Source organism: Sapajus apella, unplaced genomic scaffold (genome assembly GCF_009761245.1).
Source record: "Sapajus apella isolate SASKATOON/1434 unplaced genomic scaffold, GSC_monkey_1.0 scaffold5, whole genome shotgun sequence".
NCBI lineage: Eukaryota > Metazoa > Chordata > Mammalia > Primates > Cebidae > Sapajus > Sapajus apella.
In genome coordinates, this window is record NW_022436945.1 from 25,363,954 (window position 1) to 25,436,042 (window position 72,089).

Genomic DNA, 72,089 nt, shown 5'->3' on the forward strand with positions numbered 1-72,089 from the left:
ACTGAGGAAATAAAGGCAAAGGATGAATGAAACAGGGAAAAGTCTGTGTGGTCTTTGAAATACAGGGAAAATAGATGAAATGGGAAGAAAGCTATGTTTCAATCGTATTAATTATTTCACTTCAATTTCACAGTCATGCAAGTGCACTAGTGACTGGGAATTGATAATAACAGCAAAAGAGGCAGAATAGGAAAACTTGAATAGCAAAGGTCAGCAATGTGAAGTGTGACTTCATCTTAGAGAAGAGTCACAGCAAAGCAGGTGACCAAATTTGTGATCATTTTCTATTATATAAGAGTTATGAGTTGAATTATATCTCCCCTAAAATTTATATATTGAAGTCCTAAACCCCAATAACTCAACATGTTAGCTTATTAGGACAAAGGGTTGTTGTAAATATAATTCACTAAATGAGGATGAGGTCATACTGTTGTAAGATGGGCTCCTAATCCAGTATGATTGGTGTCCTTAGAAGAAGACAAGCACACTAGGAAAAGTCCATGTGAAGATGAAGGCAGAGATCAGGGTGGTCGAGAGAAAAAAGGGAATGCCAAAGATTGCCCACAAACCACCAAAAGCTAGAACAGAGGCCCAGGACCGATCTTTCCCTAGCCCCATCAGAGGGAGCAAGGCCCTGCTAACACCTTAATCTTGGGCTTCTAGCCTCCAAAATTTTGGGAAAATATAAATTTCTGACGTTTAATTCTGTGTGTTGCACTGATACAGCCACCCTGGGAAACTGATACAATAATCATGACATAGTGATTTTCTAAAGTATTATATTTACTTTTCTACCATCTACATGCCAAGTGGCCTGTGGGAAAGCAAGCAAAAGAACGGCAGAGAAGCTGTGGTGCAAGTGGGAAGCAATCCTAAGAAACAGTAAATAAGAGTACAATTCTAATGTCAATGGTTCTCATTCAAAGTCACCCAGGCTCATTTCTTAATCACTTATCTATTTTTAATTTCTAAATGTGGGTTCCCTTGCCCTCTCCTGCAGGGCCACATTTCTTACCTCAGTAGCACTTGAGGTTTCCCTTATAAATCCAACCTGCAGAAGACAAAGGGAGTACACAGTATGTATAACTATTTTTTCCCTGATAGAATGTTGCAATATGAAAAATACAGCTTCATAAGGAACCAGAAGGAGCTTTTGATGCAACAATTTGAAATGGGCCTAAGTCTTGCCACTATTACTATTTACTTGATGTGCATAATTACCTTTCTCAAACAAGAGAAAAGAACTCAGAGCTAATATTAATATCACAACATTCTAAGGCAGTTAACCTTTTTAAATATGTTAGACTTACAGAATATAATAGATGGAAAGAAGAAAATTGACTCAGATTTGTAGGATTACATAGAAAGTGTCTTTTAGGAGCAATTGTTCCATTTTTCAGGTTTTAGTTTGCAAGATTTGCAATTTTTTCCTCTAGGGGATGTACATGGTGAAATTTCTGATGAAATGGCAGACTTAAAAGAAATCAAGTGACCCAGATAATGATCCTGCATTAGGAAAATTCCTCGTACACTTTCACTCCATAATGACCAGTTTCTCAACAGGAAAAGCTGAGGCAGAGGATAAGTGCCACTGCTTTTGCAAAGTGTTTCCCTGAATTGTATTATTTCAGAGATTGTGCTTCTAGTTCAACTTCCTTATGTAACAGATGAGGAAACTCTAAGACAGATTTCTGATGTGTTTATATGCCTTAATCAAGGCCACTCAGGGAGTAACCAACAAAGTGAAAACACCAGTTTCTTATACCCTTAACACGTGATCACCAGAGCAAAATATGTCACCAGTATGGTGTTGCCACCCTCTTATTCTTTTCCCTCTAAAGTCATTGACATGACAATGCTGAAGACATTAAAAGCAAAAGTAACTTTTTCTCCATCTTAAAGGGATGTTCACTACTTCCCAAGTTCTAACATTATGCAGCAGATCATCATGTTGGCTACAGTCACCTGAGCTGTTGTCCAAGTCACCTGAGCCTTTATATATTGCCTGTGCCCTACATTCTATATTGCAACACTTAGCTCAATCATAAATAACTGTAATAAATGTTGTCAACTTACTTCTGAAGTAGGTTTCAAGTTATAATTTTATATATATATATATATATATTTTTGACACGGAGTCTCACTCTGTCACCCAGGCTAGAGTGCAGTGGTACAATCTTGGCTCACTGCAACCTCCACCTCCTGGATTCAAGTGATTCTCCTGCCTCACCCTCTCCAGTAGCTGGGATTACAGGCACATGCCACCACGCAAGGCTAATATTTTTGTATTTTTTTAGTAGAGATGAGGTTTCATCATGTTAGCCAGGATGGTCTCGATCTCCTAACATCACAAACCACCCTAAGTCATTTACATTTTTATTATTCTGTTTCTGTGTCTTATTCTAAAGCATATTTTAATAGTATGATATTGAGGAGGATAAATACTAATAGCAATAGTAAAGTGTGATATCTCAACCCAGTAAGGCTTGATAAACTTAAGGTATAGAAACATAATGCTGCTTATTTTGGTCTTACACATGTGTTTAGTAATTTTTATTTCTGTCCAGTTGTTTAAACACTTGAATCACAGAAATGGGTTGTCTTAGTATTACCTGTAATTAGTTGTAACATGTGTTACAACTCAACAGAAATTAAGAAATTATCCAAAGGGGTCAATTCACTTTATTGCACATATTATAAGCACTAGAGCAACAATAGTATTCTAGTATTTGTTTAATTTCATTACATCTTTTATCTAGAGACTTTGTGAAGATAAAATAAAGGATTACCGTTCTATAAACCTGTTTACTACAAACTATAGATGATGATCTATATGTTTTCTGATAATGTATTTTTAATTATCATCTCATTAAGGAATTGGCAAATTCAAATTTCCATGCATAACAGAAAGACTAGTCCACAGAGTGTCATTTGGAAGTAGTGAAGTGGCAAAATCTAGCAAAAGAGACCAAGAGGCATGAAGGAGTTAAGTTGATAAAATTTAGGGAAAAAATCTTACAGATCAGCTAGAACTTGTGGAGAAAGATAAATCGAGAACTATGGATTGACTTGCAATCTTTTAAACACAAGAGTAAAAAGAGCTCAAATTAAGAGGAAATTAGAGTTAGAGTGAATTAGTGTTAGAGTTTGAGCCAGATCTAAAGTTAGATGTGGTGTTAGAGCTGGAGTTAGTGTGGAGTTAGAATAAGAGTTCTAGGTCAAATCTACCCTGCTTCTGTTCGCTTTCAAAATTACAAGTTAGCAACAATCAGTCTTTAGACAAGACACGATAGGTAATACATAAAACCTAAATCCAGATCTCACTCTTCAGCAGCTTGCTGTTTACCATGAGGATTTTAAACATCAGTGTATTTATGTCTAATACCATTTCTTGCCCCTTTAGAAATGGTGCTGCTTCCTGACCACCTCACCCTGGACACTGCACAGGTCTGTCCTCTGGTCTCTTTTCCCTTTTGCTCTGAGTGCACGAGGTAGCTCTCTCAGTGTCGGAGATTTTTGCATCATTTCATCAAAGTTGTACCTACACTATAATTTAAAAAAGGCATATAATTGGGTTGGCGGACGGGCTTTGGATGTGCTCTGTAGAAAAATGATTCCCTCATCAGGATCTAAGTGGAAAATACCTTTTCCAGTGAGAATCCTTTCTACAATGCACCACTAAAAATCCAACCCCAGCTGCTTCACCTCTTGTTTGCCTCTAAAATTCCACTGGGTTTTGAAAGGAAAAAAATATGTGAACTAAAATGGAGAACAACAAAAATAAAACCTAGTATTAGATGGTGTTCCCACCAGACCTGATATCCTAAGAAGGACTCATCACTTTTGTTATTTTTTAGCCAGGAATGCATAACCTGAATCAAATCATGAGGACATATCAGACAAACCCAAATTGAGAAACATTCTATAAGATAATGGCATGGATTCTTCAAAAATGTCAATGCCATGAAAGGCAAAGAAAAACTAAGGAGGTTTTCCAGATTGAAGGAGACTAAACAGACATGATAACTAAATTTGATATGTTATTGTTGACCTTATTCTTGAGGATACAAAGGTATTGAAGGTATTACTGGGACAAAATCAGAATATGACTCATAGAATTCAATACCAGTGTTAATTTTTATACTAGATTACTGTACAGTCCTTTTGTAAGAGACTATCCAGGTTCCTAGGAAATATAAACCGAAAGGTTAAGGGACAAAAGACAATGATGCACAAAAATTATTACCAAATATGTTCTCTTTGAAGAGTTAAATTGTTTTTGAAATTCTTGAATGTAAGAGGATTTAATAGACATTATGAGATTTTGTGCTTATTTTTGGTACTCATCTGAATATATTGTTTATTTTAAATTTTACGTTAATCAGTTTTGAACTTTCAGAAAATTACAAGAATAATACAGACATCTTACACACACACTTACACACATACACAAGGAGGAAAAATCAAGTTCAAAGAAGATACTTCATCTTTGGGGCTCTTAAACAGCATTTAACGAAAACATAAAGTAAACCCATATAGTTATTTGGCCACTGAGAGAATGAAAGAGACATGATCCCTACGAATATCTATCTGTTTCCCATATCATCTGCATCCACATTAACATTAGAGTGGAAAGTTGAGTGTATTAATAACTATGCTTGCATGGTAAGTTATTCTTGCTGCACTAAAGTGAGTATCACTGAACTCGTTAAGTGAAAACAAACAAGACCAGAGCTATAATGACAAAGCTGTGTATAACTCCTTCTGGATAGGTAAAATACTCAATGTTGAACGGGTGTCCCAGGAGTCATTTCTTTGGAGAAATAAAGAATAAAACAGAAAAAAGCATCGTCCATACTCAGCAGTACCTAAATGTTCACGATCATGCCATTTCTAAGAAAATCTTGATTTCGTTTTGTTTTGTTTTTTATATCCCACTTTGAATTCTGCTGCTGGAACCCAGCTGAGCTCAGCCAGGCCTGCAAGGTTGAATGTGCCTGCCAGACAGGTTGAACTATTTCCTATATATCTTAGTAGATACTTTAAAACTCACTATGTTAAAATTGTTGATGTATAAGAATTAAAAGCATCCTTCCTTAGGTGTAAGTCAACATGTGATATTTCTGAAGATAAGACAATCTGGCAATAATCATAAATACTGACGCTAATGATCATATAAGTTAGTATACATTTTCAGAATGAATTAATTAATTTTACTGATGAATATCTTAAATAGCCTTCTGCTTAGACAGTGATGTGTTTTCTAATAAGGAAAACATCTAAAACACAAACATACTCATGTTTTAAATACTAAAATCCAACCTATTACTATGCATTAACAACATATCTCAACCATAAGATTTATCTTCTCTGATTTCTTGTTAAAATCTAATCCTGTACTACTTTTCTCATGCCTGTTTCTAAGAGGCCATGATTGTGTTTATAAAATAGTGGTAACCTTACTCCCAAGAATAACAGTGCTGTGCTGTGTCAAGAAACTGTCGAAACATTTGGAGAAATACATTATTTCTCTGGATTTACAATGGAAAAACAAAACAAAGCAAAATTTTAAAAAGTAAAGTGAATACACTAAATAGTTGAATGCAAAACATCTATAATGTTTTACCCATCTATGATGATGTAATTATGATGATGATAAATTTCCTGCTATGAAGTTCATTGATCCCAAACAATGAAATTCAATTCCATCTAATTTCAAGACAAAAAGAACCTACTGAATCCGACATAGTAACTAACATTATTGCAGAGAAGAGGAAATGAGGAAGAGAAGAGGCTTAAGAAGCAGTAAAGTTAGAGAACCAGGCCTCCAAAGAGTAGTGACTAAAAGTCTCTTCAGTATTCTTTCATCTGAATGACTAAGCTTAGAGAAGAAAAGAAAAGATAATTTCAACAGTTTAGCTATCCTCAAATAAGGGACATTAGATCAATGAGGAATGAGACTAATTCAGAGTTATATTCAGAAGGAAGAATAGAACTCAGCAGGGAAATTTTTGTCTAATGACATTACTGAGAGCCAACTTTCAACTCAGTAACAATTAGAACCACTCTTAAAAGAGCTCGAGGCCCGGCGCTCATGCCTGTAATCCCAGCACTGTGGGAGGCCTAGACTGGTGGATCACTTGAGGTCAGGAGATCAAGACCAGCCTGGTAACATGGTGAAATCCTGTCTCTACTAAAAATACAAAAATTAGCCAAGTGTGGTGGCATGTTTCCAACTACTCAGGAGGCTGAGGCAGAGAATTCCTTGAACTGGGAGGCAGAAGTTACAGTGAGTGGAGGTTGCACCACTGCACTCCAGCCTGTGTGACAGAGGCTCCATGTAAAAAAAAAAAAAAAGAAGTTAAAACACTCTTCATAGCTGTGTCCAAAAGAGCAACTAGGTGACCACCGTGTAACCCATCAGGCATAGAACAAAGCTAATGTCTATATTGGCTGTCAGTTGACCAGGTGACTTCCCAAACCCTTTTCAACTTAAGAGTCTATGATTTCTCCTTGAGGACGAAATAATTTTCTATCTCAAAAAGTAATTTGTCTAGGAAATATTTCCAAAGCCCAAATGTGATGCTTAAGGAAGGGCTATAAATGGTTATTTCTTTTATTTCAAAAGATATTATGCTAGAATTTAAAAAATACTATTTATTAACTTACAAAATTCAAATTAGTCTAGAACTTCTCCCATTAAAACCCAAAGCTGGGCACATCTTATTGTGTACATTTTCATTTAATTGCTCTGCTTATTAGTTTTAATCTTCAACTGCAAAACATCTCTGTACAGGAGACTGCAACTGGATTTGCAGTATGTTAAAACTATGTGTTAGTCATAAATGATACTAATTAATTTCTAAAAATGTGGATATTTTTAGTTAAATTATTTTTAAACATAACCAAATAGATTCTCTGGTACAGTCTCTATCCTCTTTCTGAAAAAGCTTTTATAATCCCACCTTTAGAGAGTCTTCTTCAATATAAATTGTGCAAAAGATTAACAAAGATTACATATTTATGAAATTCTTTGCAATTATTTTGATATGTACTTCCAGTGAGAAAATACACATTTATCAAAAAAATCTTGTCGGTGGCAAAATAAATGTAAACATTTATTTGTAGCTCAATGGCTTATATTATTTACAAACAGAAAAGCACAACTGTTTCTGTCTCACACAGATACACACATGCATGCATGCACACAACACACACACACACACACACAAGTAATATGCTGGGTGACTAAATATAAAAATTCCACTAAATATCAAATAAAAGTCAAGAAATTAATCAAAGCATACAGTTAATGAGCATTGGCTCTAAGAACTAAGAGTTTCTGGAGAACTGGTAGAAAGAACGTACACAATTTAGTTGTAAAAATAAAAGGCAATGTTGACCTTAATATTCTTATTTTAAAATAAAATTGTGACCAGATTGGTAGAAATAATAAAAGGAGGAAAGGGTGTAAAATTCATTAGAAATTTTTTCAAAGGAGGTGGCAAGATTTCTTTGAAAATTCAAACTCCTAACAGAGTATAGGAGATTTTCTTTATTTTTAGTTCAAAATCTGTTATGAAGGAAGAGTTCCAGGGAAGAGAAGTATAAATGGCAGCACCAGACCTCCAAAACACTGCAGACTTCTAACACCTCCAGGAATTGCAGTTGTCTCCTCCGCCTACAGATTTCAATCATGCCTGCAGCCTCAGTCTTCAACCATCTGAGGACAACCCATCAATATAACTGATAACAAACCCAATCTGTGTTCTGGAAGGGAAAGTTAATAGTGAACATATTCAGAATGCCATTTATCCCAGAAGACACGTTGACATTCCAGAGTTAAGAAATATGGTTTCTTCTCACATTACTTTCATTACGAAAAATTGTTGACTATTTGGGAGTTTAGCTTTTTGAATGCAATTTGAATGATGAATTAACAGAAACTACTGGAAGGCATCTAGAGGTTGTGTAGGTGAATGAAGCACTGATAATGTGTTACTCAAATCAATCCATTGTGTTATAAAGTAAACCTTTTAATCCCTGTATGTTCTATCTCAAGAGATAAGAATAATACATATTTATGGCTTATTATAACAATCTACTTTATATAGCATATAATAATATAAGATTAATTGATAAAACTAATATTGGTATTATATTAATACCTTATTTTGATGTGTTTTTTATAGCTGTAATAAACTGAAAATGAAATATACAAATTTTTTGTAAAGTAGACAAAACAATCCTCTGTTATTCTACCCTAAAATCACTGCTTCACAAAGAAAAACTTTGATGGATTAGAAGCAAATAATATATGATATTTATATTGTGCTCTTGCTCACACAAACATTAATACAATAATATAATGAGCCCAGAATGATGAACCAAATGGATCAGTTAAGAACGTAAACTTTTGCAGCCAGAATTACTGGACTTAAATCCTGTATTTAATTAAAGTTGAATTGTTTATTGCAATTTAGGCTTGGGAAAGTCTCTTATTTCATCTATCCAATATGTAAATATTGAATGATAATAGTAGTGATATTATTAGGGTTGTAAAAAATACAATGAGTAAAATATATGCTATGCACTAGAAAATACTTCAAGCATGTTATCATGGACAAAAAAATATTTGCTATTAAATTGTGTGTTTGTACATACAGACATAAATGTGTTATTTTCCAACCTTACACTACACATATATTAACTGAAATTGCCATGGGAGTTATTTGTAAACAGAGATCTGTTGTGAAAACAGAATTGCTTATGGAAACAGAGGGCTGGAGTTCAGTTCCCAGCATCAGCACTTTGTTCCCATTGTGCTGTAATTTATGGGATATTTTTAACACTCCCCTCAGATAATTTATCTATATTCCATAAATACAGTATTTACAGACTTCATAAATTACAAATAAATCTCTTTGTTTACCCTGGATTTTGTACTCTACTCTTGGGTATACATTTTGTAATGTCTATGGTTATTTTCAATACTTGAGCAGTAAGACAAAAATTTAAATATTTATTTATTATTTAAATAATTGTAGAGGTTTAACTTTAGGGTTTCTTGTGGGAAATAATGAGGGGAGAACACTGAAATTTAGACATTGTAATCTTTACATCATGTTTAATTAGACTTTGAATCCCACAATATATCAGGGTTTGTAGTCATTAGAAGTCTAAGAGTGCTGAAATACAAGAGTAAAGAATGCTCTGTAGATTTCCCTTTTTTTAAATCTAGGTTAAAAATGTTACTGTAATGGAAAAAACAAACAGACAAACAAAAAGCATTGACTACTGTTAAATGTACACACTTCCCAATATTATTCCCATGTTTTTGCTTCTCCTCCTATACATATGTATTTTCAAGTGTGTGTTCACACACAGATACACAAATCTAGTGGACCTGTGGTGCCTATCACACTGAGAAAATATCAAATCTGTTGAACTTAAAGATATAATCCAGGGGAAAGTCAGGTTTTCTTTATAACTTCTCTTTGTCACTTTCATTTTCTTAACATGTAATATATTGAATAGATACTAAAACATTTAATATATTGAAACTATAAAGAAGAGTGTTTGCTATTAGAAAAGAGAGAGGATAGACAAAAGAGGAGAATGGCTAGAATAAGCAGCAGGACTGAGATGCCCAGAGATGAGAGAGAGATGGAGGTTACATATTCTGTGATCAATAATTATCTGTGTCCTAGACCTTATTTGCTATAATCCCACAAAGTCTACATCAAATAGTGTATTACTCCATACTCACACTACTATGAAGAAATATCAGAGTCTAGGTAATTAATGAAGGAATGAGGTTTAATTTGCTCACAGTTCCACATTGCTGGGGAAGCCTCAGGAAACTTACAATCACATTAGAAGGCAAAGGAGAAGCTGGCACCTTCTTCACAGGGTAGCAGGATGGAGTGAGTGCGAGCAAGGGAAATCCTAGACTCTTTTATAACCATCATATCTCATGAAATCTCACTCACTATCATGAGAGTGGCATGAAGAAAACTGCCTCATTATCTGATTACTCCACCTGGTCCCACCCTTGACTCATGGGCATTATGGTGATTACAATTTGAGGTGAAATTTAAGTGGTGACACAGAGCCAAACCCTATCAGTCTGCCCTCACCCCCACCTAAATCTCATGTCTTTTCACATTTCAAAATGAATCATGCCTTCCCAATAGTCCCCCAAAATCTTAACTTATTTCAGCATTAACTCAAAAGTTCACAGTCCAATGTCTCATCTGAGACAAGGCAAGTCCCTTTCACTTATGAACCTGTAAAATCAAAAGCAAGTTAGTTACTTTTTAGATGCAATGAGGGTAAAGGTATTGGATAAATGCTCCCATTCCAAGGGGGAGAAACTAGCCCAAACAAAAGGGCTACAGGGCCCACGTAAGTCCAAAATCCAATAGGGAAGTCATTAAACCTTAAGTTCCAAAATGATCTCCTCTTTTGACTCCATGTCTCGCATACAGGTCATGCTGAAGCAAGAAGTGGGCTCCCATGGCCTTGGGAAGCTCCATTCCTTTGGCTTTGCAGGGTACAGCATCCTTTCAATCTGCTTTCATAGGCTGACATTGAGTATCTGCAGCTTTTCCAGGCACAAAGTGCAAGCTGCTGGTATATCTACAATTCTGGGGTTTAAAGAACAGGGGTCCTCTTCTCATGGTTATGCTAGGCAGTGCACCAGTGGGGACTCTGTCTGGGGGCTCCAACCCCACATTTCCTTTTTGCACTACCCTAGAAGAGGTTCTTCAAGAGGGCTCCACTGCTGCCTCAAAATTCTGCCTGGATATCCAGGCATTTTCATACATCCTCTGAAATCTAGGTAAAGATTCCCAAACCTTAATTCTCAACTTTTGTACATCCACAGGCTCAACATCACATGGAAGCCACCAAGACTTCCGGTTTTCACCCCTTGACACAATGGCCTGAGCTGTACCATGGCTCATTTTAACCATGGCTAGAACTGAAGCAGCTGGGATGCAGAGAACCATGCCCTGAGGCTGCACAGAGCAGGAGTGCCCTGAGCCTGTTTCACAAAACCATTTCTCCCTCCTAGGACTCCAGGCCTGCAATGGGATGCACTACTGTGAAGGTGTCTGTCATGCCCTGGAGATATTTTCCCCACTGTCTTCCTGATTAGCATTTGGCTCCTGGTTACTTATGCAAATTTCTGCAGCCAGTTTGAATTTCTCCCCCAGAAAATAGGCTTTTCTTTTATATTAATCATCAGGCTGCAAATTTTTCAAACTTTTATGCTCTGTCACGTCTTGAATGCTTCGCTGCTTAGAAATTTCTTCCTCCAGATATGCTAAATCATCTCTCTCATGTACAAAGTTCTACGGATATCCAGGGCAGGGGCAAAAAGCCACCAGTATCTTAGCTAAAGCATAGCAAGGGTGAACTTTACTCTATGTCCCAACAAGTTCTTCATTTCCACTTCAGCTTGGACTTCATTGTCTGTATCACTATCAGCATTTTGGTCAAAGCCACTCAGCAAGCCTCTAGAAAGTTCCAAACCTTCCCACATCTTCTTGTCTTCTTCTGAGTTCTCTAACTGTTTCAACCTCTTCCCATTACCCAATTCCATAGTTGCTTCTACATTCTCAGGTATCTTATAGAAATACCCTACTCCTGGTACCAATTTACTGTATCAGTGTGTTTTTACACTGCTCTGAAGAAATATCCAAGACTGGGTAATTTATAAAACAAAGACATTTAACTGATTCACAGTCCCACATTTCTGGGAAGTCTTCAGGAATCGTGGAATCACGTTGGAAGGCAAAGGAGAAGTAGGCACCTTCTTCACAGGGGAGAAGGACAGAGTGAGTGCAAGCAGGGGAAATGCCAGATCTTTATATAACCATAAAATATCATAAGAACTCACTTAATATCATGAGAACAGTATGGAAGAAACCTCCCCCATGATCCAATTACCTTCACCTGGTCCCATCCTTGACATGTGGAGATTAGGGGATTACAATTTGAGGTAAGATTTGGGTGGGGACCCAGAGCCAAACCATATCAAATAGCATCTAAGAGTAATGATTTAATCCTGAAGTACATGGACTACCAACCTTCCCAAGTTGAACAAAAGCAGCAGGGTAGCAGCTATCCAAATGTCTTAGGCAGTGCAGGGTAATAGGCTCCTTGACAAGAATCTCTGTAGGTAAAAAAGCCAGTATGTAAGAGACCTCAATGTTTTGACACTATGTGAGTTGTGGGACTATTTTATCTTACTCTAAGTAATAAATGTCACTATGAAGATTATAACTAAAATTCCCCCATATTAGCGAAATGGAGATCAACATTAAATTTAATTTGAATAAAAATGTTAAAGTATGTATAAATACTTCTAGTTTCAGCACTAATATGTAAAGATCTCAGTAATTGTCATTCTGAGCCTTACAATAATAAAGTTTTAGACAAACTAAAAATTATCACTTTACTTGGATTTATAAAAGAGCTGAGTTTTCAGGGCAAGCCACTATCATAAAAATTTGGAAGACAGATGAATCCAGAAGACAGAATCAGCAGAGATCTGATTACCCAGAATAAAAGCCACTGGAGCCATAAAATGATGTGAAAGATAAATGGTAATTTTGAAAAATTGCTAGAGGCTGCATGTAGACTACTATGAGATTTAAAAACTAAAACCAGAGTACTAATAGGTAGATCCCAAAACTTTTGTAGGTCTTACTTTCAGAAACATTCCAGCTACTTACAGTAAAGATTCTAGAAAGACCATTTCCAAGATCTGACTAAGAAAAAGAGGAAGAGTATTTATTGGGAAATGCATCCAGAGCCTCCTCCATAACAAAAGCTTACTATTCAAAAGGAGAAATTGTACCAAAGCCTTCTCCCAGACTGCATGGGAAGTGCATTTCTTTCACTCTAGCTCCCTTTAACCTTTCTTTCTCAATTATTGGAGAGTGGAGATTATAGAATAATCCTATTTCCATAATGTACTGCCACACTAACGTAACTCTAGCATAACAACAGTGGATTACAGCTAAAAGAGCTACACGACGCAGGTTCTCAATGAGAAGGAGTAAGTAGGGGAGGCCAAAGTCAAGAGGAGACCTAAAAACAAGAATACTAGGGGAATTCAAAGCCTCTAGCGCCTATTGTTACAGTAAACACTAAGCACAACCCAACTTCTTACCACATTAATGTAAATTCTCAAGTTTAAGCCTATTTATCTCAGTTCTTATTACCAGATAATATGTCTGGTTTAAGTTAAAAACAACAACAACAACAACAAAAACATGAGTCATGCCAAAAGGCAGGTAAAAACACAATATGAAGAGACAAAGAAAGTATCAGAACCAGACTCAGATATTGTGTTGGAATTATCAGACAGGGAATTTACAATGTCTGATGTTCATGTGTTAAGAGATATATTGGAAAAAATGGGACCACATACAAGAACAGATGTGAAATGAAACCACAGAAACAGAAAATCTAAGATGCAAAAATAAATGCTAGATATTAAAAAACATTGCTATATAAAGTATCTCCGATGATCTTAGTATAATCAAAACAGATTAGAAAAAAAAAAATCTCCAAGTAATGTTAATAGAACCTCCCCAAACTGAATTGCAGAAAGAATAAAAAACAGCAAAAGCATCCAAGAACTGAGACATTGTTAAAAGATCTTTACATAACAAGAATAGTGGAAGAAGAATAATAGTGAACAGAGCAGAAGGAAAAAAATATTTAAAATGGGGGAAAAGGGGGGGGGGGAGGGGGGGGGGGGAGGTGCAGAGAGATAGCATGGGGAGAAATGCCAGATATAGGTGAAGGGGAGGAAGGCAGCAAATCACACTGCCATGTGTGTACCTATGCAACAATCTTGCATGTTCTTCACATGTACCCCAAAACATAAGATGCAATAAAAAATAAATAAATAAAATAATAATTGGCAAAGAACTTTTCAAAATTAATGATGCAAAATAAGATTCAATAGCCCAGAGAATACCAAGCAGAACAAATGCAAATACAATTTCATCTAGAAATGTCTTATTCAAGACAAACAAAGGCAAAATTGTGACAGAAGCTGGAGGGTAGGCTGAACTCTTACCTGTAGAGCAATAAGGATAACAGTCACTTTGAACTTCCCATCAGAAACCATGCAAGCAGGAAGTGAGCTTATGTGTGTGTGTGTGTGTGTGTGTGTGTGTGTGTGTGTGTGTGTGTCTGTGTGTGTGTATTTGCATTTCTCTAATAATTAGTGATAATGAACACTTTTTCATATGCTTGTTGGATGTATGTATTTCTTCTTTTGATAAGTGTATGTTTCTGTCTTTTGCTCTTTTTTTAATGGGGTTGTTCATTTTTTTGTTTATTGATTTACTTAAGTTCCTCCTAGATTCTGGATATTAGGTCTTTGTCAGATATAAAGTTTGTGAATATTTTCCCCCATTGTGTGGGTTGTCTGCTCTGTTGATAGTTTCTTTTGATGTGCAGAAGCTCTTCAGTTTAATCGGGTTCTACTTGTCTGTTTCTGTTTTGTGGCAATTGCTATTGGACACTTTAACTGAAATCTTTGCCAAGGCCTGTATCCAGAATGACATTTCCTAATTTTCTTCTGTTTTTTTTATTGTTTTAGGACAATGTTTAAGTCTTTAATCCATCTTGAGTTGATTTTTGTATGTAGTGAAAAGAAGTGGTCCAGTTTCAATCTCCTACATGGCTCACCAGTTATTCTGGCACTTTTATTGAATAGGGAGCCCTTTCCCCATTGCTCGTTATTGTTGATTTTGCTGAAGATTAGATGTTTGTAGGACTGCAGGTTTATTTCTGAGTCATCTATCCTATTAGATTAGACTGCATGTCTTTTTTTTTGTACCAGTATTATTCTATTTTGGTTACTGTATCCTTGTAGAATGGTTTTAAATCAGGTAGTATGGTATCTCCAGCTTTGTTATTTTTGTATAGGATTGTGTTAGCTATTTGAGCATTTTGTTGGTTCCATATGAATTTTAGAGTAGTTTTTTTCTAAATCTGTGAAAAAATGATGTTGGTAGTTTTATAGAAATAGCATAGTTTTATAGGAATGTGAAAATTGCTTTGGGCAGTATTGCCAATTTAACAATATTAATGCTTCCCATCCATAAGCATGGAATTTTTTTTATTTGTTTGTGTGATCTCTGATTTCTTTGAGCAGCATTTTGTAATTCTCATTGTAGAGATCTTTTACCTTTCTTGTTAGTTGTTCTCTAGGCATTTTGGTTATTTCTTTTCCCCAAAGCTAACAGCTTTGAGGTTGTTTTACTCTTGTTTTTCTAGTTCCTGCAGGTATGTAGTTAGAGTACTAATTTGAGATCTAACATCTTGATGTAGGCTTTAGTGCTGTAAACTTTCCTCTTAACATTGCTGTAGCAGTGTCCCAGTAATTCTGGTATATTATATCTTGGTTTTCATTTGTTACAAATTTATTTTTTATCTCTCCCTTAATTTTACTTTTTACCCAAATGTCTTTCAGTAGCAAATTGTTTAATTTCCATGTAATTGTATGGTTTTGAGCAATTTTCTTAATATTATTTCTTTTTTTATTTTGCTGTGCTCCAGGAATTTGGTTGGTATGATTTAGTTGTTTTTTTTTTTTAATTTGTTGAAGATTGTTTTATGGTTCATATGCTTGCTGGATGTGTGCATTTCTTCTTTTGACAAGTTTTATGGCTGAGTGTATGGCGCTTAGAGTATATACTATGTGCAGATGAGAAAAATACATATTCTGTTGTTCTTAGGCGGGATATTCTCTAGATGTCTGTTTGATCCATTTTGTCAAGTGTTGAGATTAGCTCATATCTTTATTAGTTTTATGTATTTGTGATCTATAAAACACTTTCAGTAGGATTTTGAAGTCTTCCACTCTGATCGTATGGCTTTGTAACTCTCTTTGTAGGTCTCTAAGAAGTTGTTTTATGAATCTGTGTGCTCCTATGTTGGGTGCTTATATACTTAAGAGAGTTAAGTCCTCTTATTTTCACAGGGGTTCTCTGAATTTCCTGAAATTGCATGAATTGAACTCTCTACCATCATGTAATGCCCTTTTTTGTCCTTTTGGTCATTGTTGATTTACAGTGATTGTTCAAAAATAAGCAAAGCAATATCTGCTATTTTATGTTTTCTTTCTGTTTGATATATCTTTCTTCATTCCTTTACTTTAAGCCAATGCTTGCCATTGCATGTGAGATGGGTCTCTTGAAGACAGCAAACAATTGGGTCTTGCCACTCTGCCTTTTAAGTATGGTGTTAAGCCCGTTTACTTTCTAACTCGGTATTAATATGTAAGTATTTCATCCTGTCAGAGAGTTGTTAACTGCTTGTTATGTATACTTGATTGCTTTATAGCTTAATATATATTTAAGTACATAAATGTACTTTATTTGTTTATTTATTTTTGAGACAGAGTCTTGCTCTGTCACCAGGCTGGAGTACAGTGAAACGATCTCAGCTCACTACAACCTCCACCTCCTGGGTTCAAGTGATTCTCCTGCCTCAGCCTCTGAAAAAGCTGGGACTACAGGCACACACCACCACACCCAGCTAATTTTTTTGCCTTTTTAGTAGACACAGGGTTTCAACATGTTTGCCAGGATGGTCTCCATTGCTTGACTTCGTGATCTGCCCACCTCAGCTTCTCAAAATGCTGGGATTATAGGAGTGAGCCACGATACCCAACAAATGCACTTAATTTAAATGTGTTTTGTAGTAGCAGGTATTGTTTTTTTGTTTTCATATTTAACACTCCCTTAAGGATATCTTTCTAGGCACATCTGGTGATAACAAATTCCTTTAGTGTTTACCTGTCCGAAAAGGATTTATTTCTCCTCTGCTTATGATGGTTAGTCTGGTTGGATATAAAATTCTTAATTGGAATTTATTTTCTTTAAGGATGCAAAAAATAGGTCCCCAATCTCTTCTGGTTTTTAAAGTTTCTGCTGAAAGTTCTGCTGTTAGCCTGATGGGGTTTCTTTTCTACATAACCTATTCCTTCTCTTTAGCTGTTTTTAGGATGTTGTCTTTTGTGTTGACCTTGGATAATCTATAACTATTTTTCTTAGGGATGGTCTTCTTCTATAGTTTTTCACAGGGGTTCTCTGAATTACTTTAATTTGCATGTCAATCTGTCTAGCAAGATTAGGAAAGTTTTTATGAAAAATATCCTCAAATATGTTTTCCAAGTTGCTTTCTTTCTCTGTATATTTTCAGGAATTCTAAAGATTTAGTAGATTCAGTCTCTTGACACAATCACATATTTCTTGGATGTTTGCCCATTTTTGTCTGTCTGTATGATTTGAAGGAGCAGTCTTCCTGCTCTGAAATTCTTCAGTTTGGTCTATTATCTTTTCAATGCTTCCAATAACATTATAAAATTCCTATAGAAAAATTTTTAACTTCAGAAGTTCAGTTTGCTTCTTTTTATAAATGGCTATTTTATTTTTCAACTTTTGGATCAATATACTGCTTTCCTTGAATCGGGTTTCAGCCTTCTCCTGTATCTGATTGAGGTTCCTTGCCACCCAGATTCTGAATTCTGTGTCTTTCTTTTTAGCCATTTTCATCTGGTAAAGATCCACTTCTGAGGAACCATTACATTTATTTTGAGGCAAGAAGACACTCTGGCTTTTGAGGTAAGAAGGCATTCTGGCTTTTAGAAGTGCGATTCTTCTACTAGTTTTTCTCTTCTGTGTAGGCTGATGTTCATTTTATCTTTGAATTTTCTGTCTTCTGGATGGAGCTTCTTGCTTTTATTTTCTCTGATGACCTTGAGGGTTTGATTGTGGCATAAGTTGAGTTTAGTTAGTTGACATTTTTTTTTCTGGATGCTTTCAGGGTCCAAGTTTCAGCTTAGTAACCCTGGGTTATGTGTTCTACCATCAGGTGCTGGGATGAGGCCCACAGGTTTTTCCTCTTGTCCTACGAGGTCAAGCACCTGCTGCACTGGTGAGGCCAAGGTATTGCCAGTATACTAGTAACAACACCCTGATGGGGGCTGCCAGCAAAAACTCTGCAGTAGGGAGGCTGGGGTCCATAATAGTGTGTGCACCAATAGGGTGGTGGGTGTTTTCAGGTACACTGGCAGGGTGGCAGGGATTCACACACCCATGCATGGTGGGGGTAGTGGAGGAAGGCTGTAGGCAGGTGAAGGCTGTGGGCAGTTGTATACTGGTGGAGGTTTGATATGATTTGACTGTGTCCCCACCCAAATCTTATCTTGAATTCCTACATGTTTTAAAATGGCTGTATTTACCGAATGCCTGTAACCCCATTGTATCTAGGAAGTATTTAACTTGCTTTTGATTTTACAGGCTCATAGGTTGAAGGGACATGCCTTGTCTCAGATGAGATGTTGAACTGTGAACTTTTGAGTTAATGCTGAAATTAGTTAAGACTTTGGGGGATTGTTGGGAAGATATGATTGGTTCAGAAATGTGAGGACATGAAATTTGGGAGTGGCCAGGAGTAGAATAATATGATTTGGCTGTGTCCCCACCCAAATCCCATCTTGAATCCCCATGTGTTGTGGGAGGGACCCCATGGGAGGTAATTCAATCCTGAAAGTAGGTCTTTTCCATGCTGTTTGTGATAGCAAATATGTCTCACAAGATCTGTCAGTATAATAAGGGGGAGTTTCCCTACCTGATCTCTCTCTTTGCCTAATGCCATCTATGTAAGAACTGACTCACTCCTCCTTGCCTTCCACCATATCTATGTTTTTTGCATTTCCCAGAATGCCATATGGTTAGAATCAAATAATATGTGGCTTCTTTTACTTAGTAATAAAAGTCAAGGGGTCTTCAAAAAGGTCATGGAAAATGTGTATTAGTTAAAAAAAACTCTTTGTGGATATCAAGTTTTTTGGAACAAAATAAACATGTATTAACTTGCAATAAAATTCTTGAGCAGGACCTAATTTGAGGCAATACAAAGCATAAAATATCAGTTTGAAAAGAGCCACTGTCAGCGCAACATGGATTTTGCTAATATTGAAGCAATAACAAACATCTAATTTATGGTGAAGCCTGGGTGGAAGAATAATAGTCTTTGATGGTTTATGAAAAGTTGATGGAGACAATGCCCCAAATAAATCAGCAGTTTACAAATGAATAATATTTTAAGAAGTGATGGGGCAATGTTGAAATAGAAGATTGCAGAGGCAGACTATTCACATCAATTTGCAAGGAAAAAATTAATCTTGTTCATGCTCTATTTGAAGAAAACTAACAATTTACAGCACAAACAATAGCCAATACCATAGGGATCTCCATTAGTTAAGCTTACAAAATTCCAACTGAAAAATTAAAGGTGAAGAAATTTTCTACTTGATCATTGGCAAAACCATTGCACTGAAATCAGCTACAGACAGGAGCAGAGCATTCAGTGGAAATTTCAAACAAGTTAGATCCTGAAACATTTCTTTAGGACCTCAAGGAATTGTAACAAGAAATAAAACATGGCTTTACCAGTATAATCTTGAAGACAAATCACAATCAAAGAAATGGCTAACAAGAGGTGGAAGTGGTGCAAAAGTGGATCGGTCAAGAGCAAAGGTAATAGCAATAGTTTTTTGGGAAACCTCAAAACATTTGATTGTTGACTTTCCAGAAGGTCCAAGAACAATAACATCTGCTTGTTATGAGGGAGGAGCTTTGAGACAGACAAAGATTTAGCAGAAAAAACACCTGGAAACTCTTCGCCAGAGTCCTTCACTAAAGCAATGCTCCTGTTCATTTCTCTTATCAAATAAGAACGATTTTGCAAGGATTTTAAGGGGAAATCAATAGGCATCCACTTTGTGGTCCTGATTTGCATCCTTCTGACTTTTTTTGTTTGTTTGTTTCATAATCTAAAAAAAATTCTAAAAGGCACCCATTTTTTTCCATTTAATAATATAAAAGAGACTACATTGACATGGTTAAATTCCCATGACCCTCAGTTCTTTAGGGATGAACTAAATGGCTGGTATCATTGCTTACAAAAGTATCTCGATCTTGATGAAGCTTACGCTGAAAAATAAAGCTTATATTTTTTATTGTTATCTTTTAATTCCATTTACTCCAGGTACTTTTTGAAGTCTCCTTGTATATTTTTTCTCCCTGTCTTTTCCTGGATTAATAGCTCATTTCTTTTTCATTTTAAGTAATATGCATCACGCTTTATTTATTTGTTCACCCACATGAGAACATCTTGGCTGCTTTCATTCTTGACTATTCTTAATAAAGCTGTCATAAATACCTGTGTGGAGGCTTTTGTGTGATCATAAGCTTTCAACTCCTTTTGATAAATACCAAGGGGCACAATTACTGGTTAACATGTTAAAAGTGTATTTTGCTTTGTAAGAAACAAACTTTCTTTCAAGGTGGCATACCATTTTACATTTCTAGCAGCAATCAGTGAGAGTTCCAGTGGTCTACATTCTTGCCAGCATTTGAATTTTGGCCACGATAATCAGTGTGTAGTGGCATTACATTGTCATTTTTATCTGTAATTCCCTGATGACATATGATATGTGACATCTTTTCGGAGGTGATGAGTGTTTAAATATGACATCTGATCCATGAAGTAAAATGGATAAGATAAATTTTATTAAAATTGAAAACTTCCATTGTGCAAAACACACTGTTTAGAATAGAAAGGGAAACTGGGAGAAGATATTTTAAACACATATTTGAAAAGGATTTGTATCCATAATATGCAAAGAAATTATAAAAATCAACAATAAGAAAATGACTAAATTTTAAAATGAGTGAAATGTCTGACTAGATTCCTCACTAATAAAGATATACAAATGACAAATAAACATATTGAAATGTTCAACATGGCTTATTCTTAGGAAATTGTAAACTGAAACAAGAATGTAATACCACTACACAACTATTAGAATGGCTAAAACTTAAAAATTGGCCATACTATCTGCTAATGAAGATACGAAGCTATAGGAAGTCTCCTTTATTGCTGCTGGGAATAAAAAATAGTAAAGCTACTTTGAAGACAATTTGGTAATTTCTTGCAAAACTACGCATAGTCTTATCCTACAATCCAGCAATCACACTCCATAGTATTTACCCAACTGATTAGAAAACTTATGCCCACACAAAGCCTGCACACAAATGTTTACACCAGTTTTATGCATAATTTGCAAAACATGGAATTAACCAAAATGTCCTTTAATACGATAAACAAAATGGATAAACAAGCCTGCCTTCCATCCATACAATAGAATATTATTCAGCAACTTTAAAAAATGAGCTATCAAGCCACAGCAAAACACGGATGAATTTTTCAGTACACATTGCTAAGTGAAATAAGCCAGTCTAGACAAACCATAAAATGTATGTTTCCAATTATAGAACATTCTGGAAAGGGCAATCTGTAGAGACAGTAAATAGGTCAGTGGTTGCCAGTAGTTCAAGTTGGCGGGGCGTGGGGAGGTTGAATGGGTGAAGCACAAGGAAGTGTTTGCACTGTACTCTAACTAGTAAAGTAGTTTTCCAGAGAAGACTGGGTTAACATTTGAAACCACAATATATTTATACTCAAATTGAGCTAAGTAAATAAATAGTAAATGATAGGAGCCAGATTTCTCACTGTTGGGGGTAAGAGCTTACATATAAGCAAGGATAGGGAGCTAGAATGTTCATACAATAATGGAATGTAGTGGAAGACATCAGTGGGGACTCATGTTTAGCTTAATACCATTACTTTCAATGGTAAAGCCTGCATTTACTTTTGCACCAAACTAATAGATATAGATGGTTTCATATAAAAATATTTGTAGCTAGGTGTATAAGTGAGGCTAATATGCATTCATATACTTCCTTTTTCTGTCAGCTGAGAAGCCCTAGAAGCAGCTACGTCTTAGAAGCAATGACTACACCTAGTGCCCAGAATAAAATAAATCATGGCTTCTTGGAGAAATAGCTGATTCTAGGACTACGGTAGGAAAAAGTACAAAATGAACCCAGAGCAACCGTAGTGCCAAAAAGATAGAAAATAGTAAAATAATAATAATAAAACTACAATGCTGGTAATATTTCAAAGGGATATGGCAGCCAATGAAAGACTTTTTATTTTTTTTTTGCAATTTTTAAATTTTATTTGATTGTATTTGACGGTGAGCAATTAGTTCTCATCCACATTAACTGTCTGTAGATTTTTGAAAGTGGTAACAGGTACATAGGTAACCAAAGTATAAAGCTTATTTGGTGAATCTTCATTCTCATTACGGTTTCTGAACAACCGCACACGGATTCGGTATGGGACACTCCTTATTCCTTTGGTCCAGACAGCTTTGTTGAGCCTGGTATCAATGCGCACATCTGGAGTTCCCATCTCCTTCAAAGCAAATTTCCGAATCTCTTTGAGTGCCTGAGGGCCATGCTTCTTGAAGCCCACTCCATGGATGCGCTTGTGAATGTCGATGGTGTATTCTCGGGTCACACCTCGTTGATGGCAGAATGGCCCATTTTCTTCTCGCCATCCTTCTTTGCGGAGCCATTCTGTCGGGTCCGAGGTGGAAAGGAAGAACGCCGAAAGACCTTTTAATGGCTGAAACTGGAATAATTTGAAAAACAAAAATAAAGTAACATTGGGTTATAACTCAAAATATTTTGAAAATACAAATATTTATATTGATTGGATAAATATTTACATAAATAAATGGGGAAAGAATCAACACATATACTATGCAGAATTCCTGGTAACTTATGTAGGTATTTCCTCCCTTACAAAAGGAGAATACAACTCCCACTTCATGTCCAAACTGTGCACGGTGACTTCTTTCCAAAGAGTACTGTATCGAAAGGGAGAAAAAAGAAGCTTCCAGTGATAAATGTAAGACAGTAACCCAAGCTAGTTGATCAAAGATCAACAGTGATTACTTAAATTGGTAATATGTACTCTTGTTATGAAGTGATGATAAGGCACTTTGCCTTTTTGGTATTCCTTCTAAAACATAGTGACCCAGTCTAATTATGAAAATAAAAAATCAAACAAATTTGAATTGAGGGACATTCCACAAAATATCTGGCTAGCATTCCTCAAAACTGCCAAGGTCATAAAAGATAAGGGAAGTCTGAGAAACTCACAACCAAGAGAGGTTACAGAGACATATTGCTAAGGGTAATGTGGTACCCTGGATGGGATCTTGGAACAGAAAATGGGCATTAAGTAGATGAATAAAGTATGGACGTTAGTTAATAATAATGCATCAATATTATCTCATTAATTATAACAGATGCACCATACTAATATAACTTGTTATTGATGCTAATAGGGAAATTGGAAATAGGGTATATGAGAAATTTTGTACTCTCTAGACAATAATTCAGTAAAAGTAATGCTGTTCTAAAATATAAAAGCTAATTTTTAGATTTATATATAGTCATATATCCATATGTGTGTGTGTGTGTGTGTGTGTGTGTGTGTGTGTGTGTGTAATGTTCCCATAAGGTCCAGCCTCATGTCTTGCCAATTTCTCTTGACACACAGCACATGAAACTTCTTCCAACAAAAACTTGTAAGCAAACTTCTAACAGCTCCTCCATTGTCACATGTTCTCTTCTGCCTCTGTACTGCCTCTGCTAAACCTTACCTCCCACCTTCTTCCTTATGACTAATTCATCCTCATTCTTTATGTCTTATGCCAGTAAAGTCCAGAAGTGTACTCCAAACCCAGCTAAATAAAGAGGATTTCCTAAGTATTCTGACAGTATCCTACACTTTCCCTGTCAAATAAAAACCTTCTTTAATATTTATACCCACAGTAGAGTGGGAGTTCCCTAAAAGGAGAAACGAGGTGGGACCTGAAGCTGTTTCTAGAAACACACCACTCCCGTCTCACCAGCAACATTTCCTTGCCATACTTCACTTCACTGTTTCTCTCTCTCTCTCTCTCTCTCTCTCTCTCTCACACACACACACACACGAGTGTATATCTGAAAAGCTTTTTTCACTTTTCCGCCTTTTTAACTTGTTTATTATTCGACCCTCAGCCAAGGGGTCACATTCTCCAAAAAGATCTTCTTGAATTTACGGAGATTTTAAGTGATTCTTTAGCATCCTACTCCCTAGAACAAGAAATTGCATTTGTGTTCATCTCTCCCTCTAGTCTAAAAATGTCATTCATTTTTGTACCCCTATACTTTCGCAGTCTGTTACATAATAGACTGTCAAGAGATACTTAATGAACTGGCTTGAACTGAACTAGGCAGCAATTTATCTCTGGAAGAAACATACTAAAATTGGAGGTTCTACTTTTTTAAAAAGGGAGTGAATCAATTTGGAAACTAAGAGTCAAATTTCAAACAAAGTAGCAGCAAATGCCTCTGGCAATCTAACTTTATTATTAAAAGGACTCATAATCTACAACTACATGTTCTTACTGCTGCTTTTCAAAGCCAAGTATTACTATTCTAAAACTAAAAATGAGAGATAGTTTTGATGAATAATATTTTCAACATAATTCAGTGAAACAATTTTGATATTCTTCCCCCTTGCAAATCTTAACATCTCTAAAACACAAAATTATTTACAAAAGTAATATAAATGCTAACTTGTAACATATTTCATTATTTTTATTGTGGAAATACATGGCTATTTATTACTATTATTATTGTTATCATTATTACCTTACCTTTGTTTCAAATAATGTAGAGTGCCCTAATCTATTTGTTCTTAGGACATTCCTTTACTATCCTTTTTATTTGTTTCCAGAAAAAAAATATGCCTTGTTCCAACTTACTAAATAAAAATATAAGATTCTACTAACTTCAGCCTTATGTGAAGTTAATGCATTTCTATTTTATTTTCCAATATACTTTGGATTAAATATTAATTTTGGAAAAAAGTTACCAACGTAGCATAAAATGTAGCTTTTTAAAAATAAAAGCATCAACAATGACTCAAGAGAGCAGGATATTGTGCCAAAAAGAGATTTTAACAACAGTGTCGTGGTCACAGAAGCCTGCTGTTTAAAAATTAATTTTTATTTTGAAAACATTACTGGCAGGACCAGGAGTATGCAAAACATATTCTCTCATTACCAGAGCTGCTCCTTTGAGCATAAATGCCAAATGTTTCAAAGTAAGGACAAAGAATACTTTGAACCTTAGAAGAAATGTGATGTAGAACGGAAAGTATATACAATTGACTCCAACTAATATTTTCCTAAGCAAAAAATATTTATAAAAGTTAAAAACCAAATATTTACTTGCTTTATAAATTAGCACGATATAGCTTGAGATCCTTTTTTTCAGTACTTGCTTTTGAATAACTACATTATCCAAGTAAGGAGAAAAAAAATTATCTTTTAAGTGAGTAGAGTGACCTTAGAATAATTTTCTCTCAAATCATGTATGCATTCATTGGACATTAACTAAGTACCTGAGGTGAACCAGGGATCAGGCTAGGTGATGCATATGAACTACAATCATTGGCCTCAAAGTAACCTAACTTTTATCAGGGATGACACAACACAGCAATCAGAACTCAACAACAGAGGCAAAGCATGCTGAATAGCCAGTTTAGATAATGCTCAGTGAAGGTGATCATTTACCACAAAGCTTTAGCTCTCAGTTGTATGTTAAGCTTTTAGCATTTCCACCTAACATATGAAGTAGTACATAGAAGGATTTGAGATATGCCTCCCTAAAGAAATTCACAAAAGGCTTTTAAATTTGGTAGGTGTCTTGACTGGCTCATTTATCATGGTTGTCTTTAGCTTTGTCTTTGACTAGGCTATTTTACTACTCTATAGAGATATAAATTAGTTTATAGTGCACTAATACTGATGTAAATAATTCCTGTTCATAAGATTGCAAATTATGTCATTGAATGCAATTGATTATGGTCCTGTAGACATTCAAGGGTTTTGCCAGTTAGCATCCATTTATAAATGTGTCTTAGCATCTTTTATCTGACTACAAATGTGCTGCTTTTGAGTTATCTTAAAAAGTACTTGTCATATCTCACTGCTTTTTTCATTAATTAATGAGTCAAATAAAATCTTTGACATGTGATCATTTTATATCTCTGTGAGAGTCATAATTTTACGCTTTTTTGAAAAGTGATTCCTTAACAGGTGGATACAGAAACCTTAAATCAGAAGAGTGTCTGTGTACACTGGTGTTACTTATATTTCAAGGGAATGGTTCAGAACCTGCCCAGGGTTCATATGCTTTTTTTCACTGGTGCCTATTGTTATATTTTCCTTTGGAAACCAAAAGTGATGAGCTGAAACCATGGATTCTAGGAGAAGTATGCCCCAGCAAAGAGAAAAATGTGAGAAAAAAAATCATATACTAGGTATTCAGAGGCAGTCCATGGTTACAAGCAGCAATTTATTTATTTTGACCAAAGTAGTTAAGAAGCACATATACTCTGAAGCCTGTGACGCATCCTTGTGTAGCCAGCTCTACAACAGTGAGCCACGTGTTCACAGCTCAGGGAGTCACTTAAGGTATCTCCATTTGCTTTCAGAGCAATAACACTTTTTCAAATAAATTAAAAGTCTGGCTGTTTAAATTGAATCACTTCATGCCTTAAAAATATAACCAATTCCAAGTGGAAGAAAATATAGGCTTTACATGTTTCTTGATGTAAATGAAGTATACCAATTTACCAGCTTGTCTGCAATATGATTCAATATAGTTATAGATAAGTGCATACATAGAGATATATGTAACAGGAACTTAGAATGAAAGTTCCTGAACAGATAAGAGTTGGCAATAACCAGACAAGGTGTGGTGTCTCACGCAGTAATCCCAGCACTTTGGGAGGCCAAGATGAGCAGATCACCTGAGGTCAGGAGTTCAAAACCACCCTGGCCAATATGGCCAAATGCTGTCTCTACTAAAAATACAAAAATTAGCCTGGCATGGTGTTATATGCCTTTAATTTCAGCTGCTCAGGTGGCTGACGCAGGAGAATCACTTGAACCCAGGAGGCAGAGGTTGTAGTGAGACAAGATGGTGCCACTACACTCTAGCCTGGGCATCAGAATAAGACTCCATCTCAAAAAAAAAAAATTCAATATCCAAAGTAGTATGGAAGTTAAAAAGTACATTGTCAGTAATGGATTAAAGGGCTTTTAAATTCCATGCCACAATAAGAACGTAAAAGGGTCAGATGATCATAGAGAAAAACAAAACAGGAGTGTTGAGGACTATTCATTGGAGAGAGCTGTGCAGGGAAGTATATACTCCCAACTGGGACATGTCAGTTGTGCTGCTTTCTAATGCCATGTAAACAGAGAGACTTAAGGATACCACTTAGATGCTTAATATGCATCCCTACGGGAAGATACAATGGACTTGTGTCTGCCACCTACCTGGAAGATCACAGGCAAGATATAGATTATTGTCCATGCTTTTAGCAAAGCAAAAAAGAAATTTCTAAATTTGTGGCTATTCACACTCTCAGAGTTTCCCTCAAAGAGGAGAAAAGAATACCAACGCCATTCCTATGGATAAAATGTGGAAGAAAACGAGAATCAACATTAACTCATCTTGGGTTCTGCTGTCAAAAATAGTCACCTGGAAGGTGGAACAGACCTCAGAAGAAAGAAGATAAAGGTCCAGGCATTTGCAATAATAATATATGTCATCCTGAATGACCTCCCAAAATAACCTGAACTTATAGGATAAAAAGTTTAGAGAGAGGTGTCAAAACCCAGGCAAACTTTGTAATCTTATCACTAAAAAAAGAATAGAAATTCATATATCCACACATATATAATTCCAAAAGAGCTGCGTAATCCTAACGTGGAAAACCACATGTTAAAATCTGAATAAATAAATACTATAGTAAATAAGGGTTTTATCTTTAAGACAAAGGGAATAAAAGAGTAGACCATGTAAAAAGTCTGGAGACTGGTAAATTATGGAGAAAAGGGCAAAATGAACACAGAATAGAGATAATAAGTCAATAAGGATTTCCTAGACAGAGCATATGGCCAAGCAGGGCCCAGAGGGAGATTGTGCGTTGATTGGGTATCGTATCTGCAACTGCATACTTCAGTAATTTGCTGTGATTAACTCTATTCGTTTACTTTGCATTCAACTGCCCAAAATATGAATATGCCAAAAAACAAACTCACATATGACCTTCTGAAACTTCTTCTGTCATATCGATATCATTCCACTATTTACCAATCGTGTGCTAACTAATATGTGTTACAGTAACATTCTTTTTAGCAGAACTATCTCAACAGAGTAATAGAGGCTGTAAGAGGAACAAGCAAGCAGTGGTAGCAGAGAATATTCACCACTGTCAGTGTAACTAAAGGAGAGATGAGCAAGAGTAGTGGGATTCCTGCTGGCGAGGAGTTCAAAGGACACAACAGTCCTCAAGGGGGTTTGAACTCTTGGCCCTAGGTAATTCAATGCCTATTCACGAAAGTAACAGTATTATGAAAACTTTCCTTCTCTTTTTGAATTTCTTCTTCCTGTTCCCACTTCACCTTGGTGGAGGGACAGATGGATATTTAGATGAGAGAAAATGATATTTATGAGATGAGAGGGTAAAAAATTTAAATATCAAGGTGGAGAAAGAGAAAAGTAGCTATTCACATGTCCCCCCTGACTTTGATGCTTCTGTGTCTCTACCAAACAAGCCAGAGAAGGGAGGGCTCTTTAATTTTCAGCTATATGGCTTTATATGGTGACAGAGTAAGGAACATCACCAGTTGCTGACAAAGGAAATTTCAGCATCATCCAATTAATTAATTTAATGTTATAATAGATGACAAACTAGAGGTGCTTTATGTATTAGCCCTGGTGCATACACTGCAAAGGTTACTGTTGATGACAATCAAGCTGTCCAATTTTCTGAATGGCATATTGGTTTATTTGGTCTTTTTTGTTTGTTTGGGTGTTTGTTTGTTTTGTTTGTTTGTTTGTTTGTTTGAGACGGAGTCTCACTCTGCCTCCCAGTCTGGAGTGCAGTGGCACAATCTCAGCTCACTGCAATATCTGCCCCCCGGGGTTCAAGCAATTCTCCTGCCTTAGCCTCCCAAGTAGCTGGGATTATAGGCATGTACCACAAGGCCTGGCTAATTTTTGTATTTTTAGTAGAGATGAGATTTCAGTATGTTGGCAGGCTGGCCTCGAACTCCTGATCTCAGGTGATCCTCCCACCTCAGCCTCCGAAAGTGCTAGGATTACAGGCATGAGCCACCACTCTAGGCCACAATTACTCAAGTTCTACTTTAGGAAAAACAAAAAACTAGATTTGAAGTCTTTTAGTAAAGTTGGGACTATAGAGTCTAAATCTGTCACAGTGCCTTGGCCTCCCAACTTGCTGAGATTACAGGCATGAGCCACTCAGCCTGGCCGTGAACAGCATTTTGATAACAGACAGAATTAAAAAAAAAAAAAAAAACTTTATTCTGTAAATTTTTTTTCAAGAAACTATCTCTTTACTGTCTTACTTTATTCTTCATATATACAGGCAAAAATTAAATTACAAAAATGCATTATTATATTACTACAGAAGAAAGATGGATACATCCAATATGATAAACAGGAAAAATATGTTAAATTTCATATGACACTTATCTAATGTACTAGTTAGGACAGTTTCTTTTGTAAGGCATAAAAACCTAACTCACTGAACAAAGGAGGTGGTGGAAGACTCCACCAATTCATAATAAAAAGCTCACAGTTATATTAATTTCAGGCATTGACTGAACCAGAGAATCAGAAGATATCATCCAAAATCTTATTGGCTTTATACCATCCCCCAGCACTGTTACTTTCTGTATGGACTTCATCCTTTGGCAAATAGACTTACATCAATCTTGCAGCTACCCATTCCAAGGGAATATGGCACCTCTCTTTCAGTAGTTTCACCAAAACATCACAGAAGCACTCATCCACACTAGCTGTCTTGGTTTTATTTTCTTTCTCCTAAACTACTGCAGCCAGGCTGGCCATGGCTTAGTCATATGCCCAGACTTATGGCAGTGGGTCTGAACTAGTCGGAACAAATTAATCATAAAGAAAGAAAGTATCAATTTACAAAAGAAGGAAAGAGGAGAAATTAAAAGATGCCAAACAGATAACTTTAGCCATCCCAATGGCTATTAAAATAATATCTTCAGAGTCATTTGACTGAGATTAGAAAATTGGGATAGATTTAAATGAATAGATGAGATATTGTATTGTGTATGTCTATAAATGACAAATTTATCTCTATTGATAAGAAAACAGATGGGTAAATAGATAAATATATGCATACATGGATAGACCATAGATGTTGACTTTTAAAAGAAGGATATCGAGAATGATGGTTTCCAGGTTCATCCGTGTCCCTACAAAGGACCCAAACTCATCGTTTTTGATGGCTGCATAATATTCCATGGTGTATATGTGCCACATTTTCCCTATCCAGTCTATCATCGATGGGCATTTGGGTTGGTTCCAGGTCTTTGCTATTGTAAACAGTGCTGCAATGAATATTCGTGTACACGTGTCCTTATAGTAGAACGATTTGTAATCCTTTGGATATATACCCAGTAATGGGATTGCTGGGTCAAATGGAATTTCTATTTCTAGGTCCTTGAGGAATCGCCACACTGTCTTCCACAATGGTTGAACTAATTTACACTCCCACCAACAGTGCAAAAGTGTTCCTATTTCTCCACATCCTCTCCAGCATCTGTTGTCTCCAGATTTTTTAATGTTTGCCATTCTTACCGGCGTGAGATGGTATCTCAATGTAGTTTTGATTTGCAGAAATGCCAGATGTAGGTGATGGGGAGGAAGGCAGCAAATCACACTGCCACGTGTGTTCCTATGCAAAAATTTTGCATGTTCTTCACATGTACCCCAAAACCTAAAATGCAATAACATAAATAAATGGGAAAAAAAAAAGAAGGATATCGAGATGTACTAAGAAGACAGAATTCTCTAAAATATTAACAGGTATTCTATCTGGTGGTGAAATTATGAATAATCTATTTCCTTCTTTGCTCATTTTGTCTCCGTATTTAAGACATTGAATACACTCATATATTAGAAAATCATCCTAAATTTATAATAAGAAAAAAATCTAAAAATAAGTTTAAAAACAGCGTTAAATCAGTCAAAATAATTTTCTGTGTTATGATGTTTACCATCTCAGTGTAAATGAAGTTTATTCTAGTGAAATCTGAGAGGCAACATTTGTTTATCAAAGCGCTTGTGATAATAACCTCTTTTCTTCCCTGCACTTTCATTATTCTCTTTCCTCCATCTCATAAATTCATAGGAAGTCAGAGCTAAAAGGGGCCTTTGGGGTATCTAGTCCCAGACCTTTAGTTTGGAAATGATGGAACGCTAGGGCAGAAAAATGTGGAGACTTGCTATCAGTCAAAAAAACAAAAAACAAAACACAAAAGAAGTAACAAAGTAAAACTATGCTCCCACTTTGCCTGCTTTGAATCATGTAACACATTCATCAAATCTTTTTCTTATTCATTATTTCAACATGTATTCATTGTGTCTAACATTTTCAGAATACTGTGCTAATTTATTGTAGAATATGCAAGGGCATATTATGTCTAATATAGTATTATATATGTTCATATATGTAATATTTACATAACACCAGATAAAAATTACTAAGTGACTTAAGAGGAATTTTTTTTCTGGAAGCTTGAGGATAAATCAGTAAATGAAAAAAGCACAAAGGAGAAAACCCACTGGAAACTTATTTGGGAGACCATGGGAACCGAAAACATAGTAGACTTCATACAGCATCTCTCTATATAAAAAGTACAAACTGTATTTCTTCAGATGTGTATTATACAATATGTTTCTTAATGTGTATGTACAATGTGGATTATAAATATTTATTACCGATTTTCAAGCCATACCTCAACTAGGAATTTTCCAGTTACTCTCCCAATTAGGATTTCTGGGACACAAAACACAATTGGTCATGGGGTAGGAGGTCCCTCTCTGGTAATTAGAAAATATATTATAAATCATTTTATTTTATCAAAGAAATTAAATCAAGAAGGCTCAAAAGCCACAAGGATAACTTCGTGTCTCCTTGGAGTCAAAAAATGTGACAAATCAGTGTATATATATATATATATATATATATATATATATATATATAGTGAAACCTGAAAGAAAGATTTTGGTAGCAAGATTATATATTAGTGCTACAAAAAGCAACAGAGAGAGATAGATGGTGAGTAGATAGACATTCTTCTAAACTATATACACGCTTGCCAGCTAAACTTGAGTCGCCACAAACCTTTAATTATATAATTTCACATCTTTATGCTATAAGGAATTTCTCACAAAATTCTACTTTATTAAAAAAAAAAACCTAGTGGTTTCATTAACATAAGAATGTGTATTGATTGAGTGAAAAATATACTTGCAATAATGTTTATATGCTTAAGGAAATTTCAATAATTCACACTGAAGATGAGGATACATTCTTGAAATTCGATGATGGCTTACATTTTAATTCTGAAGTGGAATTGTTTTAAATCTAGAAATAAATTAAACAATTAGTAAACTCTTTGCTCAGAAATTTCTTATAACATTTAAATAGCTGATTTTCAAGTAATAATTTTTATTAAGTAGTATTCTCATCCAAATGTTAAAACTTTTATTTTCACAAATAGTCACTCTTTTAAGAGTACTTTTCACACTCCCCCTCCTACCTCTGCGCCTACATTTATTACACTTATTTGACTTATATTCACATTTGACTTTCTGGCATTTTAGAAAACCTCTCTTCCACTGGCTCTGAAACTGTAATGTTTTAAATGTGTAGTCTTTGTCCACAGTTTGCTACTTTATTATTTTGTGCTTATATAGTTTTCTCATAGCTAATGATGCATTTCCTTTTCACTTACTGTAGCAAAAAGAAAAAATACAATCCATGCACATCCTTCTATGAAATCTAATGTGTACAGCAGTACTTCTGGCAATCTGAATCAGTGATAATTAATCTACATCTAATGATTTTCTTAGTTTCCTATAATTCCTTAATTCTTCTTCTTAAGTGTTGAATTTTAATAATTAGCATTTTAATGTGAATGAAAGAAAGAAGGAAAGAAAGGAGGGGTGGGGGGAAGGAAGGGAGGGAGGGAGGGAGGAAAGTAAGACTAAGTTATTTGGAAACATTATAAAAATAGCAAAAGAGAGGAGAAGGAAGAGTAAGGTGAGGGATAGAGTGGAAGGAAGAGAATGAGGAAAGATGAGAAGGAAGAACAGAAGGAGTAGAGGGAAGAAAAGATAAACCTGATTAATTATATAACTGAACTACTATAGGAAATCAAGTCAGAAGGATCAACTCTGATAATACATGTCCTAGTTGTGCTTTATTGGAAACCAAAATTACACAAACCAGCTCTTCACAGTCCAAGTTTGTTAGCTATTTGCAACATTCCTACACACAAGTTGCTTGTATTATAAATGTTATGATCACATATAATGAATATGTGCACACATTTGCATTATTATATCAAAATGCACACATTTGCATTATTTTATCAAAATAATATACTCAGGTCTCCAAGGTACCAAGTTCAACAAGTATTCTGATGGTAAATCAATTACTTTTAATCATAATTAGGGCAAGACCTTTTCTAAAATCAAAAAACTGATTGGATCATTGAGTTAGAATTTCAATGTTGATCATCAGTAGCTGTGACTTTTGAGCAAGCTGCTTAATTAAATTGTCCCTTAGTATTCCCATCTGTAAAACAGTAATTATTACTATTATCTCCTTATTAGAACTGTGAAATATGAAAAATTTGTATCTTGCAAATAGTAACTGTTCACTAATAAGGGCTAGCTATTATTGTCTATTACACACAGCCTTCTGAATGGCTTATTTTGAAACTTTGAGAAAGATAGCTTTGGACAGTTCCCCAGAAGAAATCCCTGAATTTTAATGCAAGGACTTTATTTGGGAGGTGATCTCAGAACACACAGGTATACTGCTGAGTTGAAACAGAGAAGAAAAGGGAGATAAAACAGAATGTATAAATGAGCTGGTATCCCATAGGGGCAGTAGGGATTTAGTCCAACTGAGGACCTCAAAGTAACACTAGAACATTTCCCAGACTTTTTCTACCCAAAAAGTAAGACAGTGGGTTACTTTTTCAATGACTCCCATCGGTCATTACTATGCAAGAATAACTGTTCAGCTTTCTCATCCTGCCTTGCACAAGGGACATACCTGCTGTTGTTGCAGCAGAAAGCCTCAAGGCAGGGAATAGCAGAAGTTTGTAACACGAAAGCAAGAGTGTGTATAGGAGCAATGGAGAGCCAAGAAAATGCAAGAAGATCCCTGAAGGGGACAGTCACACATACACAAGTTTTTGGAAATTCTGCTTCTAAAATATTCTTTCCACAAATATGTAATGAGCTTCTACTATTCTCAAATTATCAGACCAATTGGAACTAAAAGATAAATCAGGCATGGCTTTGCCATTCAATGAACTAACAGCCTGTTTGAGGAGTTGAAGGGATAGGTAGTGCTACCTTGATTATCAGACATCTGTCTCTCTCCCTCTCAGTAATTTTTTTTCTTCAAATATGAAAAAGTGATGCATATGTAAAGCCTCACTCTTGATTAGTAGAATAAATTCTTGGTCTTCCTTTCCCAAATCTCTGGCATATATTAGAGAGGATAAAAATTTTCTGGTATTCATTTGAGAGTAGCTATGTGGCTTTGGGCTAGTTATTTAACTTATTCCAAAGTCAATTATTCTTATCTGCAAAATGGGATGAAGACATCTGTAATACAGGGTGCCTTTGAGCATTAATTATGCATCTAATGTGCTTGGCAATGTGCCTACCATAAATTTAGGGCTCAGCATGGCCATTTGTTTGAAAGTTGAATGTTTTCAAATGACCACAACCCATTGCTATGGAGTGTTTGGAGTTATAAGAAGAGACCAAAGGTTTGTGGAGCAAAACATTGAACTTTGCTAGAGTAGAGGAGAGATCACTGACTGAAGAGCCAGACTCAGGTGTTTCCCACTTATCTTCACTCCTATAGTTGTGCCAAGTATTTGAATTATTTCAGTACTCTTGCCTCATTTAGAAAACTAGGATAACAATTCCTGCTTAACCAACCACAGTAGGAAAGTGTGAGACATTAAATAGAAATCCATAAGAGCCATTTGGAAAAATTCAGCCAATGTAATTAGGAAGAAAAAAGTGTTAATTTTAAATGATTCAGAGAAAAAAAATGTTTTCTCACATTAGCTATGATGTTACAGTGAAAACAAATCTAGGCAAAGGCAACCCAATTTTATTAATATTTTGTCAATGTTACTACACTTAGTGGACATTATAGATAAGCAATTAAATATATCCATTAATTTATAATAATAAAAATAACATCTTGGGTTAGAATATTTTGTCATACACTTCCTAAGCTCTTTTGTCATAGAAATGACCTTAGACTCTGAACTAAATTCTCAAATAAGATAAGATTATTCTTATCTTTCTTCAGTAGAATGGAAGAAACATTTCAGGTAGTGGATTTGCTCGCTGGAGGCTACCACCTAATGCTAATGATAGTTATGGTACTTTTGTTGGAGCCATAATGACATAAAACATCCCATCAGACAGCTCCCAGCTGCTGTCACTTTCATTTTGATTCTTATTAATTCACCAAGGTTAGAAAGATCATTGGAATAAGATGGGTAGTGAATGAATCATATTTGATGGGAAGGTGTAGAATAGAGTAAGCCATTATCTTCAGGTGTCTTAGTTCAATCAAGTTGCTACAACAAAATGCTATAGACGGGATGGTTTATAGACAGAAATTTATTTCTCACAGTTCTAGTGGTTGGGAAATCCAAAGTAACGGTGCCAGCAGATTCAATATTTGATGAGGAACCATTTCCTGGTTCATAAATGGTGCCTTCTTGCTGTGTCCTCACGTGGCAGAAGGGGTAAGGCAGCTCTGAGGGCCTCTTTCATTAGGGTACTAATCTCATTCCTGAGAGCCTCATCCTGATGACCTAATCATCTTTCAAATACCACACCTGCCTAATACCATCACCTTGATGATTAAGTTTCAACATATGGATTTTAGAGGGACACAAACATTCAAATTATAACAGCAAAGAAACTCAAGTTTCCTGCTGGTTTCTTTTTAGAACTCCCCTCAACTCAACAAACACTACCAAAATAAACTATGATCTGTTGTTACTCAGTTTTATTGGTCTGGGGTTTAAACATGCTGTTGACTCTATACGAACAAGTGACACAGTCTTCTGAACAGCAGTGTAAAGAAAAATTCCTTGACTAGGAGCCAGGAAAGGTGAGTTTTAAATATGTTTATTAGTCTTTCACCTGTAAATGGCAATAAAAATGCCTGCTTTGACTACCCTACAAGGAAGTCAACAGAACCAAAAGGCTACATATACTAAGAGGAAATCATCTGATATGGTTTGGCTGTGTCCTAATCCAAATTTAATCTTGAATTGCAGTTCTCATAATCTTCTTGTGTCATGGGAGGGACCCAGTGGGGTAATTGAATGATGGGGGCAGTACCTCCATGCTGTTCTCATGGTAGTGAGTGACTTCTCACAAGATCTGATGATTTTGTAAGGGGCTTTTGCCCTCTTTGTTCAGCACTTCTCCTTACTGTTGCTATGTGAAGAAGGATGGGTTTGTTTCCCCTTCTGCCATGACTGTAAGTTTCCTGAAGCCTCCCCAGCCCTGTGGAACTGTGAGTCAATTAAACCTCTTTCCTTTATAAATTACCCAGTCTCAGATATATCCTTATAGCAGCGTAAAAACAGACTAATACATCATCTCTTTTTACTATTTCTCTTACACCTAGTACTAAGCTTTTGATATGGTTTGGCTGTGTCCTCACCCAAATCTCATCTTTAATTGTAGCTCCCATAATTCCCATGTGTTGTGGGAGAGACGCAGCGGGAAATAATTGAATCATGTGGGTGGTTTCGCCCATACTGTTCTCATAGTAGTGAATAAGTCTTACCAGGTCTGATAATTTTAAAAGATGTTTCCTCTTTTATTTGGTTCTTATTCTTGCTCTGTGCCAGATGCCATGTAAAATGTACCTTTTGCCTTCTACCATGATTATAAGGCCTCCCCAGCCACATGGAACCATAAGTCCATTAAACCTCTTTTGTTTTTCAATTACCAAGTCTTGGGTATGTCTTCATCAGCACCATGAATGGGACTAATACAATTTGATATAGAATCAGCAATTTATAAACATATGTTGACAGTGTTTTTAACACTGTACTATAATACACAAAGATAAAATGTAACTAAATCACATTACATCTGACTCTTTAATTGCCTTTGTACCATCTCTTTCTTTATCCTTTTCTGTTTTCAATTATCCTCTAAATTTATTTCAATTGCTATTTCATGAAAATATGTCACAATGGCTGCTTGGCACAACTATAGGAGTGAAGAAAAGTGGAAAACACCTGAGTCTGTCTCTTCAGTCAGTAATCTTTCCTCTACTCTAGCAAAGTTCAATGTTTTGCTCCACAAAACTTTGGTCTCAGTAAAATACTTAGTAAGCCAAATCCAACAACTTTTTAAAATAATTTTATGACATGGCCAAGTGGAATATATCCTAGGAATGCAAGATTCTTTTGCATACAAAAGTCAATCAGTGTTATACCCCATATTAATAAAATAAATGACAATACATATGATCTTCTACATCAATGCTTTAAAAAATGGCAAAAATTAACACTCAATTATGATAAAAACACTCCCTAAATTAAGAATTGCTCCATAAAATCTGACAGCTAAAATCATATTTAATGATGAAAGCCTGCAAGCTTTCCCTCCAATATCAGGAACAAGAACACAAGGTCCTTCCTCATCACTTATTCAACATTGTACTTCAAATGCTAGCCAGTACAATTAGAAAAGAAAAATTAATTAAAGGCATTAGGATTTAAAAGGAAGAATTAAAACTATATAAATAGACTGGGCGCTGTCGTTCATGCCTGTAATCCCAGCATTTTGGGAGGATGAGGATTGTATATCACGAGGTCAGGAGATTGAGACCATCCTGGCCAACATGATGAAAACCCATCTCTACTAAAATACAAAAATATTGCCAGGAGTGGTGGCAGGCACCTGTAGTCCCAGTTACTTGGGAGGCTGAGGCAGGAGAATCGCTTGAACTGGGAGGTGGATGTTGCAGTGAGTGGGGATTGCACCACGGCACTCCAGCCTGGTGACAAAACAAGACTCCACCTCAAAAAAAAAAAAAAAAAAAAAAAAAAAAAAAAAAAAAACCTATATAAATAGATGGCATACTGTGTGTAGAAAATATAAATACATTTTTTAAAACTACAAGAATTAATAAATATGGTTAGCATGATTGTAGGTTAGGATATCAACACTCACAAAAAATTATTTCTATATGCTAGCAATAAACAGTACAAAAATGAAAAGAAAATTTAAAAATTAAGAAAAAATTTATGTACAATATAATAAAAAAGAATATAACAGGAATAAACGTAACAAAATAAATGCAAGACTTATACCTGGATAACATTTTTGAAATAAATTTTAAAAGACCTAACTAATTAGGATGCTGAGGCAGGCAGATAACAAGGTCAAGAGATCGAAACCATCCTGGCCAAAATGGTGAAACTCCATCTCTACTAAAAAATACAAAAATTAGCTGGGCATGGTGGCATGCACCTGTAGTCCCAACTACTTGGTAGGCTGAGGCAGGAGAATTGCTTGAACCCGGGAGGCGGAGGTTGCAGTGAGCTGAGATCGTGCCCCTGCACTCTAGCCTGGTGCCTGGTGACAGAGTAAGACTCTGTCTCAAAAAGAAAAAAAAGAAAAAAAAAAGACCTAAGTAAATGAAAAGATATCCTATATTTATAAATTGTGAGGCAATTTGAAAGGCAATCATATCCAAATTGACCAGCAGATTCAATACAATCCCATAAAATTACCAACTAACATTTTTGTTTTTGCAGAAATTGATGAAGTAATCCTAAAACTCATATGAAAATTCGAAGAACATAGTGCAGCCAAGAAAAAAATTCAAAAAGAATAAAGTTGAAGAATTCACATTTCCTGGTTTCAAAACTTATTGCACAACTATAATATTAATACAATGTGGTAGTTGTGTAAAAATAGAATTCTAAATCAACTGAATAGAATTGGAAGTATAGAAATAAACCCATACATTAATGGGCAATGTATTTTCCTCAAGAATGCCAAGACAATTAAGCCAGGAAGGAAGTGCTTACAACCAGTGGGGCTAAGACAACTGAATATCTGCATGCAATTAGTTGAATTCCTCTCTTACACCTTAGAAATATAAAAATATAAACTCAAAAAAGCTGTAAAAGTCTTAGACAAAACCTTCATATGAGTGAATATTCACCATGCTGGATTAGGCATTAGTTTCTTTGCTATGACACTAAAAACGCAGAAACAAAAGAAAAAGGAATAATTTGACTATATCAAGCATAAAAAAAAATTATGCTACAAATGATGCCACATAAAAAGTTAAAACTTTTTTAACATAAAAAGTTAAAAGACCACCCACAGAATGAAAACAACATTTTTAACTAACAGTATACATGATAAGAGCAAACAGCGATTACAAATCAATAATAAAAAGACAAATAACTCAACTTTTTAAATGGGCAAAATAGCTAAATAGAAACTTTTCCAAAGGAGAAATATAAATTGCCAATGAGCACATTAGGCAAATACCTATCCAAAGGACCATGAGATGCAATTTCACTTCCACTAAGATATTTCACTTCCACTAGGAGACAAGATAAAATAACACACACAACAGCACAAAGAGACATGCATTAACAAGTATTGGTGAGGATGCAGATAAACTGAAACCCGTATACATTGCTGGTGGGAATGTTAAATGGTGCAACCTCTTTGAAAAACAGTTTGGTATTTCCTCCAAAGGTCAGACTCAGAATCATATGACCCAACAATTCTGCTTTTAAGTACATATGCAAGAAAAATAAAAACATATTTCTACACTAAACCTTACATCGAAATGTTCATAGTAACATTATTTATAAATGTCAAAAGTAGAAACAACTCTAACATCTATCAATTGATGAACAAATAAACAAAATATTATTTGGCAACAAAATTAAAGTATTGATATATGCAACAACATTGATGAAAACATTGTTCTAAGTGAAACACGCCATTCACAAAAGACCATATATTGTATGTTTCCCTTCATATTAAATGTCCAGGATACACAAATCCATAGAAGCAAAATTGAAATTAGTGCTTGCCAATGCCTGGGGAGTGGGCAGGAAGAATGGTGATGGGTGTGATGGCAAATAGGTATGAAGTTTATTTTAGGAATGATGAAAATATTTTTAAAATATTTTAAACTGTCTATATAATAAAAGATAGTGAATTTTATGGTATGTGAATAGTATTTCAATAAAAACATTTCTAAAGTGGAATAAAATATAGTGCCATCAGAAGAAATGACACCTCAAAGAACACAAGATTTTTATTTTCATAGGTGAAGTCTTTTTACATAACTAAGTCTTTTTACAGAAACCAATAGCATATGTACTTTTAGCAAAGGGTATATTTTATTGTTCTGACACCATAAAAGAAATATAATTACACAAAAGAAACTGCTTTCCACTTTTATAAAATTTCTATAATTTTTTGTTTGTTTGTTTGTTTGTTTTGTTTTGAGACAGAGTTTCCTTCTTGTTGCCCAGGCTGGAGTGCAAAGGCACAATCCTGGCTCACTGAAACCTCTGCCTCCCAGGTTCAAGTGATTCTCCTGTCTCAGCCTCCTCCTGAGTAGCTGGGATTACAGGCATGTGCCACCATGTTCGGCTAATTGTTTTTGGAATTTTAGTAGAGACCAGGTTTCACCATGTTGGCCAGGCTGGTCTCGAACTGCTAACTTCAGTTGATCTGCCCACCTTGGCCTTCCAAAGTGCTGGGATTACAGGAGTGAGCCACTGTGCCTGCCCTATTAATTCTTTAAGACTAACAAAACTTTAAGAGGTTAGTCTAATGAAAGGGAAAATATTCTCAAGATATTTGATTTTAGAGCATAAAATGGAATCAAAGAAATCCTAAACCTTTTTTAAGCATTTGAATCCATGAAGACTTACCCCAAAGCACAACAATCTTCTCATCCCATTATGTGCAGCTGTTAAAGATTATATATTTTTATTTTAGAAAATGCCTTGAAAAGTCAATATGATTTTTTTTTTTTATCATATGATGAACCACCTTAGTTGCAGGTTGTGGGAAATAATTTACCTCTATATTGCCTCATTGCCCACACATTTATATAGGGTGTTATTTAGCACACAAAGTCAGAAATAATCCTTCTTAAAGCAGCATTTGTTAGGGGTATATCAAATCTATATGTCCGTATGCGTATTTGCATTAATTTGAGGACAGACCATAGTTTCAGCAGAAGGGAACACTCCAGTAGTTAAGAACAAATTGCTGTATACTATATTTACTTTTATATTTTTCCTGCAATTTTTAACTTTAATCTATCATGAGTCACTTAAAATTCTAGAAGCTAATGTATTCCTAAGAGACAAAAAGAGAGTTGAATTAATTAAAGTTATGAACTTGTCTCTGATAGCTTATATATTTAATTCTTCTTTAATCTGTCTAGGTAACAAACCACAACTTGTCCATTTACCACAGTTATACCCTGTTGTTAAGGTATTACTTGAAGCCTTGCAGGCTTCAAGTATGACATATCACTTTGCTTCTCGGTACTTGTCATTCCAATTGAGTCATATGTCTGCTTTATCAAAGCAAATATCATGTCACTTCAGTCCTTCCTTTTAGCTGTACTAAAAGATAACTAAGAAATGGATTATTCCTATCTCATTAATGAAGAAATAAAGTAATGAATAAGTAATCATGCAATATTGCATCACAACACTGCTTTCAGATTCAAATATAAAAGCTAGTGGAATTTTTTTGTTGTTGTTTGGCTAGAGTTTGCATTGTTATATTGGTTTTGATTTTTTCTTCAATCTAATTATCTTTCAGTAAACAAATTTGCCTTGCTTCCAGATAGCAAACTCAATTTTTCTATTTAGCAAAACTCTAATAACATTTTGCTCAGTATCATGTCTTCACCTTGATTTTTAAACTTTGGGACATATGTACATTAGTATCTGTTATAATTTATATAAATGATTTAATTTTCTTGTTCTATTCTCACATTTATTTTGAGAATATGAAGACATTTATTATGACAATATGCAGACAAAAGCGATTTTTATTTTGCCTTAACTTTAAGAAATGATTGTTGATATTGTGCAAAAAGCTTTCACCTTTGTTGCATTTCTCTCTAATTTTATCTAGAAGTCTCTCTGGAGAGTGGCTATAAACTCTCTCACTGCCCTGACAGGGCTCCAGGGAATTTGGTCATGGATGTTTACAACATGTCTTTCACAAAATATTTTTTGACCTGACAGGCAGCCTGATGCCTAAGTATTTGACCAGTGACCAGGTGTCCCTTTCACAGGAAACTTGTTTATACTGACAGATGCCCTGTTGCTCTTGTCTGACCTGTATCTAGTTTATTTATGCTAAGAGATCCTTCTCTGGGAGAGCCTTGACTGGGAGAAAAGTTAGGTTTGTATGTGTTGGCTGAGTGAGACCCAGAGAGGGCAACACAGTAAAAACACAGGAAACTACAGAAGCAGTTTATTACTCACAGGTCCATGGGAGAAACGGAGACTAATAAGGGCCAATGAGAAGTTCATAGGGACAATATGCTCAATTAGCAAGTAGGGAACCAGAGAGAGATGGATTTACAAGTGGAGGACTTTACTGCAATCCAGGGAATGAACCAAGCAGCTTTCCTAAGGGGAGTTCTATTAAGTAGGTTTAGAGGAACCAGGCATGTACTCTAAGTGGTCATATGTGACTGAAAGGTGGTTCCATATCTTCCCAGTCCATGCAGGTTGTGGGAGTTGATGGAGTCAGTCAAAAAGGTCGAACCTGGAAATACAACTAACAAAGGATATAAAGGACCGCTTCAAGGAGAACTACAAACCACTGCTCAAGGAAATAAGAGAGGACACAAACAGATGGAGAAACATTCCATGTTCATGATTAGTAAGAATCAATACTGCGCAAATGGCCATACTGCCCAAAGTAATTTACAGATTCAATGCTATCCCCATCAGCTACCAATGACCTTCTTCACAGAACTGGAAAAAACCACCTTAAACTTCATATGGAACCAAAAGAGAGCCTGTATAGCCAAGTCAATTCTAAGCAAAAAAACAAAGTAGGAGGCATCACACTACCAGACTTCAAACTACACTACAAGGCTACAGTAATCAAAACAGCATGGTACTGGTACCAAAACAGAGATATACACCAATGTAACAGAACAGAGGCCTCGGAGGCAACACTACACATCTACAACCAACTGATCTTTGACAAACCTGACAAAAACAAGCGATGGGGAAAGGATTCCCTGTTTAATTTTTTTTTTTTTTTTGAGATGGAGTTTCGCTCTTGTTACCCAGGCTGGAGTGCAATGGCATGATCTCGGCTCACTGCAACCTCCGCCTCCAGGGTTCAAGCAATTCTCCTGCCTCAGCATCCTGAGTAGCTGGGATTACAGGCATGCACCACCATGCGCAGCTAATTTTTTGTATTTTTAGTAGAGACGGGGTTTCACGGTGTTGACCAGGATGGTCTCAATCTCTTGACCTCGTGATCCACCTGCCTCGGCCTCCCAAAGTGCTGGGATTACAAGAGTGAGCCACTGCGCCTGGCGAGTATTCCCTGTTTAATAAATGGTGTTGGGAAAACTGGCTAGCCATGTGCAGAAAGCAGAAACTGGACCCTTGCATGACACCTTACAGTAAAATTAACTCCACATGGATTAAAGACTTAAACATAAGACCTAACACCATAAAAACCCTAGAAGAAAATCTAGGCAAAATCATTCAGGACATAGGCATAGGCAAGGACTTCATGACCAAAACACCAAAAACATTGGCAACAAAAGCCAAAATAGGCAAATGGGACCTAATCAAACTCCACAGCTTCTGCACAGCAAAAGAAGTAGTCATTAGAGTGAATCGGCAACCAACAGAATGGGAAAAATTTTTTGCAATCTACCCATCTGACAAAGGGCTGATATCCTGAATCTACAAAGAACTAAAACAGATTTACAAGAAAAAAATAAGCCCATTCAAAAGTGGGCAAAGGATATGAACAGACACTTTACAAAAGAAGACATACATGAGGCCAAGAAACATGAAAAAATGCTCATCATCACTGGTCATTAGAGAAATGCAAATCAAAACTACATTGAGATATCACGTCACGGCAGTTAGAATGGTGATCATTAAAAAATCTGGAGACAACAGATGCTGGAGAGGATGTGGAGAAATAGGAACACTTTTACACTGTTGGTGGGAGTGTAAATTAGTTCAACCACTGTGGAAGACAGTGTGGCGATTCCTCAAGGACTTAGACATAGAAATTCCATTTGACCCAGCAATCCCATTACTTGGTATATATCCAAAGGATTATAAATCGTTCTACCATAAGGACACATGCACACAAACGTTCATTGCAGCACTGTTTACAATGGCAAAGACCTGGAACAAACCCAAATGCCCATTGATGATAGTCTGGACAGGGAAAATGTGGCACATATACACCATGGAATATTATGCAGTCATCAAAAATGATGAATTCGTGTTCTTTGTAGGGACATGGATGAGCCTGGAAACCATCATTCTCAGCAAACTGACCAAAGAACAGAAAATCAAACACCGCATGTTCTCACTCATAGGTGGGTGTTGATCAATGAGAACACATGGACACAGGGAGGGTAGTATCACACACTGGGGTCTGTAGGGGGGAAATAGGGGAGGGACAGCAGGGAGTGGGGAGCTGGGGAGAGATAGCATGGGGAGAAATGCCAGATATAGGTGATGGGGAGGAAGGCAGCACATCACACTGCCATGTGTGTACCTATGCAACAATCTTACATGTTCTTCACATGTATCCCAAAACCTAAAGTGCAATAAAAAAAAAAAATAGAAGATTGAACCTGTATGTCCCCGAGAGTGGTGGTCACCAGGAGGTGGTTACATAGGCCAGATATCCGGACTGACAACTCTGAGGACTTGGGAGGAGATATAAGACTAGAATCTGTGTCAAGGGTGAAAAAGCTCTGTTTCTGACATAAGAAAGTTAAACCTATATTCAAAATGGATGCCAAGGCAACATGAAATTATGGAAATTCACCTCAACCATGAAATAGGAAGAACTGCATACCATTTTCTTGCATTAAGATTCATTTATAAAATGAGATGGGATTAACTACTTCCTCGAGCTGAAATATATGGACTCATTTAGGCCAAGAGCTGACATACAGGAGAAACCCCCAAAATAGTGATAGAACCTGAAATTCACAAAACATACTAAATGTAGCCAAAGTTTTAATCAAGGGATGTAAATCAAATAAGAAATGATAGACAAGGTCTCTGCTATGAGAAAGCACATGTTGAAACAGTAGGAGATAAGCAATAAGCAGGAAAATAAGCAGGAATGTATTTATCAGGTAGTTTATATGTGGATGACAAAAAAAATAATTCAACAGGCTAATGTAATGGAAAGGGATTGAAAGTCTACCTTAGATTGAATGATCAAAAAGCAATTTGCTGAAAAGGTAACATTCAAATGGAATACTGAATATTAAAAGTAACAAACTAGGTAAAGAATCTTAAGACAAGTAATTCCAGGCAGGAAGAACAGCTCCTTCAAACAAACTCAGCACATTAGAGGACTTCAAAGGGGGCCATTGTGGCAAGAAGAGTTAGTCTAAATGAGAGAGCTTTACAATGAGAACTAAGTGGAAGGTGAACTGAGGGCAGGTGACTGTGTAGAAAGCTTTGCAGGCCAGGATAAGGGAGATGAAAAAAGATGCCATCCTGGGATTTTAGGTAATGAATGACATAACTGATTGTAATCATTTTTTATCTGCTTTTAAGAGTAAAAGGGTGCTTGAAGCATGTGTCTTTTCTTCCCCACTGAGATGCCACTAACGGATCAGCTATTACAAGTATCCAAAGATCAGCTGGGCACAGTGACTCACGCATGTAATGCCAGCACTTTGGGAGGCCAAGGGAGGCGGATCACCTGTGGTCAGGAGTTTGAGACCAGCCTGTGCAACATGGTGAAACCCCATCCCTACTAAAAATACAAAAAAATTACCCAAGTAAGGTAGGAGGCACCTGTAATCCCAGCTACTCGGGAGGCTGAGGCAGGAGAATCACTTGAACCTGGTAGCAGAGGTTGTGGTGAGCCTAGATCATGCCACTGCATTCCAGCCTGGGCAACAGAGCAAGACTCTGTCTCAAAAAAAAGTATCCAAAGATCTTCCAAATGTTCCAAATGTTCTCAAATGTTATTTCAAGACACTGAAGTACTTTACTAAATACCTCCTATGGTGATTGAAAAATAACCTGTTTGCAATGGGCATTTTCTTTCTAATATTTGTTTACTCTGGTATACTGAAGTCTAGGCTTCTTAAGTGTTTTTCTTCGAAAGAGTTTTCACATTAAGTTGATTTTTATTGCAAGTGTTGTGCTCAGCAAAACACTAGTGAAATCCATAGCATATTAGTATTAAACAGAATTACAATTTTGTGAATTTGTGCTATTGTATACACTGACAATAAAGGCTATTGGAAAAAATAAGATTATGGTTAACAGAAGAGCATGCAATTCAAATAATTGGCAATTATGCTTATTCATTAAACATATATTTAGTGAGCACCAACAGTATGCTAGGCAATGAATGACATACACAAGGTCTCTGCTATGAGAAAGCATACGTTATATGCTTTTGATTTTGAATATGTAAAGTAACAGAACACATAATCCTTGAATTTAAATGTTATCTTCCACTCCCTGGTAGATATTTCAATCAGGAAAAAAATTGAAAAAACAAAACAAAACAGAAAAGCAAATAACTTCAATAGATTGTTTTATTATTTTCATTAAATATTTAATAATTAATTTTAAATGGTGAAAAACTACCAGAAGCAGCACAGTGGATGGGAAATATGAGACAATATTTTAGACTCACAGGTAAGCTGGTAAATAAATAAAAAGAAGGTGCAGAAATCTTGTTAGATTGGCATAGCACATAACCACCTGACTTCTGGGGGAGGGAGAAAACAGTGTCATTCATCTTGCATAATATTCCCTCTCTGGTAAGATTAGTTGATAACACAAGAGAATTTTTCCTGGCTTTACCTGACAAAAACTTGATACATCTTCTAGCAAGAGCAATTTTTCTACCATATTCAGCAATAGTAGTTTCTGAAGGGCTTTCTTATCTCATTTCTTATTCATCAATCTCCAAAAGACATGTTAGAAATAGCAAAATGTAAATCTCTTTATAACTAAATTAATCCAATTTTTTTTAACTTGTCTTTCAAGTGACACAGACTCATTGTCAGCTGAACATATGTAACAAATGCTTGTCATTTCTGAGTACTCAAAGAGCAAGATCTAAAAGAGAGATAATTTCTCCTGACAAATGTATGTCAACACAAGAAAGTACCTATTTTACATATGATTCACTTGTCATGTAATCTTTTAAAATTAATACTTACCTATAGTTTATGGATGAAGACTATGATAGTCACTTTATATAATTATGGTTCTAAGGAAGCATATTTCCTTGAGTTTCTTAATTTAGCATTTTGTCAAAATGTATAAGAAAATCCACTTAACTCTATACTCTCATATTTTTGGTTTAAAATATTCATATTAACATACAAATTATATTTCACCTGATATTAACCCAAAATTTGTCACTGCAAAATTTAATTGAAGAGACATGCTTTATAAAAAAAAATCAATTTCCTTAATAAACTATGTTTGATTTATCTTATCCTTATATGTTATTGCCATTTGACATTTTATTTCTAAGGAATTTATTTAAAAATTTCAGCTGTACAGCAACAATTTATATGCTCTGAAGAAATAAAATTTTGTGAAAAGAATATTCAAATGTCATTAAATTTTCTTCATTTATTGTATTTCCAAGCAGTTTAAAATGTTTTGTATTGATAATTATTAAATCCAAACTAACATGTAATCAAAAATGTATATTTCACTGATTATATTAATAAGCTTACAAAATTGAGTTTCATTGTTTCTCAATATACCTTAACTTTCTTTGTCTCAACAATGAAACATTTGTATTTTAATTATTAGTTTTTTATTAGTCACATACCATGGTACTTTATAAAATTATGAAGAGGCTTATAATTTTCACTATAAATGATGTAGTAATTAAATACTAAGTGACATTGTTCCAAAAGCAAATTCAGGTGCCTTTATAAGAAATATACAATACACCTAAATAGAATAAATTGAGTAAGATAAGAAAAGTTAAGCAAGTACAAGATAAAACATGAAAATCCACTCACAGATGAGGCTAGTAAAAATTTTATACCATAAAATTCTATACATTTGCCATGGACTGACCACAATTGTATCTCTAAGCTGTTTAACACAAAACTCAGGGAAGAAAATCTAGTAAGTCATGTATTTCACGTTGCCTTTAAGACAAACACCAAATACAGTAAAAATGACAATATTTCTAGTATTAGTATCAGAAAAAAAGTTGTCTGCTAAGGTTCTCAAAAAGAAGACAAGACCCTGTGTGATGGAGTGAACATCTTCAAAGCTTTAGGTTCTCTTTTTTCTTAAAGAGTCTCTCAGTGTAGACCAGTGGCATACAAGTAAGTGCAATTTCTACAAAATTTCCTGCAGAGGAACCATTTGATTCAGCTAGCTTCTGGGCAATGCTTCCTTCCAGTTGTTGATTCTCTTTGATAATCTTTCAAGAAATAGAATGTGCCAGGGAGTTTTTTTTTCCATATTGACATATGGGCTTTTAAAACATAGCTCTGTGTTAGCAGTTCAAGACAAAGCCTTAACTGACAGATGAGAAGGGAGAAGGGTTAGGAGATCTAAGGACCACAACATGGATATGTTCCGAAGAGAAAATTATTTCAGCTCCTCTGAGAGAAGTTGGATGAATACCTTATACAAGGTTAGGGGTACCTGACAAATAATTTTGAACCTACTGTAGCAGAAAAATGAACAGCTAAGGAAGAAGTTTGCACTGTCTTGATTTTTAAGAAATAGTGTCTTAAACATTTGATGAGTTCATATTGTATTATATGTTAGCCCTGTCCTAAACATTTGAAGCACACTGACCTAGGAGTTGAAAGCATTCTTACGCAATTATGCAGATAGGAAATGAGGTTAAGACATTAACCTAAGATCATGTGTTTAATGTGTAGTAGAACTAATCATTGAAGCCAGGATTTCTAGCTCCAAAGTCTAGACTCTTCATTGCTATCAGTAAATCACAGGGTGTTACAATGGAGCGTTCTTTGTAACGGTTTGAGTATTTTATGGCATTAATTTAGCTTTTAAAAGAGACTTCCAAAATTATTTGTCTTTGCAACAGAAAATAAAATAAATTTTGGAATTATTTAATATATTTTTTAAAATCTGCTCTATATCACAGTAGGCTATCTGTTAATTTTTTAAAAATATTGTTGGCAACCATGCTAAGCAAACAGAACTGTTTTGCAAATTCAGAAGCAAGTGACCTTTTTTATAACATATACAAGCAAACTATATTAACTGATGGTTTACATATACGTGTATAAAATTTTCATTAAAATTGAAAGAAAAGAAAACAGGTACCATTTCTAAAAGAGAAAAAGCAGCCAGGTGTCGTGGTATGAGCCTGCAGTCCCAGCTACCTGGGAGGCGGGAGTGGAAGCGTCTCTTGAGTCCAGGAATTCAAGGCTGCAGTGAGCTGTGATCAGGCCACTGCACTTCAGCCTGGGTGACAGAAAGAGTTTCTGTCTCTAAAAAAAGTAAAAGAGAAAGAGAGTGACACAAAACTAAAATTAGCACTATAGCTGTATAAATTTGAATAAAATATTTAAACATGAAGGAACCATGTCAAAGTAAAATATATTTAGCTTGGTACTTGTAATGGGTTGAATTGTGGCCCCCCAAAATATATTCTTGGTTCCACCTAGCACCTGTGAATATGACTTTACTTGGGAAGAGTCTTTGTAGATGCAATTTTAAGTAAAGTAACTTGAAATTATCCTAAGTTATCCAGGTGAGCCTTTAATCAGAACACAAATGTCCTTAAAAACATTGATTAAAAGGATGAGAAAAACAAATGAAACAGAGAAGACAGAGTAAGAAGGGAAAACAAAAGTTTATACAAAATAGAGGCAGAGATTGAAGCTATGTCACTTCAAGCCGAAAATTGTTTGAAGCTACCAGAAACTGGAAGAGGCAAGGAAAGAGAACTTCTATATTCTTTGGAGAAAGCAAACACTTGCTGAACCTTTAAGACTTCTGGTCCCATGAAGCCTGAAAGAATCAATTCCAGTACTTTTTAAGTCACCAAATTTGAAGACATTTGTTACAGAAGCCCTAGGCTAATTCACTGACTATCTACACAGATATTTCAATGTGCCCGTAAATGAGTAATTTCAACTGACATTGAATCTCAATGAAATTAAATGTTATTAACTATAAATACACTATGCTCTTTTCTTTTTTTTTTTTTCTTTTATTTTTTTAAGAGACAGAGTCATGCTCTGTCAGCCAGGTTAGAGTAAAGTGGCATGATCAAAGTTTCAGGATACAAAATCAGTGTAAAAAATCAGTAGCAGTTCTTTAGTCCAATCACTTTTAAGCTGAGAACCAAATCAAGAATGCAGTCTCATTCATAATTACCACACAAAGAATGAAATGCCTAGAAATACAGATAAACAAAGAGGTGAAGGATCTCTACATGCAGAATTACAAAACACTGAAGAAAGAAATAAAAGACAACACAAATAAATGGAAAAATGACTGATGATTATGGATTAGAAGAATCAACATCATTAAAATACCCATACTGCTCAAAATGATTTATAGATTCAATGCTGTTTCTATCAAATTAGTAATGTCATTTTTCACAAATTAGAAAAATTATATCTTAAATTCATATGGAATAAAAGGAGCCCAAATAGCCAAAGTAATCCTAAGCAAAAAATAAATTTGGAGGCACCACATTACCTGACTTCAGCCTATGCTATATGGTTACACTAACCAAAAAAGCCTGGGACTAGTACCAAAATAGACCTATAGACCAGAGGAAAAGAATAGAGAACCCAGAATAAAGCCACATACCTACAACCATCTGATTTTCAATAAACTTGACAAAAATAAGCAATGGAAAAATGACTTCCTATTCAGTAAATGCCCCTGGGATAGTTACATGCCTGTATGTAATTACACTGTAATGTAATCCATTACAATGGATTTCTACATACCACCATACACAAAAAATCAACTCAAGATAGATTGAAGACTTCAATGTAAACTTTCAAACTATAGAAGTCCTAGAAACAAACCCTACAAAATACCCTTTGCAATATCAGCCTTGGCAGAGAATTTACGCCTAAATCCTCAAACAAAAATATATAAAACAAAAACAAAAATTGGCTAATGATGGGACCTAATTAAAGCGTTTCTGCATAGCAAGAGAAACTATCAATGTAATAAACAGACAATCTAAAGAATGGAAGAAAATATTTGCAAACTATGTATCCAACAAAGGTCTATTATCCAGAATCTATAGGAACTTTAACAAATTAGCAAGCAAAAAACAAATAACCTTATTAAAAATTGGGCAAAGGACAAGAGCAGACACTTCTCAAAAGAAAACCAACATACAGCCAGCAAGCATCTGAAAAAATGCTAATTGTCATTAATTACCAGAGAAATGCAAATCAAATATTCCAATGAGATACCATCTCACACCAACCAAAATGGCTTTTGTTAAAGAGTCAAAAAAATAACAGATGTTGGTGAGGCTATGGAAGGAAAGGAACACATACACTGCTGGTAAGAATGTAAACTAGTTCAGCCACTGTGGAGAGCAGTTTGGAGATTTCTCAAAGCATTATGAGTTGACCTACCATTTGACTCAGCAATCTCATTACTTAGTATATACCCAAAGGAAAATAAATTGTTCTACCAAAAAGAACAATATGTTCATCCCAGAATTACTCACAATAACAAACACATAGAATCAATCCAGGTGTCCATGAACAGTGAATTGGATTTTTAAAATGTTGTACATATGCACCATGGAATACTATGCAGCCATAAAAAAGAATAATTTCATGTCTTTTGCATCAACATAGACACAGTTAGAAGAAATTACCTAGACAAACTAACACGGAAACATACAAAGGGAGAGGGTAAAGATTGAAAAAGACTATCTATTGGATACTGTGTCTAGTACCTTGTGATAGATTTACTCCAAATCTCAGCATCATACAGTATACCTTTGTATCAGACCTGCGTATATATCTCCTGATTATAAAATAAAAGTTGACAAAAGGTGTTAGAGTCCACTAAGTCTGTTTACAAGCATTAGAACTTTCTAAAGGAATATCTTAATGCTTGGTACCTTCTTATTTCACTGAGAACATCAAATGCTGTTCTGATAAAAGCCAGGCAATGGAAAAAGAAATCTTTACAGATGGAGAAAATGATTCTGTATAGGAAAGTCCCTCTCCTTTGAAATAAAATTCAGAAGCTCCTTGTTTATTTTTCTGGGGCGGGGGCGGAACGTGGAATCATGATTGGATAATTTCTAAATGGTTCAGGTTACTTCATACTAAGTTTATTTCCTTGAGATTTGTTTTACTCTTCTGTTAATTTTTTGTTGTTACCATCACATAGGTCCTCAGTTGTATACTATACTCAAAAGTTCTCTTTTCACCCTTTGATTCAAAGGTAAACCGTAGTTTCTTCCTTTGGTGAAAGGTACAGCTGAGATCAGGGAGCATTTTCAGAGAAAATTTTATAAATAAATAAATATATTTATATGGTGTCATGTGTTAAATATTATGTCATGATAATATTGTGCTATATATTTTATATATTGTATATTATATGTAACTGATATACTTGAACATCTTTAGAAAATATAAATAATATATATTTTATATTACCTATATATATATATATACTATATGAAATTATTAAAAGGAAATAAAGAAAAGGCTAGGAAGAGAAATCAGCTTCCTCATTCTTTACAATGGTCTAGTCCTCAAATGAATTAGCATGCTTTCCAGAGTCACCCTGACCGACTTCCTATGACCACTAATGAGCCATCAACTGCCTATTTGTACATCTTATTGGTGTGTCAAGAGTCTCATTTCCCAGTCCCAGTTTTATCTCCATATGTGAAATGACACTGATTCACATACAAGCAACAGCCTCTTAGACACTAGAAACATTTGTGCTTATAAGACTTTTTTCAAACTAGATGACCTAATGGATGCTCTTGCCTATGTCACAAACTCAACCCCTTACACAGGCTAGTGGCCTTCCCCCGGGCCTCTAAGAATGATCATTAATCCTGTTCCCGAAATATTTCTAGCTCTCCGTCTTCTGGGATACATGGTAAGATGGCATTTCCTGGCCAGCTTGTGTGGGTGGAACTGTTTGACTAGTCCTGCCAAGTGAATTTTGTCCTGTAACTTGATGTCTTGTGTCAAACATATTTTACAAAATATTGCCCAAGTATTTTATCAAACATTTGTATAATTCATAATGAACTAAAGGTCAGACAAATACAGACATTTCCTTATAAGACTTGAAGAATATTTAATGGTAGTTAAGGTTTTAAGGTCAATTATATCCTGTGTCTTTTGTTTTGTGTCTGATCAAAAGGGTCTTGATCAGCTATGTCCAAGAAAGAGTGGCTCAAAGTGAAGACTGCTTAGAACAGAACCCCCACCAAACCTGTGATAGATATGCATTGTGGGAGAGAAATAACTCTTTACTCTTTTATGCTACTGAGATTTTGAGTTTTGTTACTGAAGCATCAATTTGCTCATCCACTGTAAAACCTCAGCCACCATTACATGTTTTCAAGTCTTATAAGGAAATGTCTGTATTCATCTGATCTTAGGTTCATTATGAATTATACAAAAGTTTAATAAAACACTTAGAGGAATATTTTAAAATGTGTTTTATAAAATAAAATAAATTTTTAAAAATAAAATTGCATGTAGATTTAAATGCTTATCAGTATATTAAGGTCCTGCAAATTCTACGGTAAACAAAGTGTGCCTTAAAGTCTGGCTCACATCTTAAGTTTCCCAGTTTATTTTATCATCAAACTCCTGTTCCACAGATACTTTGAAACACCCACAGAGCACACTGATGGTTGGAAAATAGTGACTGCGATAATTAGTCACTTCGGGCAGGAAGGGAATGCAATGCCATTGAGAAAAACACATAACTTCTACAAATGCATCCTCATTCTCCTTCTTATATTGATAATTGTGCACATAGGCCTTTATATTATCATTATTCTTTAAATCATACATATAATTACATGGCCCTTTTGAATATGAAGTGTATATCGCAGTTTCAAAAGGTTGTAAACACAGCATATTAGTGGAATTACGGAAATTCAAACACAAGAGAGCTCTATTTCTCTCTTCACAGGGAAAAAGATATGGATATCGGGTTTAGAATATTTCCTTATCAAGTTAATGGGAATGAAAATTCTCTCAAAATTATTAGCGGTATAATGCATTATTATTTCAGAATTTAAAACAATGATGTGTTAGATTTATCAATTATTCTAAAATGTCTAAAGCATCATGGGGTGATCATAAAGGAAATGGCCTCAAAATTTTTTCATGGTATGGCATTATTAAATAATTTCCAGTGATTTATTAATTTGAAACTTTTAAAATGTGTCAATTAAAATGTCCATGATTCTTTATAATATATCAATTGTGATTTCTAGGCTTTTTAGAAATTGTCACAGTTTTCATTTGGAAACTCTCTGATGTAAAATTTTGTTGAAGCAAAGAGTGTTACTCTCATTACTTTAAAACATTTTATTTTTGTCAGGTACAACTTGGACCTTAGGTCAATAAATCACACTTGCTTTGGTAGAAAACATGCCATTTCTTCCTTGCTTAACATGTTATCTTAAATACTCCAACCAGTCACCTGTCTTCTTTGATATCTTTATAATACTGATTATTTTTCAACTTTGCTTGTGGTGAATGTGCTTTTGTTTATCAATATGTATGCAAGTGAGTCTGTATAGTTCAACGTAAAGGTGACAGACATATTTTCTGCATAGCTTGTCCTGCACATTTGTATAATTTTATAAAATCTACTGCAGAAGCACATACAATCCACCTCAACTTTCTCATCCATCCATGTTCTTCAAAATGTAAAGCTCCTAAGAAATCAGAATAACTCTTTTAAAGGGCTATGTAGCCTCTTAACTGTATTCATTTACATTTCCAAAGGGCATATTTCTTCATGCTATACATCCGGTTCACCTCTGAGAGAAAGGCGATTTCAGGGTTGTGGAGCAGAGTGCACACCAGGTAATTCATGTTACTGATAGTCAGAACCCCTTTGGGGATGTGTTTCTCATTCTGACCTCAGTTCTTTACTGTGGAAGACATAAATTTTTCAAGAACTCATGATATCAAGCTTTTTAAAATCATCATGAAAAGGTGGCATTTTCTTGCCTTTACCAAACTTTATGTAGGTAACATGTATTAAAAATATTCTCAACAGCAAAGACTTAGAACCAATTCAAATGCCCATCAATGATAAACTGGATAAAGAAAATGTGGCACATATACACCATGGAATACTATGCAGCCATAAAAAAGAACAAAGTCATGTCATTTGCAGGGACATGGATGAAGCTGGAAACCATCATTGTCAGCAAACTAACACAGGAACAGAAAACCAAAAACCACATGTTCTCACTCATAAGTGGGAGTTGAACAATGAGAACACATGGACAAAGGGAGGGGAACATCACACACCAATTAGGGGGTGAGGGGTTAGGGGAGGGATAGCATTAGGAGACATGCCTAATGTAGATGATGGGTTGTAGGTGCAGCAAACCACCATGGCATGTGTACACTTATGTAACAAACCTACAGGCTCTGCACATGTATCCCAGAACTTAAAATATAATAAAAAAAAGAGAAGATATATTCATCATATTAACTTTAGATTATAATTTTATGTATATATATATATATATATAATCTAAAGTTTTGTAAATATAATGCCTTTTGAAGCAACAAAATATGGACTGTGCTTGTAAAGATTTAAAGAGTTAACAAAGTAGAGTATGTTACATATCAAATGTATTTGTAGCCTAATGAAATCTTATTCTCCATGATGAATATTTTTGTTGCATTATCAATATCAGGCTTTAAGGAATACAAAATGTTCGCCTTTAAAAAGTGTGATGCTTGTCCATGACCAGTGAAAAAAGATAAAAGACCAGAAAAAGACAAAGGAGCTTATCAAAATTTAGAATTTCATAAAGGTGACATCTATATCTCTGTTTAAATGACTGCCATTAACTAAATGGTGTGAGACACTTTCTGGAATAAGCTTGTGAAGGAATAGAAGTATAATAAATGGTTACAGCGAGTGTAAAATTCTCTCTGTAGAAGAATATACTAAAGAAGAGTGTAGAATCAGTTGAATGATGATGTGGTTTCAATATTTTTCAGCATAGCTAAATGACACTTGAAATAACAGAGTAAGAAGGAAGAAACCTATGAGCATGAAAGAGAAGGGGAAATTACGGGCACAAGATGTTTGGCTCAGTGAGATTTTACATTATAGGAAAGAAAGTAGCATATATGGGTTCAGATCAAGACAGGTTATGTGGAATTTAAGAAAACTATGGTAGATCATAGCTGGAAATGACCTCATATGAAGGAGAGTTAGCTACATTAGAAAATATTAAACTACCTAGAGATTTAATATAATACAATTATCTTAAGGCAATAAATGATGGACAACATCAATTCTGATAACAGATAATTATAGTAAATAAATATACACAAAATAATCCACACTGTGAATCATCAAACATAGTCTTAATGCGTAAAAGTTGGAGAAGTTACATCAGAAACATTAAATAAATAAGTTAGAACAGATTTCTCATCAAGAACAATAGAAAATCAACCTGCTGAATAAAAGTAAGTAGGAACTGTAATCCTAGCACTTTGGGAGGCTGAGGCAGGCAGATTGCTTGAGCTCAGGAGTTCAAAATCAGCCTGGGCAACATGGTGAAACCCCATCTCCACTAAAATTACAAAAAAAAAATTAGCTGGGCATGGTGGTGAGCACCTGTAGTGCAGCTACTTGGGGGGCTAAGGTGATAGGATTGCTTGAACTCAGGGAGGTCAAAGCTGCAGTGAGCTGACATTGTACAACTGCACTCCAGCCTGGGTGACAAGGTGAGGTTCTATCTCAAAAGGGAATAAATAAAAAGATGTAAGTAGCAACCACTGCCACCAGGTCTTCCAATCAATATTTTATTAATAGTACCAAAAAATAAGGAAAATAAATTAGGGTAATGAAAAGAAGATACACAGTGGTCCTTAATTATAATTTACATAACTATCTGTATAAAAATTCATAAAATTCTATAAACTATTAAAGTAAATAAACAAATTCAACAATATTGTTATTATAACACCAAAATCAGAAATTTAATAGCATTTCTATATGTCAGCAAGAACCAGGTAACAAGGGTTATTTAAATAAAATATCTTACTCACTATCTGTTATACACTGAATGTTGTGTTTCCCCGTAATTCTTATGTTGAAGTCCTAAGCCCCAACCCCACAATGTGATGATACTTGGAGGCAGGGCCTTTAGGTATAATTAAGTTTATGTCAGTTCATATGCGTGGGGTCCCTGATGGAATTAGTATCTTTGTAAGAAGAGGAAGACAGCCTCATCTCTCTCTCTATGAAACATTTCTTCAAAAAAAGATTTTCCTACTATATCATAAAGGCCATGGTGCCTTAGGAAAAGCTCTGTTTTCCATCTGGGGATGGCACGAAGATGTACGCAGATGTGGAGTGTGTACCTGTTAAAGCTTTGAGTATGACAAAAAAGTGTTAGGGGAAACACAGAGATGTTAACATAAAGAGATGATGTTACTGAGTCACAAATCAGTGTCAAAAATTGCTTACATTCAGATTTCCTGTTATGTAAGAAAAGTTTTCCCTCTTATCTACAAAACTATTATTTGGATACTATATCTATTTCATTCTATTGATTTATCTCTGAAATCATTCTTCTGAGATAAGAGGTATTTAAAATGCTTACATAAATGATGAATAAGATGTTCATAAATAATAAGATCCTGAACAGTATAGCAAAGTTAAATGTCTGACAATATCCAGTTTATTGCGTAATTTTATGTTGCATGACAAGCATCCCTAAACTCAATGCTTAAAACAACTATCAGTTGCTCAGAGTACTGAGGATGAGCAATTTGGACTAGGCTCAGATAAGAAGTTCTGTTGTTCTTCCTTGGGATCATTCATGCAGTTGTGTTTATCTGATGGCTTGACTGGGGCTCAATGATCCCAGGTGGCCTTATTCAGATATCTGGCAGTTGGCTGTGACATTCATTTTCTTCTTCACAAGTTATATCTTTCTCCAGCAAGGTAGGCTGGGATTCTTCACATATGGTGTATGTGTTCAAAATAAGAGAAAACAGAATCCACAAGGTTACTCAAGGAATAGGCTATGGAACTCACAGAATGTGATTTCCACCACATTCTACTGGTCAAAGTTTATTACTAGCAAAGCAAGCTAAATTCAATAGACGGAAAATAGATTCTACCTCTTGAAGTAAGAAGCTACAGTATACTGTGGCCATGTTTTCACTCTCTATCCAAGTAATGACGAGAATATGTAAAAATGCTTAGAGATTATTGACAGTGTTGTAAAATTTTTGGTAGATTCCAAGAAGAGTTGGCTATATACATCAGGAATAAATATGGACATATCCTCCTAACCAGCAATTCTGCTTCTATGAAAATAAAGAAAACAGTGCACATGTTAAATAAAAGCAAGTATAAAGAGCAAATCACATCATTGTGGAAAAACATGAAATCAACTTAATGTCTGACAATTAGATACACAAATTAGAGTACATGCATAAACCAAAAACTATATAATACTTAGTTGAAATGAATGAACTACAGACATATGACAATACATAATAATTTTGGAAATTAAAATCTCAAATGAAAAAACAACTTACAAAACAGTATGTATAGTACTGTAACCGAATTCTGGGGAGCAGGGGAGGCTCAGCTCCCCCACTTGGATGTTCTTTTCCAGGCCCTTGGTCGCTCACTCTCCCAAGAATGGGAGAGGGTACCACACTGGACACTATAAGGGATTAAGTAAATAAATATCAGACCCCAAAGAGTTTTGCAGAAAGTTATTTATTTAGGCAGAGAAAGAGAAAAAGGAGAAAAGAAAGTGGAAGGGGATCCAGATGTTGATCCAAAGAGATGTGGAATAAGGGGTCTTTTAACCTGGGAGGAATTCCCACCCCTTTCAGGTTTTCTGGGCCTATGAAAGGAGTTCCTTCAAACTTTCGTTGGAGTGATTGATCTTTGATTCTTTCCTGGCATGTCAAAGTTTAAACACAGACCTCTAGTCCCTGGATGGAGAGGTGGTGGGGGGAGGCATGGTGCTGGGAAGTTCTTGCCTTTGAAACTACGCCCCTTTGTGGACCCAGGAAGAGAATACACTCCCTCAGTACAATAGGACTTTATTAAACTTAAAAGCTGTATAATACCATATACCATCATGGATGTATATATAAGTTTGTATATGAAAAAATTTACTAGTAAATATGTGCATAAGCTTCAGGATAATGTTAACCTCTGTGAATAAAAAGGTATGAAAGCAGTAGAGATTTTCACTGTATCTACAACATTTTTCTTTTTAATATATTTCTAAAGCATTTTGCACAAATGTTATTATTCATAAAATCTATTTGATATGTACATTGATGTCTGCTCTATTATCCTTTATAGTTCTTACCTGCTTGAAATCTTTCAGAGTTAAGAGAGTTTTAAGTGAAATCTAATCCAGGTTGTGTTTGCATAGAATACTAATTAGTACCAGTGGGTATCTTTGAGGAAGGGAATCAGAGAGTTAAAGTGTATGTTGGGTAAAAAGGACTTTGCACTTTATACTTTTTGATACTCTTTGAATTTTTATACCACGATCATGTGTTACTTTTAAAAATATGTTATTTCTCCATAATGAACATGCCTTGGTTGAAAATGTGAGATAAATCACACAACCTCTTGGCCATTCTTCAATTTGAATTACTTGGATGATCCTCATTATATATTCTGAGAGACCTCTGGCTGTCACCCTCATTCAATAAAAAAATTTCAGGTCGAGCCTCATTCCATTTATGGTACACTTTTTTTGACCTTCCTGGGACTGCTAGAAATATTCTATTCTCATAAGCCTGACAAGGCCACAGCCATTCTGCCCTTTCACTCTCATTGTCATTTAAAGGTCAGATTGTGTCATATCTGTGCTCATTTGTTTTACCATATGCTATTTGAAATTGCACAAGCCTGAAAATCCTGAAGCCTAGGACATAAAGAGACAGTTGAAAACTTAAATATATATATATATATACACACACACATATATGCACACAAACATACACACACATAATGAAACTCATATTCAAATGTATATATATTCAATTTGATGTCAAGATAAAAATGAAAATTTGATATCTATTTCTTATTGATTCACTAATGTTGACACATTTTAAATGAGATAGACTCATTCACCTATCTATTTAATAAATGCAGAGAGGCTCCTGTATGCCAAACCCTGTTCCTGGCATTAAGGAGACAGCACTGAACAAAACTAAGTCCTTTGGTTTATGCATCTTTCACTCTGTGGGGGAGAGACAGAAAACACTGAAGCCACTCTGTATGTCAGGTCATGATGAGAAACAGAGAAAAACACACCAGGATGAGAAGAATAAGATGAGCAGGGAGATGGGAGGAGTTACTCTTTTACAGAGAATATAATTATTCTCTGATCAGAGAATATAATTTATGCACCGACATTTAAGCAGAGACCTAAGAATGTGGTGAAAAGCTTTCTATAGAATCTTCCAGGCAGAAGAAACAGAACGTGCAATGGTCTTGGGGAGAAATGTGTTTCCTGGACCCCTAGAATGGTAAATCTCATGACTGCAGTGTAGTGAGTGAAGGAAGAATGTAGCAAAGATGTCACAGAGTGGTAAGGGTTCATACTGGAATCCTGTGAGATACTTTGTAGAGGCCTTTGTGTATACTCCAGCTATTATGCTGAGAGAGGATTTCTGAACAGAGGAATAGAGTGAAAAGAAGAAAGGGTGGAAGCAGGAAGACTGGTGAGGAGGCAAGAGAGACAATGACTAGAAATAACCAGGTATTTGGGGGTAGAGAAAGAAATAACAAAAATCATGTATGATTATTTACATTCTTCTATTATAGTATCTAAGATAAAGTCCATTTTGATTGCACATAAATTGTGTTAAATGTACTGTACTTTTTTTTCTTTTGTTTGAGACAGAGTTTCACTCTTGTCACCCAGGCTGGAACGCAGTGGCGCAATCTCAACTCATCGCAACCTCCACCCTCCGGGTTTAAGCAAGTCTCCTGCCTCTGCCTCCCAAGTAGCTGGGATTACAGGCATGTGTTACCACGCCCGGCTAATTTTATATTTTTAGTAGAGACAGGGTTTCTGCATGTTGGTCAGGCTGGTCTCAAACTCCAGACCTCAGGTGATCTGCCCACCTCGGTTTCCCAAAGTGCTGAGATTACAGGCATGAGCCAGCACACCAGCCTCCTGTACTTTCATGACATATGAAATTTACACAATTTCAAGTTCATAATAAAATTATGTAGTTTTTCAGTGTGTGACTTAAAGTGTGCATAGTTTAAAACATTTTAAGTCTAAAATTATTGTGGCCATGAAGTGAGTCACCACTTACTTGTCTGGGCCTTCACCTATGTTAGAGAAGACTCAGAAGTTATTGAGGAGCACCATGACTGAGGCTATGAGTTCCAAGAGTTGGAATGGCCTACGCTGACTTGGGTGTTTGTTAGGGTTCTCAATGTTCTATCAGAAATTGTCAACCCAACCCACTTATTCTGATACTTGGTATTTGTTATAAAGCTCCTGGCTCTGCTTAACCAACAGCAGCCTAGAACTGTTGCAACCACCACACTTCACAGAATATGAGATACAACTCACTCAATATTTTGAAACACACAGCAGAAAAGTAAAATGTATGTTTATTATAATTGCCTAAAAATCATGAAGTTAGTCTATACCTCCAGATCCACATTCTAAATGAGGGCACCACCACACAATGATCTGTCTGATTTGAGGTATTTAGCAAATTAAATTGTGCGAACACTTATATTCATGCAAATATGAGTGAGACTGATTATTTTCTCCCAACATCAACTTTTCCCACCTTCTGTCTAAACAGAACATCAGCTGGGCATATACCTTCCTAAAATAAAAGCCACATTTCTCAACCTCCTGTGCCGCTAAATGTGGCTAGGTGACAAAATCCTGGTCATTCACATATGAAGAGAAGTGACATGAGCAACTTTTAGCAAGCACTCTGTAAAGGACTAGGCAGGATTTATGTTTTTCTCTTTCCACCTTCCTGTTGTCTTGAAGGCGGATATGGTTGAATATTTTTGAACAATGTAGATGAGGTCAACATCCTAGGGATGGCCAAGCAAAAACAAAATGGCACTTAGCAGAGGAGAGCAGCTTGGAATTTGGCGTAAGAGAAATAAATTGTGTCTTTTAAGAGACCATTTGGTGATCTCTGATAACAGCTGTTGAATTTACATCCTATCTAATGTACAAAAATGTAATATACTTTGTATATATATTTTAAATACATTTTGTTATTAAAGAAAGTTGCATTTATCATAATACTCTTCGCTTGTTTTCTTTTTCAGATATGCTATGTTCAGTAGTAGAATAAGTAGAGAAGGTACAATGACGAACACACTCAAGAGATATTCCTGCAGAGTGGCATTAGCTGTTGTAATCACATACTGTTAGTGATTAGATATTGCACACTATTATTCAGTAGAAATAAACCCTTTTAATGTATTAATGCTCATTTTTGTCAATGTACTAGGAGCTCAAAATTACATGGCAAACAAAGCAAGCCTAGTTCAAATATCACAGAGCTTTTTGGTTTAACAAGGACAAAAGAAAACTTAAAAGCAATTTTAAGAGGCTGGGCACAGTGGTTCACACCTGTAATCCCAGCACTTTGGGAGGCAGAGGCGGGCAGATCACGAGGTCAAGAGATTGAGACCACCCTGGCCAACATAGTGAAACCCTGTCTCTACTAAAATACAAAAATTAGCTGGGTGTAGTGGCATGCACCTGCAGTCCCAGCTACTCAGAAGGCTGAGGCAGGAGAATTGCTTGAACCCAGGATGTCGAGGTTGCAGTGAGCTGAGATTCTGCCACTGCACTCCAGCCCGGCACCTGGTACCTGGTGAAAGAGTGAGACTCTGTCTCAAAAAAAACAAAAAACAAAAAAAAATTTAAGAATTGTAGCCGGGCGCGGTGGCTCAAGCCTGTAATCCCAGCACTTTGGGAGGCCGAGGCAGGTGGATCACGAGGTCAAGAGATCAAGACCATCCTGGTCAACATGGTGAAACCCCGTCTCTACTAAAAATACAAAAAATTAGCTGGGCATGGTGGTGCATGCCTGTAATCCCAGCTACTCAGGAGGCTGAGGCAGGAGAATTGCCTGAACCCAGGAGACGGAGGTTGCGGTGAGTCGAGATCGCGCCATTGCACTCCAGGCTGGGTAACACGAGTGAAACTCCATCTCAAAAACAAAAAAAAAAAAAAAAAGAATTGTAATACATGCTGTGATGGAAGATTGAGCTGTAAGAATATCAGACACAATTTTCCTCATCTTAAACTGTATATTTGTATTTACATGTATGTATATGTATATACTGAAGGGTGGACCAGGGAAAGGCTTCCTGTAAAACAAAATGTGAATGATGCGTAGGCATTAGGTGAAAAGAAGAAAGGAGACAGTCAAAGGTAGATCAAAGGGCCTATGCAAAAAGTATGAGATGAGATAGTACATGAAGAACTGACGCATAGAATGTGAAGGTGGGAGTGGTGAGAAATAAGTTAGAAAGAGGGAGGGACAAGGTCTCAGTGGGTGTTATAAGATATAGGGACAGGTTATAGATTTTTCTTAAGTTTCATGACAAACTTAGTAAGAGACAGTAGGCTCTCCTTATCCAACAGGGCTATGTTCCAAGAACTGCAGCTGGTGTCTGAAATCTCAGATAGTGCTGAACCCTATATATACTATGTTTTTTTCCTATACATACATACCTATAACAGAGTTGTATTTATATTTTAGGCATAGTAAGAGATTAATAAAAATATCTATATGCTAGCATCACTATTCTTGTACTTGAATACGACTGTTAAGTAAAATAAGTGTGGCTTAAACACAAGCGCTATTAGTATAATGACAGGACAATCAGGCCAGGTGTGGTGGCTCACACCTGTAACCCTAGCAATTTGGGAGGCCAAGGCAGGCAGATCAGTTGAGGTCAGGAGTTCAAGACCAGCCTGGGCAACATAGGGAAACACCATCTCTACTAAAAATACAAAAATTAGCCAGGTGTGGTAGTGGGCACCTGCAATCCCAGATACTCAGGAGGCTGAGGCAGGAGAATCGCTTGAACTCAGGAGGCAGAAGTTGTGCCATCGCACTCCAGCCTGAATAACAAGAGCAAAACTCCGTTTCAAAAAAATAAAGAACACCACAACAATCAAGCTGATAACTGAGATGGCCACCAAGCGACTAATGGGCAGGTTCGCATATGTAGCACAGAAACACTGGATAAAGGAATAATTCATATTGAGGAGCAGGATATTGGGCAGTGGGATGGGAGAGATAGAGTAGCTGGCAAGAGATTTCATCACCCTACTGGGAATAATGAACAATTTAAAAGTTATGATTTATTTATTTCTGTATCTTTCCATGAAATATTTTCAGACCGTGGTTGACTGCAGATAATTGAAAACCACAGAAAGTGAAAAAGTGGATAAGTGGAGTCTGCTGGTTAGAATGCAGAGTGGATGGTCTAAATTGCATTTTTGAAAATTCAGCTTTGAAATGGTTGCATTAAATACACCTGGATGGAGATGATATCTAAGGCAGGAAGATCAATAAGTGGCTGTGACTTTCAAGTTAGATATAATGATGACGTAGACCTTGGTAATGCTAGGAAAGTTTGGAACAGTGGTTGATTCCAGAACTTTCCACAAGATAGAATATACAAGACTTAATTACTAATTAGATGGATGGTGAGAAGGAAAGAGAGTTCCTGATGTTTAAAAAACTAAGTGAATGTACATGTGATTCAATTAGATTAGAAAAATGAGAAGAAACAGTTGAGAAGGAAAGATTATATGTCCTTCAGAAATGATAGGTTAGAGGTACCTATGAATTGTGTTTATGCAGCTATTCAAAAAGGAGATAAATGTACATAAATTTATACTGGCACCGAGTTTCCACCACTGATTTCATCATCAGTCAGCATCCATGTGCATATGAATTGCAAGCAATCAGATAAAGTCAACAGTCTTTTTTTTTTTCAGTCAAGTGAAACAGAAGGTTCATGGGCAAGAATGTTAATTATACTAAAAATTAAGTGCAAAATTTTTTTTGAATCATGATTTGGATCTGTGTCTCCCATCCAAATCTTATGTTCAATTGTCATCCCTAATGTTGGAGGTGGGGACCGATGGGAGGTGATTGAATCATGGGAGCAGATTACTCAGGAATGATTTGGTACCATCATCTTGGTACTGTTCTCACAATAGGAAATGAGTTTTCACGAGATCCAGTCATTGAAAATTGTGTAAACACCTTTGTCCCCTTCACTCCTGATTCTACCATATGACATGCAGGCCCCATTTCACCTTCTGCCATGATTGTAAGCTTCCCAAGAAGAGAGCTCCCAAGAAGCAGATGCCCCTAGGCTTCCTGTACAGGCTGCAGATCCATGAGTTAATTCAACCTCTTTTCTTAAAAATTACACCTAGTCTTAGGTATTTTTTAACAGCCATGCAAGAACAGCTTAATACAAGATATATGATATATTGAACAAGAAACTGAAATTGATGCCTGCAAGTAGATAGAGAAAAGCAAGAGAACTATTGGTGAGCATGCCAATGAGTTTATGAGTTAATGTCATAAAGATAATCAGACATCATCTAATGATAGAGGTACATTTTGAGAAATGAGTCATTATACAGTTTCTTTGTGTGAACATCAGAGTACATTTACACAAACCTAGACGTTGTAGATAACTACATCTAGACTATATAGTATAGCCTATTGCTTCTAGATCACACCCCTGCACAGCATGTAACTGCACTGAATCGTGAGGCAATAGTAACACGATGGTAAGTATTTGTGTCTAAACCCGTCTCAACATAGAAATGGTTCATTAAAAATGTGTAATATAGTCTTATGGGAACATCATAGTATACATAGTCCATCACTGACTGAAGCATCATTATGTGATTCCTGACTACAGTGGAGAGGTAGATTAGGAAGGAGACTCAACCACTGTCTGCAAACAGGCTTCCAATTATTTGGTTAAGAGGTGGAGAAATTCCAGTTACACTTATGTTTAATGATCACAGCCATACATGTAGGTGGCTGTTATAAAGTGGAAGATAAGATAATTTGACATAAAGACATTAAAAGCTCAGAGATGAGGATGTTAGTTAAATCTTACCCAAGATGACGGCAGGACTTGGTAGGAAAAGAAAGACTGGAAGCCAGATACTTATGCTTTCAGCGAGCAGGGAGTGAACAGGCAATCATAGGATGGCAGCCTGGAGAGGTATTAAGGCTCATGCAGAAAAGCAATTACATTTACATGAAGGCGAAGAAGTAATAATTTAGATTAAACACAGGTGTTACAAGGCTACCAGCTACACATCACAAAACAGTTTCTAGAAGAAGTATTTTTCTCAAGAAAGTCACAGAAAGCATTATTGTGCAATAATTTGCTCCCTTTTCAACTGAAGACCTAACTGTTGATAGGACGTGATGGAAAATCTCATTGTTATACATTGTTAAAAATGTTGGTAATTACTTCTGCGACACAAGCAAATGATTCATCTCATTCATTTCATCACACTCAAGAGTCAAGTTCCAGAGTGTATGATGAGAAGTGGTGATACAGAGGAAAAGTAAAAGTTGAAGTTTATTATTTTCAGACTAAAGGGGTTATAAGGAGGAATGGACAACCCGTCCAGAATTTCATTTTGATCAGTGAACAAGGATAAAAGAGATTTGGTAAATTGTGTTAAATTTCAAGGTTCCAAGAGGAAAACACTCAGAACCTGAGTGTTCCCTGTACTATCGGTACCTTTCAGTAACATCAGAGAATACATGGAGAAGAAAATCCAAGAAACTATATAAAAACCTCTGAGATAGGCATCCTTTCACTGAATTTTTTGGATTTGTGTTTATCATAAAGTCCCATGCAGAGTGTTGCCAGTCTCTCCTTGTCACCAGTCAATTCAGGACACAGCTACCAAGGCATTCTCCATTATTGTTTATATCTTGTCCTTAACCAGCTCAAAAGCAGTCACTGTCACCTCACAGACTAGACATGATAGAACTTTAAATGTCCTAACTAGGCTCTCTGTGACTCGGCCAAAGAGTTTAGCAGCTGCCATGAGTTGGGGAAAACCAAGGACAGGGAAAAATAAAATGTCACTTGGGTCTCCTTTGAGTGTGATGGAATGAATGAGATGAATCATTGCTTGTGTAGCAGAAGTAATTACTGACATTTGTAAAATATATAACAATGAGGTTTTCCATCATGTCATATCAACAGTTAGGTCTTCAGCTGAAAAGGGAGCAAATTATTGCATGATCATCTGCACCTTGTTGGTATGCAGCAGGGGGTTAATGCTTAGACTCCCTGTCATATGTTGGGAACATCTGTAGGAAAGGCAGCTGGCATCATGGCAGACCACAGAGAAGTGCAATTAAGTTTTAGTTGCGATCCATGTGAGATTAGAGATGTCAACCAAACGTTTGCTATTAATCTGCATTGCCTGATTTGCATCTTACTGTACCGCATGTTAGTGCCTTTCTCAATTGCCATTATGTGATTATGATAATATGGTATTTATTGAATATCAGCAGTGAACTTGACAACATACAGGACATATAAGGGAGAGTTCATGGGCAGCGACCTTAGACAGTGCTGACGAGAAAGCGGGAAAGTGAACATGAGTGTTATCGCCAAACTTAGTTGGAAATTATTCATTTTATTGTCCTGCAATAAACTTGAAGAATGCACATTAAACCAAAGAACAGAAGGGGTTTGAAGAAGAATTTGAAGATTAAAAAAATGATGTTTGTGATTCTGTTAAGAGAGACAGGCATATTTCCCTAAAACAGCCATGGGATCATAGGGTTGGGTGAACCTTAAAACTTGTACTTTTAAAGAATTGACTTGGATAGCTGATAATAACTCTTTTCTTCATGTGAGTTAGAAATTTCAGAAGGATGAAAGGCAAACTTCATATCAGAGTTTCCATACAAATCAGTGCCATTATCTCTAGCAACTATAGGGTGAGTGGCACAGAAATCAGATGATCTTCACCTTCGAAATGTTGACCAAGTCACAAAGATGTATGAACAAATGATCTGTTTATTCAAAACAGCATTGCATACATATATAAAGCATTTCTCACTCATACTGTATCATAAGAGCATAGGTTATAACCAATATTTATTTTTCCAGAAAACTGAAATGCATGGCATGTCTACTGAAATAAATACAAGAAAAGAAAATATTGGAATGCATGAGTCATTGTTGCATTCCACAAACAATGCTAGGTACTTTGTTCAGTTAACGATAATCTTGGCTGGGCGCGGTGGCTCAAGCCTGTAATCCCAGCACTTTGGGAGGCCAAGGCGGGTGGATCCCGAGGTCAAGAGATCGAGACCATCCTGGTCAACATGGTGAAACCCGTCTCTACTAAAAATACAAAAAATTAGCTGGGCATGGTGATGCGTGCCTGTAATCCCAGCTACTCAGGAGGCTGAGGCAGGAGAATTGCCTGAACCCAGGAGGTGGAGGTTGCGGTGAGCTGAGATCGCACCATTGCACTCCAGCCTGGGTAACATGAGTGAAACTCCGTCTCGAAAAAAAAAAAAAAAACAAAGACAATAATCTTAAAGGTTAGATTTTATTACTCTTACATTGTAGAAGGAACAATACAACCAAAGGTGAGTTACCATACATTAGGTTCACAAAAGAGTGAGCTAAAACTTGAATCCAGTTGTACTAGCACCAAATTCACACACTTCCTACTATATTACCACTCAACTCAAAAATAAATATTTTAAAGTAAGGTTTTTTTTTAAAACAGTCAGTCAAAGAAACACTAATTTGTCAATATGGAAAGTAGGAACATTGTAATATGTATATAATAAATGCAGAATTTCACAACCTCTTCGATATGTAGGCTAGCTTATCTCTAAATACTATATATTCTATTTTTACAAAAATTTATATCTAAATAGAATAGAATTATAATTCGAATATTATAGCAAATGTGGGCTTTCTGTAATTAGGGCAAAATTAACTTCCTGCTAGTCCTTGAAAGGAATCTGTGTGCAAAGGCTATCTTCCTGTCATCTGTAAGGTACTGATATTTTCACCACTGTCATTATAGTTTATAACAAATCATCTGAGAAAATGTGCTAATCCCTTTAATAATGAGAATTATTGTAAGATTCACTTATAAACCACATATTCAACTTTGGTGATGGGTGGTGTTGGAGATCATTTCATAGCCAAAAAGAATTATTAAATGACAAGCAGCTATTATTTTGCTATGCCATCCTGGGAGTCTTTGAGGATGTTACATTTACGTGAGTTACACTTTAAAGAATAAGTGGTTTAGGAATATGTTGAAACTTATTAGTGATAAGGAAAACAGCTATTGACAAGTGAGGATGAGCACCCACCATATGGATTCTAACATTTTAATTGTTTTGTTCTTTTTCTTTTTAAAGCAACTCTTAGTGGTAATAATTTTTCAACTAATTAAAGACCAGCTGCTACTTAGCAAGCTAGACACCCAATTAGGAATGTGAAACCTGCTAAACAACCTTTCCTGCCAGCCAGCTAGCTGAATCACCTCCTGTCACTGGCGTGGAATTGATTATTTTTTGTTTTGTTAAAGGCATGTTGTTGTCACACAAACTGGATCTCCAGAATGTTTTTCTTTCAGTAGAGTTGAACAATCTGACATCCTGTTCAATCTCAATTTTTGGACGAATTTGAGATTTGTAGCAAGGTCTTTCATCTATCTTTGTAAATATAATTATGGAATGGCTGTGGAGAATTATATTTTGCAGAAAAAGAAATCCTTGACATGCAGAAGGTAACCACCCACGTTACTCAGTGATTGACAGTGAGATAACAGTATTATGTAAAATCGTTTTTTCATACTCAGGAAAAAATCACAAAAAAATGGTAATTATATTTTTATTCACGGTGAAGAAGCTTGGTCTTAAATGTCCATGGCTTTTTTCCGCAAGAGTATCTTAAAAAATGGAATGAAGGTGCCAGGGTAAATTCTAGAGAAGTAAACTTGTAAAATATAGTCTTACTATATGCACCCTGTTTTTTTTCCCCCCTCTGTGAAAGTTAGAAATAGTTTCTCTTCTCAAAACCAAATCTCCCAAATTGCTGGAGGAAAACATCAATTTAGCATTAATGTTATGGAAAGTCTTTAAATGTAATATAATACTCAAAAATTTCTCACTATTTAAGACAGTTGTTGCTAATGAAAATATGCTCCAATAAATATATAAATCAAATTGAAACCCAGAGATAATTGATTGTGCATGACACATTCTCAGACACTTTGATTCATTAAGAGAATTCAGAATTCTCTTAGAATTGTCCAATGCCTGGTGAATTCCTAACTGTCAGACACCTTAGAAATGGGCAGAGATGCAGTCTATGAGTCACATTTTTAGTTGTACCAAATAATCCTTAATGACCTGGAAGAGCTAATGCTATTGGCAGGGATGTCAGATAGGACACAAGGAGCACTACCTTCTCCCATTGCTTTCTTTGCTGTGGTAGGTTTCTGTAGCCTCACGCCTGCAATCTAAGTACAGTGGGTGCTCAATAAACATTGCTGATTGGATGTCATTACATCTGCTGTGAGTGACAATGAGTCTGACAGGCCTGAATCCAAGGAACTTCTGGCAGCTCTAGCAAATGGTGAGGACACCACGCTGGGTTCTACGGAACTGAAAGTGTTAAAGCTCTCAGCAGGAGATTAACTCTGCCTCCAGGAGCCTGGAGTTGATTTGGAAAAGATAGTATGAAGGGTGGCAATCAAGAACATGTCTGACTGTTTCTTGGGTGCATGGTGTAAGCAGTGTTTTCCGTGTGAATTATGGCTGAGCCCCACCAGGGTGCCTCTCAGGACAGATGCTGTGGCTCAGATTTCTCTGCTCAATGTTGACTACTGCTTACACTAAAATTGTTTCTGTCATGTGTTCCAGTAGGGCAAGCAACAGCAACTAGGAGTTAATCTTTCTTCTACCATTCTTCATGTCACTCTAATGTGGCCATAGCAATTTCTACAAGGCAGGTCAGATCATGTCATAATTGTACATAAGCACTTTAGTTCTCTTCCATTGCCTGCGTGATCACATTCAGGGACTTTAGCACAGTAGACTAATTCATCTGTGAACTGGTCCTTGCCTGATTCTTTTAAATCTTTTCCAAGACTCAGATTTTCATGGATAATAATATCCATATTTGACATTTATATTTTACTAGGTGCTTTTCTGTGTACTTGACATGTGTAAACTCATTTAATTCTCAAAATCACCCTATGAGGTAGGTACTATATATTATTACCTCTATTTAAAGATGAGTAAAAATTAAAGCACAGAGAGCAAAGGTAATTTCA

At 35.8% G+C, this 72,089-nt stretch overlaps 1 pseudogene; it reads right to left on the reverse strand.

The window, feature by feature from the left end:
- Nucleotides 1-22,148: 22,148 nt before the first annotated feature.
- Nucleotides 22,149-55,542, reverse strand: LOC116548816 (annotated as a pseudogene).
- Between the last annotated feature and the right edge of the window lie 16,547 nt (nt 55,543-72,089).